This window comes from Chenopodium album, chromosome 8, assembly GCF_948465745.1.
Source record: "Chenopodium album chromosome 8, dcCheAlbu1.1, whole genome shotgun sequence".
In the NCBI taxonomy this organism is placed as follows: domain Eukaryota; kingdom Viridiplantae; phylum Streptophyta; class Magnoliopsida; order Caryophyllales; family Amaranthaceae; genus Chenopodium; species Chenopodium album.
The window spans coordinates 4,449,836-4,514,950 of record NC_137841.1 but is presented as its reverse complement, the minus strand read 5'-3'; the positions used below and the strand labels follow the sequence as shown (position 1 = coordinate 4,514,950).

Genomic DNA, 65,115 nt, shown 5'->3' with positions numbered 1-65,115 from the left:
AGTTATGGAAGATGTCCGTTTGGTGATAGCCTAATGTGAGTAGGCTTATGGAGTTTTGTTTAAGGTGGAGGCTTTATATATTATTATGAGCATTACTTCTTGGTTTTTGGTTCAAGGTGGAGTTACCTTGTTTTTTGGTCAATTTCAAGTCAAGGTGGAGATTGTTAAATTGTGACTTGAAATCTAGTAGGGCTGAATTTGAACGCTTATATCTCTCAAAATGCAATTGATTTTAAGATGATTCAAGTTGGAGGTGATAGCTTGGTTCAAGAGCTTTCCAACGATAGGTCATATGCCCAATTCCGATAAGAAACGAGAAAGTTATGACCATTTTAGAAAAACCTGACGAAACTGGAAATTTGCAACGAGGATGCGAGCTATAGCTCTATGCGAGTGAGCTATAGCTCGGCCCTTTGAGGACTTGCGGCAGGTATGAGCTAGCTGCCGAGCTATAACTCGGTAGTTAGGTTATTCTAGGATAATTTATGGAATATTTCCTAAAACTATATCTTTTCTATGACGGCTATTTGAGTATACTTGGGGAACAATTATAGGGTTTTATTAGGGTTTCCTTGTGTTATAAAAGGACCCTTTAGTTGATCATTTAGATCATACCTTTTGAGCCATTAGATTTAGGACTCCTTGTATTATTCTCTTGTTTCTTTCTCCATTATAGTGAAGAAGCTCTCGAATCCCCCACCCGTGGATGTAGGTCTATTTTGACCGAACCACGTAAATCCTTGTGTTCTTTGTTTATCTTCTTTATTGTTTTTCTCGTTCTTAATTTCATTGACTTGTTCCGCATTAATCAAACACAGTTACACCATTATTTCCTAACAGGTTCTTTGATCAATAAATTGAAATAAGAGATTGCAAAATTCAAAGGTTACATTAAAGAAAAAGACAAAATATTGGTCATGTACGATGAAATATTGAAAGTTATTAAAATTCATCGTGTTAGCTGATTTTCTTTAACTATTTGAGTGATTATATTAACTTATTTGACTATTTGATTATAGACAAAATACACTTTAATAATCTCAATTATTGCCGATGTACTTTTAATAATCCCAACTAAGGTTTATTTTTTAATAATCCTAACTATGACCTAAGTTTTTCTCCAATGTCCCAACCGATCAACTTAAAGTTAATGACCTATTATAACAGGTACCGTAACACGTGTTAACACCTGATTAGTCTAAAATTAAAAAAAAATTAAAACACAAATTATTTTTTTTTTTTAAAAAAAATCCTAATTACCTTCTCCACCGCAAATCCCTAGCCAACTACCTAACCTCACCAGCGGAAAACCGTCGCCCCTCCCCCCACCTCTTACCCACCGGACATCGCCGACCTATCCTCAACAACCCTAACTGACCAAATCCCGACCCCCGAAACCTCCTACCCAGCCACCTCGATGGACTTTCGTTGGACTTGTTGGTTGTTTTGGGAATCGGGGTTTAGGTCACATGGGATCGTAAAGGTGAAATTGGGTGGTTTCGGTGGTTAGTGGGGCATGCGACCAATTTTCGGTAAGTTTAGGTGGATTTTGCGGTGTGGGGTTAGGGTTTTGCGATGGTTAGTGCAGAAGGTGGCTAGGTGGTTTTAGGGGTTGGAAGGGCCTGTCGGCCATTTTTTGGGTAGGGGAAGGTGGCTGGGTAGTTTTGGGGGTAGGTCGGCCGGTTTCCTAGTGGGCTGGGGGTGGCTAGGATTGGTTTTGTTAATTTTTTTTCTTTTTTTTCCTTTTTTATTTTTTTAATAATTAGGCCAATCATGTGCTGGCATGTAGCGTTTAAAAAATTTTTTAAAAATTACCCTTTTAGCAGGTAATCGGTCTTTGGGACTGATGGAGGCAAACTCAATGCATAGTTAGGATTATTTAAAAAAAAAAAAAACTTAGTTGGGATTATTAGAAGTAAATCGGCAATTGTTGAGATTATTAAGTGTATTTTTCCTTGATTATATTATTTTTTTAAAGTTGATTTGACTGTATTACTCCCTCCGTCCCCGATTGATAGTCACTTTTGAAAAAAAAAAATCACAAGAATTAAGGAGAATTAAAGAAATAAAGTACATTGAAAAAGTAAATTTACATTGAGTATGCATAAAAGTAGAGAGAGAAAGTAATTAAAGTACACGGGAAAGTAAAATTTACATTAGAAAGTTAATGGTACTTTAAAAAATGCTAAATTAGAGAGAAAATAGAAGTGAATGACTTAACTTTCATTGATGGCTTCAACCTCAATATATAAAATACAAGTTAACCCTAATATGATAGAATTAGGAAACTAGGAAAATAAGGAAAAGATATCAAAAAGATATTCACTAGCCTCAAGAGATACTAACGAAATATTTCCTAAAATATATCCTAATATATTCTCAATACCCCCCCTCAAGTTGGAGCATGGGGATCGAAAATGCCCAACTTGGAAATAAGGTGATCAAACTGAGTACAGTCTTCCCAAGAGCCTTAGTAAAAATATTCGCCAATTGCTCCTTGGTGGAAACATAAGATGGGGCAATCAGACTTTCTGTAATAGCATCACGAACAATATGACAATCAATCTCAATGTGCTTTGTTCGTTCATGGAAAATTGGATTTCTGGCTATATAGAGTGCGGATTGACTATCACAAAACAATTTGATTGCTTTAGGGTGTTGAACCCCCAAACTCAAAAGTAAAGCTTTTAACCATTTTAACTCGTGTGTAATCGACGCCATTAATCGATACTCAGATTTAGAGGAAGAATAGGAAACTGTAGGTTGTTTCTTAGTTTTCCACGAAATAGGGGGTTTACCAAGAAACACATGCCAACCTGTCAACGAACGAGGCGTAAGAGGACATGCCGCCCAATCTTAATCACACCAACCTTGCAAAGTCAGGTCACTATCAGCACTCAACAAAATACCATGTCTCGGTGTACCCTTCAAATAACGAACTACCCTTAGAGCTGCCTCCCAATGCTCAATGCAAGGTTATTGCATATATTGCGAGAGAATATGAACAGAATACGCCAAATCTGGTCTAGTAACCAATAGATAAATTAACCGTCCTACCAGTTTGCGATAAGACTCAGGATTAGCAAGTAACTCACCACTAGCAAGGCTAAGCTTATGATTTTGCTCAATCGGAAAGCCGCTTGGCTTTGCCCCTAACAACCCTGCTTCTGAAATAATATCAAAAGTATATTTGCGTTGACACAAAAACAATCTAGATTTACTACAAGCTACCTCAATGCCCAAAAAATACTTCAAAGGACCAAGATCCTTCATCTTGAAACAATCACCAAGATAAGCCTTGAACACAGTTAATGCAGCGGAATCATTCTCAGAAATAATAAGATCATCAACATAAACTAAGACATTAATCTGAACATTGCCTTTAGTGTATGTGAAAAGAGAATAATCAGAGTAAGATTGAATAAAACCGTACCCTTTCAGAGCCGTAGTGAGTTTTGCAAACCAACACCTTGGAGCCTGTTTCAACCCATACAAAGACTTTCTCAAACGACACACCAAAATCGGATCCGAGCTCTCAAAACCTGGAGGTAATTTCATGTACACCTCCTCTTCTAGATCACCATGTAGAAAAGCATTATGAACATCCATCTGATGAAGCTCCCAATTTTTAGAAGTGGCTATAGCAAGAAAATCCCAAACTGTAGTCATTTTTGCAACCGGAGCGAAAGTCTCACTATAATATATACCTTCCTGCTGATGATTACCAAAAACAACCAAGCGAGACTTGAGACGTTCAACATCACCATTAGACAAAAATTTCGTCTTGTACACCCATTGACTGCCTAGAGCCTTCTTACCGGGATGAAGATACTCTAAAGTCCAAGTCCCATTGTCTTCTAATGCCCTTATTTCTTCTTTCATAGAACATTGCCAACCTTCAGATTTCATGGATTCTTTAAAGGATTTTGGATCCTTTCCCAAAACAACGCCTGTAAGAAATTTGTGATAATTCACAGAAAGATATCACAATTTATGTAATGTGCCAGGGGATACGGAGTACTTGGAGTCAGATTGGAAGTAGGAGACGTACTCTTAGCAACAACCGTGTGTGTAATAAAATCACGGAGCAAAACCGAGGGATATTTATCCCGAAAACCTCGACCCAACTCATGAGAGGCCTGCTGAGCGGTAGGATCTGCCAAGGGGGAGGACTTCTCAGACTCACTGTGCTGGTCCGTGGCAGTTTCTGCACTTGAATAGGGCTGCTCGGACTGGGCAGTTTCAGCCTCAGGTGGCTTCTGCTCAACGTGTTGATGCTGCTTCTCTACGTGATGTTGCTGCTGTTCTTTATCGTGTTGCTGCTTCTCTTGACGTTGTGGAGCAGAGGCAGTAGCAGTGGACTCTGCACCCCCCTTGCGGCCTGCAGCATTATACAACTATAGCATTGTCATCATAGCTCAAATTATGATCATCAAAATCCACATGAATCTCATCCTCCGTATTTCTAAAATTGACATCGATATTTACATCATCCGGACTTCCAAAAGGGAACATATCTTCGACAAATTTCACATCACGAGAGACAAAAAACTCCTTTGTTTCAAGATCAAATAGCTTCCATCCCTTTTTCCCGAATGGATAACCCACAAAAACACATTTACGACTCCTACTAGCAAATTTATCCCCCCTCGTCTTTTGATTGTGTGCGAAACACAAACAACCAAAACTACGAATAGAACCAAAAGAAGGAGGTTTATTGAAAAGAATTTCGAAAGGAAATTTATTTTGTAGAATAGGGGTAGGATTACGATTAATCAAATGAGCCGCGGCTACAACACACTCACCTCAAAAATAAATAGGAAGATTGGCTTGAAATCTCAAGGCCTTACTAACATTAAGAATGTGTTTGTGTTTTCTCTCTACCCTCTCGTTTTGTTGAGGAGTCCCAAAACAAGAGGTTTGAAAAAGAATACCAGTTGCAACAAAAAAAATCGTTCAAACAATTAAATTAAGTCTCATTATCAATCTGAACAATTTTAATTGTTTGATTAAATTGTCTATCAACCATAGCAAAAAAAGTCATAAACATTCGAAAAACCTCAGTTTTATCAAGCAGCAAATAGATCCAAACCGCACGGGAATAATCATCAACAATAGTCAAGAAATAACGAGCCCCACAGGAGGAAACATGACGATATGGACCCAATAAATCACAATGTATTTTTTCAAAAATTCTAGAAGCTTTATTGTCACTCAAAGGAAATTTGTCTCTAGAATGTTGAGCACGAAAACATACTTCACAACCTTTTGATAAACTAGTGTTATTATTGCTAATATGAGGAAGCAACTTAACTACCTTCTCAGAAGGGTGAACCATCCTTCTATGCCAACGATCCAACTCAGAAGTCGCTCCAACCACCAACACACACACCACATCCGGCTTGCTAAGATAATGAGTTCGTCTTGCCTAAGACCCGTGCCAATAAACTTCTTCATTGGGTCCTGTATAGTACACACATGCGAGTTAAACTGTACAACAGCTTTTAATTGATCAGTAAGTTAGACTGAAATTAAATTGCAATTCAAATTCGGGACAAAGAGAACTCCAAATATAGTGATTTTATCAGACAAACAAACAGATCCGGCCAAAATTGCAAGTACACTGTCACCATTGGGAAAACCAACAGGACATTCAATGTTGTAAGAGTCAAATAGCCAAGATTTATTTCCAGTGACGTGATGAGTTGCACCGGTATCAATAATCCAACAAGTGTTGTTAAATTTACCATTGAGACGGATTTATGAGATTTTTGTATTACCCAAAAAACCGGTCATGGTCGAAAAAAAATTTAACCCGCTTTTGATACCATGCTAAATTAGAGAGAAAATAGAAGTGAATGACTTAACTTTCATTGATGGCTTCAACCTCAATATATAAAATACAAGTTAACCATAATATGATAGGATTAGGAAACTAGGAAAATAAGGAAAATATATCAAAAAGATATTCACTAGCCTCAAGAGATCCTAAAATATATCCTAATATATTCTCAATAAAAAAGCAAATGTGACTAAACAATTGGGGACGGAGGGATTAGTTAATTGTATAAAAGTGTTGTGTAAACAATTGATTTTTCAAAAGATGTTTGAGTATGCAAAATGATCAATAAAGAGTTTAAAGAGTTAAAGACATTGTTATATTTTACTTTGGTAGAATTTTTTGGTTTAATGAGGGTATAATTGTCATTTTTCTTTAAAATGCTTGAATAAGTTATTGAAAAAGCCACTTCAAGATACTTATTAAATTGAAAATGAGCATATTTGGTGGAATAAGCATATTGTAGCAGTCAATCAGCTAGGAATCTGGGATTTAGTGAAGGGATTATTATAGGTGATTATGACATAGATCCAATATATAGGAGCTAAGGACAATGGCATTAAGATGAAATTCTAATTCACCATCAAAATAGTCCACTTTGGTAGTATGATCGACCTTATAATATTCAAATGGTCTAAAACTTGGTAAGCTTATCAGTGCAATGGTAATTGTATGAAAGGGAAATAAATAGTAGTTTTTGAGATAAATTGAAAAAAAAAAATCCGACCTTAACTTTCAAAAGTAAAATGACTTTTGATTATTCAATTCCAAAATAAAATGACCTTTGACAGGCACTCGCTCAAGATAAAATGTGACCGAATGATGATTAATGTCGTTTTATTTTAGAAAGACAGGTGAAATAAGGGTGTTACTCCGTACTCCCTTCCGTTTCATAATGTTTTAGTCTCATATACTATTTTGGGCATTTCAAAAAGATCTACCCATATTGAATATATTTCATTTATAAATTGATTTTTTTGGAATTAATTGATTGTGGATTGATGACATGACTCTAAGTAAGGAAATTTTTACCTTAAATTATGCAATTATGACTTGTGCTTTCCTGATAAAAAATAAAAAAAAGCTAAATAAGGTAAAAAAAATTATGAATTATGTTGTATTTTAATGTTAGATTCCAAATATATTTGTTTTCTTATTTTATATGATTGATTCTATATAGGACTAACATTATAAAACGGAGGGAGTATTATTTTTGACAATTTTTCCTAATCTTAAACAAAAAGAAATAAAGGAAATGAATAGTGAAAGAATATGTGGAATATTTTTCCTTGACTGATTTCATTAATCAAGCTCGGTTATATACAAATTACAAACCTAACAATAGGCATAACTATAGGCATATATTTAGGAACTAAATATATCCTTTGACTAGAGAATATAATATACAAAATATATACATATTTAACACACCCCGCAGTCGAAACGGTAGGCTTACGGACGCAGAGACTGTCCCTAAAATCCTCAAATAATACAAGGGGAAGCCCTTTAGTGAAGATGTCCGCAATCTAATGACGGGAAGGAACATGATGCACACGAACTTCACCACATGCAACCTTCTCTTGAACAAAATGGATATCCATCTCTATATGTTTTGTACGCTGGTGTTGCACTGGATTACCCGATAAATAAACTGCACTGACATTGTCACAATAAACAAGAGTAGCCTTTTTTAATCGGACAATGTAATTCTAGTAATAAATTCCGAAGCTAGCAAGATTCGGAGACAACATTAGCAACCCCACGGTACTCCGCCTCGGCACTCGACTTAGACAATGTGGGTTTGTTATGATATATTTATGTTAAGTTAGATATATTTTGTGAATATATTTGTGTATATCTTATTAGGAGTTTTTTGGTGTGTTAGGTTAATGTTGTAAGCCTATATATATATGATTAATGGTAAAGGCTCATTAAGCCGTTTTCTCCTTATTTTTGTGTAAGTTTAACATGGTATCAAGAGCCCTCTGATTTCAGATTTTTTTTTTTTACGTTGCTTTTCCTAATTTATTCCCAAACACAAACCCTAGTATTTTTGATTTTTTTTTTTTTTGTTTCAAGATTATTTGCGTGAGTTAATTAGTTCTTGGTGTGTGCTTCCGCTTTGTGTGTTCATTGTTTTCTTCTTTTTCGTTTGAGTTGTGATGACTAGTGGTGAAGTTCCGCCGCCGCCTCCTCCTCCGGGTCCTCGTTATGAACCGTTCTCTGCCTACTACCTCCATCCGAGTGAAGGTACAAGGGCTGTGATTAGCCCAATTCTGCTAAAAGGAGATAACTACAAGGAGTGGTCTCGTTCTTTACGCAATAACCCTCGTGCGAAGAACAAACTTGGTTTTATTGATGGTACTATTACCGTGCCGGATGCTAAGTCTCCTGATTTCGATCAATGGGGGATTGTTAATTCAATGCTTGTTGCTTGGATTGTTAATACTTTGGATGTCTCTGTTCGATCCACTGTTCGTTTCCCAGACCATGTCAAGTCTTTGTAAGATGATCTATGTGATAGATATTCCCTTGGCAATGGCCCTCGTATTCTTGATTTAAAGGCTCAAATTGTGGATTGCAAGCAGCGTGGTAGGCCGGTGGCTGTGTATTTTGGTGAGTTACGTAAATTACAAGATGAGTTAGCTAGTTATGTCAAAGTTCCCAAGTGTACATGTACTGCTGCTCATGAATATGCTAAAATTGTTGAAAGTGAACTACTCCATCAATTTTGTATCGGTTTGGAGCCAAAGAAATTTGGTGGTGTTGTTTCTACCCTTCTTATGATGGACCCAGTACCTTCCCTTAATGTGGCTTATGCAAAAGTGGTGTCTGATGAGCGTAAACAAACGGTCTCAGATGCTCAAGATACTCGTTCGGAGGCAGTTGGGTTTGCAGCGTCAGGTTCTGCTCAAGGCAGGACTACTTCTTGGTCCGGTGGTGGTGATGCTAGGGTACGGTGTGTGACCATTGTGGTAAAAAGGGTCATGAGAAGGAGAAGTGTTTTGATCTTGTGGGTTGGCCCGAATCGTTTAACGGTGGTGGTCGTGGTGGTAATCGTGGTGGTAGGACTAGTCGTGGTGGTCGTCAATCAAGTAGTGGTAGTCGTGGCAGTCGTCAATCAAGTGGTGGTGGCCGTGGGTTTGCAGCAAATATGAGCAACAACACTCGTCAATTGAGTGGGTCTGAGATTAATGAGAATGATCGTCAAAGTGCTCCTACACTCACTGATGCACAATGGGCCCAATTCTTAAATGCAATAAAGGGTGGAAAACCCACTAATTCTTCAAGTGACCAAACATCTCACGGTATGTATAATTTTAATGAGTGGATAATTGATACCGGAGCGTCAAATCATATGTCGGGTGATTTAAATTTGTAATATGATTTGTGTGATATTTTATCTCCGGTTGGTTTGCCTAACGGAAAGAGTACTACGGCCACTAAGGAAGGAAAAATAAAATTGAGTGATGGTTTAATATTAGAAGATGTTTTATTTGTTCCCGAATTAAATTGTAACTTATTGTCAGTATCTCAATTATTAGAAAAGCAAAAATATATTGTTCTTTTCACTAACAAGCTATGTATAATTAAGGACTGCACTTTGAAGAACCTGATTGGAGCGGGGGTGCAGTATAATGGGGTCTATCTCTTCAGACCAGTTTGTGCTCATAGTTTTCAAGTCAATTCGGTTGATGTTCCAGATGCAAGTATGTTATGGCATAGACGTTTAGGTCACCCTTCGATGAAAGTTGTTTCTTCTTTGCCTGGAGTAGCTAGTAGTAGTATGAATAAAAAGTGTGTTGTTTTTTATTGTCGTATTTGTTTTATGGGTAAACAACCCTAAAACTCTTTTCCTTTAAGTATGAATAAAGCATCTGGTTTGTTTGATTTGATACATTGTGATATTTGGGGTCCAAATAGAGTATCATCTAGTTGCAATGCTAGATATTTTCTTACTATTGTTGATGATTTCTCCCGTGCTACTTGGATTTATTTGATGGTTGGAAAATATGAAGTTGGGAAGTTAATTCGTAACTTTTATGCTTTAATAAAAACTCAATTCAATAAAAAAATAAAAGTTTTACGAAGTGATAATGGGCCAGAGTTCTTGAGTTTGAGACCTTTTTTTGAAAAAAAAAGGAATATTGCATCAAACCTCATGTGTGGATACCGCTCAACAAAATGGTCGTGTTGAAAGGAAACATAAACATATTTTAAATGTTGCTCGTGCTTTACGTTTCCAAGCTAAATTACCTAAGTATTTTTGGGGAGAATGTGTTTTAACTACGGTTCATCTTATTAATTTGACCCCGACTCCTACTTTAAATGGTAAAACACCTCATGAATATTTGTTTGGGAAACCTCCTTCAATTCTTATGATGAGGTGCGTGTTTTTGGTTGTTTAAGTTATGTGGTGGATAATGCTCGTACTAAGGATAAATTTGACTCGAGGTCTAGCGGTGCATTTTTGTTGGATATCCTTATGGGAAAAAGGTTGGAGATTTTATGATTTGGAAACTAATGAATTTTTGATAAGTCGTGATGTGAAATTTGTTGAGGACACTTTCCCGTTTATTGATACTATTAATGCAGCAGAGAGGGTGCATTGGGAGTCTTACTTTAATCAAGTTAATTTGTGGGATGATAATGAGTTTTATGATGATGACTTGCATGTGCATGCTCCTGTGCGTGAGATTGGTGTTAATGAAATGCATGATATAAATGCTACTGGTGGTAATGAATTTAGTAATGTGTCTAGTGAAATGCAAGTTGTTAGTGCCCCTGCCTCGTCATCAAATACTAGTAATGTTAATGATGGTAATGCTTCTGTTGACCCTCTTGATTCAAGGGGGAGTTCGAGTGACATGGCAGTGATTAGCACTACAGGTAATGGTGAGACTTTGGTTCGTGGGCATCGTCAAAAATTTCCCTCTTCGAAGCTTCGTGGCTATGTTACTAATACACTTGTTCGCCACTGTATAGACCCAACTCCTTCAAAATTTACTGCACCCGCTTCTCAATCACGTTCTTCAGGTAAACAATTTGATATAGCTTGTTATGTTGATTATAACAATTTTTCTATGAGACATAAGTGTTTTATGACAGCAGTTACAAAGGGAAAAGAGCCTTCCTCGTTTAGGGAAGCTATAAAACATGAATGGTGGCGTAAAGCGATGAAAGAAGAAATTGATGCTCTTGAGTGAAATGGCACATGGACTTTGGAGGACTTACCTCCAGGTAAGAAGGCTATTGGTAGTGGTTGGGTGTATAAAATTAAATATACATCTACAGGTGAAGTAGAGCGACTTAAAGGTCGTCTTGTTGTGTATGGCAATCGACAGGTTGTAGGTGTTGATTATAATGAGACTTTTGCCCCTGTGGCAAAAATGGGGACTGTTAGACTCTTTCTTTCTGTTGCTGCTTCTTTAAATTGGGAGCTGCATCAAATGGATGTTCATAACGCTTTTCTTCATGGAGATTTGGAGGAGGAAGTGTATATGCAATTACCTCCAGGTTATAATTGTGCTACTCCAGGGAAGGTTTGTAGGTTGCGTAAGTCTTTATATGGTCTGAAACAGGCTCCTCGACAATGGTTTTCTAAGTTGTCTAATGCCTTGAAATCTTATGGTTTCAAGCAATCATATGCAGATTATTCTTTGTTCAATTATATTCAGGGTAGCGTCTCCCTCCATGTCCTTGTGTATGTTGATGATCTGATTATTGTTGGTTCGTCTCATGATGCGATTATTTGTTTTATAAAATATTTGAGTTCTTGCTTTCATATGAAAGATCTTGGTGTGTTGAAGTATTTTTTGGGCATTGAAGTTGCTCGTGGTCCAAAAGGTATATTTTTATCACAGCGTAAATATGCTTTAGATGTGTTATTTGAAGCAGGAATGCTAGGTTGTAAGCCTATTGATACTCCTATGGAGAAAAATCATCGTCTGGCATATGCCGAGGAGGAGCCATTCTCTCAACCTGATCAGTATCATCGCTTAGTTGGGCGATTGGTTTATTTATCTGTAACTCGTCCAGAGTTGAGTTACTCTGTTCATACTCTTGCACAGTTTTTGAGTAACCCGCTGGTGCAACATTGGGATGCGGCTATCAGGGTACTACGCTATATTAAAGGTAGTCCTGGTCAAGGTATATTGTTACGTCCTATGAAGGACATGTGTTTGACGGATTTTTGTGATAGTGATTGGGCGGCGTGTCCTCTGACTCGTCGTTCTTTGTTTGGTTATATGGTTTTTCTTGGTCGTTCCCCTGTCTCATGGAAGACTAAGAAACAACTGACAGTATCTCGTTCTTCTGCTGAAGCTGAGTATCGTGCTATGGCAGTTACAACTTGTGAGTTAAAATGGTTGAAATCTTTGTTGTCATCTCTTGGTATTTTGCATAACAAGCCTATGAAGTTGTATTGTGATAGTCAATCTGCTCTTCATATTGCTAAAATCCCGTCTTTCATGATCGAACAAAGCATATAGAGGCAGATTGTCACTTTGTTCGTAATGAGTTGGTGAATGGTAATCTAGCTACTGCCTATGTTCCTACAGGTCATCAGTTAGCAGATATTTTGACAAAAGCTCTTGGGAAGCGACAGTTTGGTTTTCTCCTTAACAAGTTAGGCATTCGTGATTTACATGCTCCAACTTGAGGGGGAGTATTATGATATATTTATGTTAAGTTAGATATATTTTGTGAATATATTTGTGTATATCTTATTAGGAGTTTTTTGGTGTGTTAGGTTAATGTTGTAAGCCTATATATATATATGATTAATGGTAAAGGCTCATTAAGCCGTTTTCTCCTATTTTTTGTGTAAGTTTAACAGGGTTGTCGTTTGGATGACCAAGATGTCAAATTATCACCTAAGAATACACAATAACCCGAGGTCGAACGACGGGTATCCGGACATCCACCACAATCTGCATCAGTATAAGAGACTAGAGAGGAAAAAGAGGACGGATACAAGTGGAGGTCGTACTCCAAAGTACCCTGAATTTTAGCAAATAATACGCTTAAGAGCCGAAAAATGATCCACCCGGGGATCATGCATATGTAGACAAACCTGCTATACAACATAAGAAATGTCCGGTCGAGTAAAAGTGAGGTATTGGAGTGCCCCTGCAAGACTCCGATAGAGAGTAGGATCATCAAATATAGAACCAGAAGTAGCACTCATATCAACCGGTGTAGAAGATGGTTTACAAGTAGACATCCCTGCTCGTTCAATTATCTTCTCGGCATATTTTCTTTGAGAAAGAAACATACCCCCCTCTGTACGGGTCACAGCAATACCCAGAAAATAATTTAAAGGACCGAGATCCTTCATAGCAAACTCAGAGCTAAGCATAGCCATAATAGAACACCGGAGATCATCAGAAGAAGCAAGAAGAATGATGTCAGTAACAAATAGTTTATCACTAATATACGTTATATTTAATCAGATGTGATTTCCAACTACTATTTCGTCATTTAATACTTAAAATTATTTTGAAGCAATAATATTACTAGCACAAGTCAATCCTTGATTTCGAGCTTAGATGACAGAGTGATATTCATTGAATATTCATTAATATATACTATTAGTCTATTACAATATGCATAATGTTTCAGGGAATCACGACTTCCCCCGTCAACTTTTTTTATTATAAACCGTTAATGGTATTCATGTGTGATGATCTAGTGGGAGTGGCTCCCTAACTCCCTATCTATTACATCTTTGGTGATTTTCTTAGTCTCATTAGTTTTTGAACTTGGTTATCTTTCTCCTATTGTTGATTTTTCTCTGTGTTAATAGATCATCAACTAATTCACTTAGTTAAAGTCTTGAGCTGTTTGAATTCTTTCCAAGTAAGGACGAGAATATTGGACCTCTCCAAATAAAGTTACACTCGTTCTACTTACACAACTTGAATTAGGCGCGCGGTTCGTTATTCGTGTCGGAAGGGGCATGTGTACGTATGTGATGAAGTACAAGTCGATTTACGGATACTTATTTGTAAAGATAAAGCTGATCAAAATACTCATATGCTTTGTATATCAATCATCAAATAAAGTTAACATATAAGATGAATACAAACATTACCTAAACATTAATAATCAAAGCGAACAAAGCCAGCAGGTACAAGTAATGGTAAATAAAATAAAGAGCAGCAATTAATACTATCAAGGTCATACAGCTACAGCAAATCTGCATACATACGAATTTGCTGTTGGTTTAGGTACAACCTTAATATCCCCCGCCTGGAGCATCATAATCATCATCACCATTTACATGAGCATAAGTTTCAACAAGCTTTCTATGAAGGTGCAAAAAAAATAAATCAAGTTTTCTATAAATGCCGGGTGTTGGTGATTCGTCGGCCACTAAAGGACGGGTGGCTGAGACAGTGACAGAAGCTATAAGAAGCATTGCCATGGCTACGAACACTACCGTAGTAAGACACTTTGTCACTTGACTCATTTTGTTTATTTGTTGTGTATATACTTGTATATGCTTAGTTATGTAAAGTTGAGTTGAAACAACTATATTCATACTAGTATATAGATAGATAGGGATTTTGGGTGGATCTAAATTTACGGAACAACCATGTTCATCAAACGTGGTTTCCATTTAAAAAAAAAAAGGGATGGGAGCGAGTTGTTTCCACACTTCCACTTTCATAATTGTTTAAACACAAAATCTTATAATTGTTTTATATTCTATCATGCCCCCCACAAGAGTTCGTGTTTGAAATGTGGATGTAACATGAGTTTTACGAATTGACTACATACCCTATGCGAAATATTCCACCTTAATAGGAGGGGTGGATGAGATTGAGACCCGTAACCTTTGTGTCACGCTGGCTCTGATACTATGTTAAGAAACCAACTCAATCAAAATTTTAAGCTAGTGGTTAATGCCCATAAATATGTGACAATAATTGTGTCACGCTGGCTCTGATACTATGTTAAGAAACCAACTCAACCAAAAATTTAAGCTAATGATTAATGCCCATAAATATGTGACAATAATTGAGAGAATAATTCAGTGTGTTTGTATTAGAGACTAATCAAGTATATATATAAAATATAAAACCTAATAGGGAATAGGGCTCAACACATTGGCCCAACTACTATAAATTAATATATATGTTAACACCTCCCCCCCTCAAGTTGGAGCATGCAAGTCACAAATGCCCAACTTGTCAAGTAGATACAAAAATTGGTTTTTACTTAGGGCCTTGGTGAATATATTTGCCATGATCAGTGGTCTTCACATAAGATGGACACTACTAGAATTCGGTCATATTGCGACCGTTTATCTACGACCGTCATAAAAACGGTCGCAATTGCAATTTGTGACCGTTTCATAAGCGGTCGCAAAATTACGACCGTTTTTGGGCCAAAATATGGTCGCAAGAGTGTTTAACAATTATTTTTGAAAAAAATACATGTCCAAAATAATTGTAAAAAAAATTATACGATTACGAGTTTACGACAGTTAGAAGCGGTCGCAAATTGCACAAATTGCGACCGTTTCGTACACAGTCGCAAAATTACGACCGCCTTTAACGGTGTTATTTTTATATTTAAAAAAACGGGTATATAAGGGTTCTCAAACCCTAATTTTCATTCCTCGGCCGCTATTTTTATATTTAAAAAAACGGGTATATAAGGGTTCTCAAACCCTAATTTTCATTTCACGACAGCTACATCTCCTCTTTCTATTCTTCTCTCTCACGCTCCTCTTCTTTCTTTCTCTTCTCTTTCCTCCTCCCTTTACCCTCTGAACGCCCTTCCTCTTTCTTTCTCTCTCCTCATTTAGCTCCATGGCTTTCATCTTCTCTTTCCTTATTCCTCTTCTCACGGTCCTCATCTTCTTCTCTTTCTCTCGCACCTCCTCTCTTCACCATGAACAAATTGAGCAGCCACCGTCAAAAGAAAAGCCCACCATCAAAAGCAACACACGAAATTTGGGGTTTATGGTCAAATTCGACCATAACAATTCCAGATCTAGAGTTTTCTTGGTCGAATTTGACCATATAAACCTGTAGATGGTCCAAAAATTGTAGACCCAGACCCGATCCAGATCCGACCCATGAACCCATTTTTATTTATTTTTTATTTTTTTATAAATAATAAATATATATTAGTAATAATACTATTAAAAAAATTACTTAATATACTATATAATTAGAGGTTGAGAAGATAGACTTTAGTGAAAGTGAACAAATAAAACATCAAGCAACCAAGATATTAAGTTTTGTGTAGTACAGTTTTTTTTTTTCTTGCATTGTCTTTACTTTTTAACGAACAAATTATTTGTGTGTCAAAAATATGAACATATTTTTTTTTAATGCGTCTTTGATTATTTTGAAGTAGTAGCATAATTATAAATTTACAATATATATACAAAATTATAAAAAAAATTAATAAAAATCATAGTTAGATCCGTTTTAGATCCGAGCCCCGCTAGACCCGATGGATTTGGGTCTGGGTTTGATTTTTTTAGACCCAGTGGGTCTGGATCGGATCCGAGTCCACCATTGAAATTCCGAGTCTGGGTATCAGTGGACCCGACCCAGACCCGACCCATTGCCATCCCTAACAGCAACATAACAGTCAGAAAAGCACGAGGAGTGATCATTTTAGCGACGGGAGCAAACGTCTCGTTATAGTCAATACCCTCAACTTGATGATTACCGAATATAAGAAGACAAGCCTTCAATCTCTCAAGTGAACCATATGAATTAAGCTTAACCTTGTAAACTCATCTGCACCCAAGAGCTTTCTTACCCGGAGGTAATTTTTCCATCACCCATGTTTTATTATTTTCCAGAGCTATGATTTCCTTTTGCATAGCCTCCTTCCACCCCTCATGTTGCATTGCCTCGTGAAAATTACAAGGCTCAACCATCGTTCCACGGTTGCAATAAACACGCGATGTCGCAAGGAAAAATTATTACTATGGGAAATTTTACAAAAAAAAAACACCTTTTATAAGCATGTTTTTGCAAAAATCCACCTTATAAATTTTTTTTTGCAAAGACACACCTTAATCAAATTTTTTTTTTGCAAAATCATACCTTTATGCCGGAAAATAGAGTCAAACCCTATTTTCCGGCGTTGACTACGCCATTTGCACCCACGAAACTAACAGTGGAGGGGAGAAGGGTGGCTAGGGCTATAGATGAGGGTTTAGAGTGGTCAACGTCGTTAAAGTGGTGTGTTTAGGGTGGTCAACGCCGTAAAAGGGGGTGTGTTTATGGTGGTCAACGTCGTGAAAGGGTGGTTTTGTGGGTGGGGCTTAGGAGGGAGGTGGTTTCGTGGGTGGGGTTGGGGAGAGACGAAGTGGTTTCGTGGGTAGATTGGGGTAGTCAACACCGGAAAATGGGGTCAAACCTCATTTTTCGACATAAAGGTATTGATTTGCAAAAAAAATTTGATTAAGGTGTGTTATTGCAAAAAAAAATTATAAAGTGGTTTCTTGCAAAAAATTGCTTATAAAAAGTGGTTTTTTTATAAAATTTCCTATTACAATTTACAAAGTGTGCTAAGGGATAAGGAGTACCTGAAGAGCCAGGAGTAGATGGTGAACTCGGAGTGATAGATGGACTAGAGAGAGATATAGTATGACAATAATTATATCTTATCAATTACAACAAATCACGAGTGCAACATTTAGCATAAACAAGATTAAGTATTGTTTGTATTATGCCCTTGGAACTCTCTCTACACTATTCTTCAAAAAAAAAAAAAAACTCTCTCTACACTAAACAACACTCGAGTTAAGAGGTTGTTTCTATTGAAGCAAATACTAAAGCGGAAGAATAATATTAATGGAGAAAACAAAACTGATTTTATTCACTTGCACTCACTGCTCTTCTCAACGAGAATACAAAGATGCATGATCTTATCTAACTAACCCACAATGCATGACTCCACTAACGGTAACAATGATTAACTCCCACGTAATTAGCCACTAACCATTTACTCCTTAAAGAATAAAGACTCTAACTTATCAACGACATTTAACAAATTCACTAACGGTAACAATGATTAACTCCCACGTAATTAGCCACCAACCATTTACTCCTTAAAGAATAAAGACTCTAACTTATCAACGACATTTAACAAATTCACTAACGGTAACAATGATTAACTCCCACGTAATTAGCCACCAACCATTTACTCCTTAAAGAATAAAGACTCTAACTTATCAACGACATTTAACAAATTCACCTAAAGAATAGCTAGTTACTTTGAATCAATCCAACAGTTTCGTGTCAGGCATGTGTGGCGAAGTACAGATTGACTTACAAATACTTATTTATAACGATAAAGGCGATCAAAATACTCATTGCTTTGTATCTAAATATAACATATAATAAGGGGGCGTTTGGTTCACATAATTAAGGTATAAGGTATTGAGGGAGCTGAGTAGTGAAATGCCATGATGAAATAAAGTGTCTAAAGGATTTTGGCGTACATAAATAACTCGAGTTTTTGAGCGAGATTTTCATTGATTGTAATAGTGAAAGATATGGTATATGGGTGGCTAAAAGTAGAGGTTAGATAATTTGGTCAAATCAGGTTGGGTTCCAGACTCTAGTAGTGTTGTTGAAAGGTAGATACTCAAAATGAAGAACAAGTTCATGGGGATTTTGAGTATAAAGTTTGGTGTTTAGTAAAATAGAAGGAGGGACGCAACCAAGTGGAGCTGATTTAATTAATTTCTCTATCTTCCGTCTCATTTATAATCACTCTTATACTCACTTAATAACCAATATAGTCCAATGGTTAATCATGGTTACACATCTTATCTCTCTTACTTTTACCCAACCCCACCACACAATCTCCCTCTTCGTTTTTTAATTATTTTTCCACATTCTCTCTCCCAATAACCATCTTAAATGGTTAACGTTGGCTATGCTCTTAAGGGTTCCATTGGCTACAAGGTCTTACTGCTTATTGCTTATATATATTTTATTTTTTATCCTTTGAAGACAATTATTATTGCTTATATGATGTATAGAATAAATAACTTCCATTGAATGAATAAAACAAATTGAAATCAAATATTGGTAAGTAGATTCCCATAGTATTTAAAGCATTAATGATATACGTATATATACAGTAGTAAGGAGTAACATAGATACAATTCAAGCTGTTTTGAAAAAGAAAAAAAAAAGTACTCCCTCTGTTTCATAATGTTAGTATCATATACTATTTTGGGCGTTTCAAAATGATTTACCCATATTGAATATATTTCATTTATAACTTGATTTTTTTTTTTTTTTTTGAATTAATTGATTGTGGATTGATGACATGACTCTAAGTAAGGAAATATTTACCTTAAATTATGCAATTATGACTTGTGTTTTCCTAATAAAAAATCAAAAAGTAATAAGGTAAACTAATTATGAATTATGTTGTACCTTAATGTTAGATTCCAAATATATTTTTTTTTCTTATTTTATGTGATTGTTTTCATATAGGACTAACATTATAAAATGGAGGGAGTATTGGTAAGTGAATCCCAATGATAATGCATTCATGCAACAAATATAGTAACATGCTGCTGCTCCCGTAACGCATAAAAATATTTGATTCCGGTTCTAAACATTCATGTAGCATTGTAGCTGGTTATTTGATCAATAAATTGAAATAAGAGATTGAAAAATTCAAAGGTTACAGCAAAGAAAAAGACAAAATATTGGTCATGTTCGATGAAATATTGAAAGTTATTAAAATTCATCGTGTTAGCTGATTTTCTCTAACTGATTGATTGATTATGCTTCCTCCGTTTTTTATTACTTGACCCGCTTTGACTTTTACATTTTTCACCACCCTTTTTTTGACCTTTTTTTTAATAATATGTAAGGAAAAATATATTTATGTTTGATCTTTTTGGATTCGTCTTAATAAGTACTATCATAATATATAACTTTTATAATATTTAGTTATAGAGAATTGAAGTTATTGATCGTTAAAGTTTTACATTGGCAAGGGTGATAAAGAAAACAGGTCAAATAAAAAAGAACAGAGCAAGTATTAACTTATTTGACTATTTGATTATAGGAAAAATACACATTAATAATCTCAATTATTGCCGATTTACTTCTAATAATCTCAACTAAGGTTTATTTTTTAATAATCCTAACTATGACCTGAGTTTTCCTCCAACAGTGTCAACCTTGATTATATTAGTTTTTTTTTTCGAAGTTGATTTGATTTTATTAGTTAATTGTATAAAAGTGTTGTGTAAACAATTGATTTTTCAAAAGATGTTTAATTATGCAAAATGACCAATAAAGACTGTTGACACCGAAATTTTGTTAATTATTAGGTGTCAAATATATGTAAATAAGGAGATAATATCAAAACTTATAAGATATTATCTTGACGATCTCGTAGAATATTTTGATAGATATCTTGTTTACTACTCTATGACACTCTATATAAAGAGGGTCGTTTCTAGGGTTTAATTAGGCTCGGATGGAATAAGTCACAAAGACCCCATCTCCTCCCTACTACCAAACATTGTAGGTATATAGTATGGATTAAGCCGACAAATATCAAAAGCTAGCCCTTCGGAAAGAGGAATCAAGAGATCTACGAGAGTTGTAACCCACAAATTATTAATGAAATAATTGTTCCCGTATATTTTTCTACCTCTTTAATTATATATTGCAGGTTTGAATTTTTATGGTTTACAAAGACATCGTTATATTTTAGTCTGGTATAATTTTTTGATTTAATGAGGGTATAATTGTCATTTTTCTTTAAAATACTTGAATAAGTTTTGAAAAAGCTACTTCAAGATACTTATTGAAAATGAGCATATTTGGTGGAATAAGCATTTTGTAGCGGTCAATTAGCTGGGAATCTGGGATATAGTGAAGGGATTATTACTGGTGATTATGACATAGATGATAGTAAGTCAGATGAGAATCTATGGTGATTCCATCACTAATGAGATTATTGTGAGTAAAGTTTAAGATGTCTTAGCAAAGAAAAAAAGTATATAGTTTCTACATGATATCAATGCCCATGTTGGTGTATTGCTTCAAATTAGTCAAATAAATTAGTTATAGTTTGTAATCGTGGGTTTAAACGTGGCTAGAAATTAGGAATTAATGATGAGTAGTGTTGAGTTGTATCCGTTAGTGGAGTATAGTTAGGCATTTTGTTGATCATGTGATCGTGCCTCCCCTTGTATAGCTTTATGTTGTTATGTTCATCGGTTATATATAATGCCTTTGTATTATCGTGAATTAGTGTGTGAAATGAATCAGTTTTTTGGTTGTTTTTTCTCTCATTCCTTCTCTAGATCTATATATATTAAAATATCTAACAAGATCCATTATATAGGAGCTAAGGACTGTGGCATTAAGATGAAATTCTAATTCACCATCAAAATAGTCCACTTTGGTAGTGATCCACCTTATAATATTCAAATGGTCTAAAACTTGGTAAGCTTATCAGTACAATGGTAATTGTATGAAAGGCAAATAAATATTAGTTTTTGAGAAGAAAAAAAAAATCCGACCTTAACTTCATCGAGCTTTCAAAAGTAAAATGATCTTTTGATTATTCAATTCCAAAATAAAATGACCTTTGAGAGGCACTCGCTCAAGATAAAATGTGACCGAATGATGATTAATGTCGTTTTATTTTAGAAAGACAGGTGAAATAAGAGTGTTACTCCGTATTATTTTTGACAATTTTTCCTAATCTTAAACAAAAAGAAATAAAGGAAATGAATATATAGTGTATCACTTATATACGTTATATTTAATCAGATGTGATTTCCAACTACTATTTCGTCATTTAATACTTAAAATTATTTTGAAGCAATAATATTAATAGCACAAGTCAATCCTTTATTTCGAGCTTAGATGACAGAGGGATGATCATTGAATAGCATAATTGTTGGACTTAATGATTTTGATGGTGACACAATCTCACTTACTTACAAACTAATAAGTGCTTGATTGTTTAAGTGTGTACTTAGTTACAAAGACTATGAGAATGAAGTGTCTTGTAAAAATACCATGAGGAACAAGAAGGCCAGAAGCAGAGCTATCCATATGGAAGAGTTCCCTCACAGGAACTGGCGTTTCAGAAATGAAGACTGGAGAAGAGAAGGTTCCCTCAGGGAACAGAAGCTTCAGAGAAGAAGCCTCATCAGAGAAGAGAAGTTCCTCCCAGGGAACAGAAGCCTCGAAGAAGAAGCTTCATCAGAGAGCATGAAGACTAAATATATTTTATATTTTAGGATTTATGTAAGTATAAGATATTAAATAGCACTCGAAAAATCTGTGTGGAATTGGTCTAAAAGATGAAATATGTGCATGCTAGTTTTTAGGAAAACTGTTATCATTTAAACGTTTATCTTTTTCTCAAGTTAAAAAGATTTTATTTTATTTCTTTTTCTGATTTTCGAAAAATGTCTTTTACAAAATAAAATCTCCCATGTTTTCCAAAACTTGCGGCCTACTCTCCCATGTTCTTCTTCAGTCATGAGTTTGCACATTAAGGAGTTCATGGTTCCTTAATTATAGGGACATGATCTTCTTAGTGGGTATGAGTAGTGGCGTAATGGTGTTGCTGCACAAAGAGGATTTTCCAAAGCATTTGTTGATCTATAAATAGCCATTGATTTTTTTTGTAAAAACTCACCCTTGCTCACATAAGTTTTCAAGCTTCAAATCGAGTCAAGTGTCAATTCCACACAAGTTCATTAGAGTGTTCTTAATGTTCTTATACTAGAGTTTGTTTATCTTTCGAGTTGTAATTTGGGGAATGGGGAAGTTCGAGTGAACGTTTGTGTATGAGAAAGAGAAGAGAGAAAGAGAGGAGAGAACAGAGAAGTGAGAAGAGAGAAAGAGAAGAGAAGAGTAACAAGTTGGGTGACTTGTTCCTCAGGGTCTCAAGTTCGTAGAGGAACTTGAGTTTGAGTCGTTAGCTTGTAATAGGTTCACTTTCCCTATTATAGTGAAGATTCTTTTCCTAAAATCCCAAGTGGTCGTGGTTTTTCTCCTTGTTAGGGCCAAGGAGTTTTCCACGTAAAATCTCTATTGCATTCTTTAGTTCCTTTAGTTAATCTTTCTGTTCCTTTAGCTAACTTAATTTTAATTCCGCAAAAAGTTTGGCTAAATTCTCATACGACAATTCAACCCCCCCTTCTTGTAGTATTCTTTAAAACAACAATAATGTTTCAGGGAATCACGACTTCCCCCGTCAACTTTTTTTATTATAAACCATTAATGGTATTCATTTTGTGATGATCTAGTGGGATTGGCTCCCTAACTCCCTATCTGCTATTACATCTTTGGTGCTTTTCTTAGTCTCATTAGTTTTTGAACTTGGTTGTCCTTCTCCTATTATTGATTTTTTTGTGTTATGAATTATCAACTAATTCAGTTAGTTAAAGTCTTAAGTTCAAGGGTGTCACTTAAGACCCGAAATTTATTATGGGTAGTTTTTTTTAAAAAAAAATTAAGCTAAGACCAAGTGATCCACCTATACATACTTGCGAGGAAGCCTCCAACCACACAATTAAACCCTAGTTGTGTGATAATAATACCTACACACCTACAACTACTACTACCTCCAAATAAAGTTACACTCGTTCTACTTACACAACTTCTCCTTGAGGATATACTAGCAATTAAACATTGTATTTTTATTCTTTTCAATTCTAGTGATTATAATGAAAGTCTAGTAGATTCTCATATATACTGATATGATGTACATATGGTTTATTTTAACAATTATTAAATTTTCCAGCGTCACCAACATATGCTTATGTTGTCTCTTTTTTGCAATTTAATTTCTTTCATACTACCTCCGTTACATATTATTTGCAACAATTAGATATTTTTCCTCTCTACTTTATGTCAAATCATTGCAAATAATATGTAACAGAGGTAGTATTAGATTTAATTGTAGGTTTTTTTTTTATTATTTTTTTATTTTGCAACCATACTCAATTATTACGACAAATCACAAGTGCTAAATTCAGTATTCACAAGATCAAATAACTGTTTATATCATTCCCTTGTGGCTCTCTCTACACTAAACAACACTTGAGATGCTAGGAGGTTTGTTAGTGTCGGGCATGTGTATGTGATGAAGTGCAGGCCAATTTACAAATACTTATTTATAAAGATAAAGCTGATCAAAATACTCATATGCTCTGTATATCAAGGGCGTAGCCAGGGGGGCTGGTGGAGGCCCTGCCCCACTAGCCCAATCGCCAACTCCTTTATTTTTAAACCTAGCCCCCCTAAATAAATAGTATAAAATGTTAATTTCTGCATAGTTATAGTGATGTTAAATTATTAGCTCAATTACCGTCTTTTTTTTCTAATTTTTTTTTTTTTTTTTGTTTTTTTTTTGAGGACTAGTCAAATTTAATTAATACCACTACATAAAAAAAAATTACAATAAGAAAAGCAGTATATACAATTATACATTACTATTTTACTTAATATGTCGTATAAGTCTTGGCCCCCCTAAATCTTATTTCCTGGCTTCGCCCCTGTTGTATATTGATCATCAAATAAAGTTAACATTCTGCGGGCGTTGGGTTAGCAAGCCAGCATGCAACCCCAGCCATTGACCAGGCTGTTGGTAGTGTTGTGCAGTGGGTGCTGGAAGCAATACTGTTAGTACTGCGAGTGATGGCAGCTCGTTTCCGCAACAGCAAGTTCTAAGCTCTGCACCACAGCAACCCACAACTCGTGCCACAAATACCGAGGCACAGCAGCAGCCCCATATGTGGTGCGGTCTTCGTGAAAAGTTCCCATTTGTTTTGCTTCGTGATTATGTGACTTACACAGTGTTTGCTAAAAGTCCGTCTCTTTCGTCCAATCAGTCTTCAGGTACTCCGTATTCCCTAGCACATTATATACATTGTGATAATTTTTCTGTGAATTATCGGATTATTTTAGCTGTTGTTCAAAGTAAAGATTTTATTTTAGTTTTCGCAACCATGCTCAATTATTACGACCAATCACGAGTGCGACATTCAGTATAAACAAAATTAATTATTTAATATTTAAAGTCACACGGCATCTATAAATAAAATCTAAATTAACAAATACATAAAATTGAATAATAATAATAATAATAATAATAATAATCAATAAATAATAATAATAATAATAATAATAATAATATATTTTTCTTTAATATTTTAATATATATATTTGTATATACACATATGTATAATAATAAATAATCAAAGATCACTAATCCGTAGTTAAAAATCACTAATTAATAAGTTCAGTTCAACTCAGTTCAGTTCAGTTCAGTTCAACTCAGTTCAGTTGAGTTCAGTCAATGAGAACAGAACCTAAAAGTTTCTTTCATCAAAGGTACCATCGTTTTATAAATCTTGCGTTGTGTTACATTTTTCGCACATATCGCTGGAATATACAGCTTTTACGGAGAGGCGATCTAACAATTTGTTGTGGCTCTCTCTACACTAACCAACACTTAAGTTAGGAGTTTGTTTTGTGTCAAGCATGTGTGATGAGTGATGAATGAAGTACGGGTGAATTTTTGGATACTTATTTAATTTATAACGATAAAGCCAATTAGATCAAAATACTCGCTCATATGATTTGTATATCATCAAATTAAATAAAGTAAACATATAATTTCCTAACAAAAAAAAAGTACAAAGTAACATATAAGATGAATAAACAGTAATAATCAAACATTAGGAGGCAAATTAAAAGAGAATAAAGCTAGCAGGTACAAGAAACAAGTCATGGTACATAATTTAAACAGAATCAATAAAGGCAGCAAGCAATTAATAGGGAGGTAGAACTACGACTCCAGCAAATGATCCTTGATTAACGACATCTTAATATCCCCCTGAAGGTGCATCATCATCAACATATGCATAACCATAAGTTTCAACAAGCTTTCTATGAAGGTGCAAAAAAAATAAATCAAATTTTCTATGAATGTCGAGTGTTGGTGTTTCGTCGGCCACTAAAGGACGGGTGGCTGAGACCGCGACAAAGGCCATGAGAAGCATTGCCATGGCTACGAACACAACCTTATTAGTAAGACACTTTGTCACTTTACTCATTTTGTTAATTTGTTGTGTATATTAAAATTGTGTTAGAACAACCATATTTATATAGAGAGCGGTTTTGGATGGATAACAAATTTATGGAACAATCTTATTAATCAAACATGGTTTCCACTTCGTCAAATTTGAAAAAACGAACGTGGTTTCCACACTTCCACTTTCATAATTTGGTACTCAACTCTATTTTAAGGAATACAAAATGACCAATAATGACTTCGTTATATTTTAATGTGGTAGGATTTTAGAATTATGAGGGTATAATTGTCATTATTTCACCTTAAAATACTTGGATAAGCTATTGAAAAACCTAGCTCTTTGAAACAATTCACCACCAAAACCTCAATTAGCAAATTTTAGTAATTAATTAGCTAAGATGTCGTGGAGGAGAGTTATTGGTGATAATGCCATTGATCCATTGGAGGGACAATGGGATTAAGATGAAATTCTAATTCACGATCAAAATAGTCCACTTTGACGATAGTAACCTTATAATATCCAAATTAGAAGTGATCATTGGGCGGATCGGGCCGAAACTAAAAAACTAAGCCGATTTTCGGGATGGGTTGGGTCGAGCCAAGCTTCAGGCCGGAATTTTTGTGCCCAAACCCACCCAAAATGGTTGGGCTTTTTTGGGCCAGCCCTAAAAAATCAACTAAACATGCCTAAAAACGCATTCCCAAACCCGCCCAAAAATATCAGGCCGGGCTAGGCCCGACCCGATTTTGGGCCAAAATTTTTTGCCCAAAACCCGCTCATAATCGGGCCGGGCTAACTTTGATCACCTCTAATCCAAATGTATTTATATGTGTTACATTAAATAAGACGTGATTTCCAATTAGTGTGTTATTTGATACTTAAAATGATTTTGAAGCAATAATATATATGGCACAACGCACGTCAATCCTTGATTTCGAGCTTAGATAACAGAGGGTATATAGTCATTGAATATTCATTTCATAATATTAGCACTGTCAAAACGGTTTGACAGTTCGGTTTCGGTTCGGTTTGAAATTGGTTCGGTAGTTAATCGGGTCGGTTTGGAATCGGTTTAATTGTCTCGCGGGTCGGTTTTGGTTCGGTTTAAATAGTTATCGGTTCGATTCGGTTTCGGTTTATTCTTAAGCGGTTTTAATTCGGTTCGGGTTGTAAACAGTCCGGGTAGTAAACGGTTCGGTGCAGGCGGGTTGCGGTTTGTTAACGGTGCGGTGTAAACGGTTTTTATCCCGGTTCAAACAGTTTCGGGTTGGAAACGGTTTCGGGTTAGAAACAGTTCGGTTCTTTTTTGGTTCAGTTTATAACTGGTTCGGATCTTTTTCGGTTCAGTTTTTAACTGGTTCGGTTCTTTTTCGGTTCAATTTATAATTGGTTCCGTTCTTCGATGGTTTAACCACTTTAACGTTATTCATATCGGTTCCATTTCAAGTTTACTAAATTACGGTTCGGGTCGGTTTTCGGTTTCAAAAAATAAATTGTTTATCGAGTTGTTTGGATTCGGGCAGTTCAATGGCTTTGGTTTGAAATTTGATAGTACTTGCTAACCTTTTGCGTTCACAAGTTTTAAATAAAGTCGGCAAGTCGCGAATCATTTCATATTTAGGCAACATATTATAAACAAATTCTCATTGATTTTATAAATACATATTATGTTCTGTTTCAAGTTTAGTCATACTGATTTTACTAGTTTATTACGAAGTAGATTATAAGAGTTAGTGTATTAATGTATTATTGTTATACAATTAGGTTATTATATGCTTCTTATTTAATCATTTATATACTACGCATACAATCATAATCATGACTTGATGAGTTCTTGACTTCTTGTGAAATGGAAATTTGCAATTTGGTAATTCGATACTTGATTAGTCAACAAGACTATAATTATGACTCGTTTATCATTATATATTTTCATGAAATTATGAAGATATTACAAAGTGCTTTGATTTGTATAATGAAAGAAAACACTAATGACTAATTAACAAGGTCATATTGATTAGTTCAATCGATCATATGTACACATTATTAACACGTGGCATCTAACCATCTCAATATCTCATAGATAAATATTCGTATCATCGTTATTCGTATGTATTAGTACAATGTTATAGACTCATGAGTGATCTTTTTAAATTAACCTATTTATACATTTTATTAATATAACGTTTTTATAATTTTTACGTGTATGAAAATAAAGATATACTAGTAGATGTTTTAATACGTGTCTTGGGCACTGATCCCGATCAAATGGGGCAAAAATATACTAAAGAATTGAGGGAATAATATTTTTGTAGATGAATGTACAACACACAAACACACACGGATCACCACTCTCAACCATAGATTAAAAAATCAATGGTTAGATTCTTTCTCCCACAACACACACGGATCACCATTCTCAACCATAGATTAAAAAAATCAATGGTTAGATTCTTTCTCCCACAACACACACGGATCACCAATCTGAACCATAGATTAAAAAATCAATGGTTAGATTTACATGAAACCACTCTCACCCTTTTGAAACCCTTTCACTCTCACTTTACCACTCTCACTTTACCACTCATCCTCACGGCGCCTCTCCTTCTCACGGCTAAGCGCCTCTTCGTCTCATCGCCTCTCCGTCTCACGGCGCCTCTCATTCACGGTGTTTGCTGTCCTGATTCTGAAGCTGTCCTGGCGCCTCTCTCTCATTGAGTCATTGGTGTTTGCTGCCCTAAATGCTCCAAATTCAGGTAACCACTCTCTCTCTAGATTTTAATTGATATGTTTTGTTGGTATCATGGTATGAATTGGTTTTTTTTTTTTTTTTATTATTTATATTTTGTATATGTATTTCTTGTAATGCATGGCAATTGAAAATGTAAATTTGGGGATGAATGGATAAATTGACTGAAAGTGTTGAAGAATGGGGTTTTGTTTATAAGGAATTAAGGATATATTGGTTTTGTACTCTCCTTATTTCCTTGCATGGATAAGAGGCATAATCACTACTTGGCATATATTTTTTGATGTACCCTCAGTCAATTTAGTTTCGTTTACTTAGTGGAAGTCTCAATTTATACTGAGATATCAAATTGGTATCCTGTATTTAGCCTTTTTTAGTGTTTTAATTGATTATTTTGGGTTTTGTCATTGTTATACATGTTTAGATTTATAGGTAGTTTTCTTTGATATTCTGTTATTCATTCACTTTTCAGAAAGTCATGTTATTATGCTATGTATCTTTTGTATGTGCCTATGTTATTGTGGCATGTTTCCTTGCTTTATGTCCTGTTATTCATCTAAATTGTTGATTATTCTAAGTTTAGACCAGTCTTTAGTGCTTGATTATTCTATTTTTCGCTTGATTTTATTTCAGGATTTATGCAATAGGTATTAGGCATTTTTGTATCTGCTGTTCTGCTGTGTCTGCTGTTCTGCTTGTATGTTGTTCTGCTGTTCTGCTGTGTCTGCTGCTGCCATGTCTACAATTTTAGGACTTTGTTAGACTTCATATATGCTTGTAGCAAAATAGCACAACCATTTTTAGTGTAGGCTTTTGTGAGGCTAAGGACCTAGTTGGGCAGGAAGATTTCCCAACTATTTGTATGTAATTGCTTCCAAAACTCGTAACATGATCAACTTTCAGATGTTTCAATATATCCCCTTTTTTTTTTTTTATCATGTCTTGCTACCAAATATTACATATGACTGATATGAGTATATAGATTGTAACTTAATACTCTCTTTCTTTTAATCAAATGTTACATGTAATATATATTACTGTATTTTGTACCAGATTGAGCAGACAAAATTTGGCAATTAGGCACACTGCCCACATGCCATATAAGTTGCATAGACTATTTCCTAAATTATATTTAATATTATCTATCTCAGTCTCTCAGAGATATATACCTACTTGTTTAAATTGTAAGTATGCTTTTCTGATATTGGATGCAATTGACTAAAAAGCATAAGCAGCGGTTTGTAAGTAAAGTTTTGATTACTAACGGTTTGTAAACGGTTCGATTTAGAAGCGGTTTGGTTCATAAACGGTTCGGTTTATAACCAGTTCGGTTTACAATCAGTTCGGTTTTTAAATGGTTCGGTGCAAACGGGTAGCAGTTTGCTAACGGTTCGGTGTAACCGGTTTTTTTGCCAGTTTAAACGGTTTCGGGTTGGAACCGGTTTCGGTTTAGATACAGTTCGGTTCTTTTTCGGTTCGGTTTTCATTCAGTTCGGTTTATATTCGGTTCGGTTTGTTAACGGGTTCGGTTCTTAAACGGTTTACCATTACTCGGGTCGATTCGGTTTCGGGTTTACTAAAATACGGTTCGGGTCGGTTTTCGGTTTCAAAAAATTCGGTTTTTAATCGGTTCGGTTCTCATTTGGGTCGGTCGGTTTCGGGCAGTTAAACGGTTTCGGTTTGAAATTTGACAGCACTACATAATATGCAGTGTTTCACGGATTCACGACTGCTCCAATCTAATTCATGTTGTGATTATCAAGTGGGAATGGCTCCCTAAATCCCTATCTATTTCGTCTTTGTTGCTTTTGTTAAGATAATTATGTAAATAATTAGCTTAGTCAAAGTGTATAGTTTGTTTCCTAGTTTATAGGATAAGTTTAATATTGTTTCCTTGATATTAGCCTAGAATTATGCCTAGATGATTCGATGTATATTTGTATAAATATGGTTGAGCAATGAGGAAGCGATTCACGGAAAGTATTCTTAGTCTCATTAGTGCTTGAACTTTGTCATCCTTCTCCTATTGTTGAAATTCTCTTAGAAACCGTGTTAGCTCGAGCAATTCATCATTTCCTTATAGTTCATCAACTTTCACTAACCCTATTACTAGTTAGCTAGGAGGTTAAGGTGTTATAAATTACAGATTATCAACTAGCTCGGTTAGTTAAAGTCTTAGGCCTCTTGGCTTAAGGAGTGGTACTTAAGACCTGAAATTCGTTATGAGAAATTTTGTAAGGGCTTATTCTGATTTACTGAACTGATTAGAGCTGAACTGAACAGAATATTTTATGAGAGAAGGAAATTAGGAACTGAACTGAACTGATTGGAGCTGAACTGAACTGAAAATTAGTTAAAGAGAACAGGCCATAAGCTAAGACCAAGTCTACCTACCAACCGATTCCAAGTAAGGACGAGAATATCAGACCTGTACTCCTACTTTTGAGGAGGCCTTCAACCACACACCTACAAAAACTACTTTCATCAAATAAAGTTACACTCGTTCTACATACATGATTTTTAAACTTACTCCATCCTTGAGCATACACTTGCAATTAAACATTGTATTTTTTATTATTAATATTTTTATTTTTTTTTGAAGGGGGAAGGGATTTTTATTATTTTTTTAATTCTAGCGTTTATGGTGGAACTTTGAGAGATTTTCATATCTACTCGTGAAATTACTTTTGTTGGGTTTTTCACGTCACCAATTACAAGTGAATAAAGCCGGCAGTTAAAAAAAGAAAAAAAAGAAAAAAACAAGTAATGGTATATAAAATAAAAAGAATCAATTAAGACAACAATTAATATTATCAAGGTCGTACAACCTTAACAAATGATTCTTGATTATCGACATCTGCAAAATAAGAATTATATGAAGGATCTTGCTAACGAACGTCATCGGGGCGTTGGATAAGCATTTAAAATCTTACCTAAACTGGTATTAATTTGGGAAAGCATGACAAAATCACGCATCGATCAGTGTAATTAATGTTAGTTTTAATTTAATCTTTCTGCTTTTAACTAGCTTATCCAATGCCCCGGGACGTTCGTTAGCATTTTCCTTATATGAAATTGGTGTTTTTAATTAAAAACGAGTACCCATAATCAATTTCAACCAAAGTTTGGAGACTTTGGGGAAATGGTTCATACAAATTCACTCTATATCCAGCGACAAAGTGGGCAACATTACCGGCTCATTTAATACAAGAAAAAGAAAGGAAGCTATCACTAAGCTCATAATTTCATCATACATAAGGAAGATAGGAGATGCTCCAACAGATCGATCAATTGTCAATCACCATTACCCTCTGCAGGGTCCCAATCGTTACCAGCAACATATGCATAACCATAACTTTCAACAAGATTCCTATAAATGTCGCGTGTTGGTGATTCATCGGCCACTAAAGGACGGATGGCTGAGACCGCGACAAAGGCCATAAGAAGCATTGCCATGGCTACGAACACCACCTTATTAATAAAACACTTTGTCACTTTACACATTTCGTTAATATGTTGTGTATCTGTTATGTAAAGTTGAGTTTGAACAACCTTATTTATAAATAGATAGGATAACAAATTAATGGAGCAACCATCAATATGTTTTATACTCTATCACATATATACATATATTTATGGAGCAAATTAATAGAGTATAAAATATATTCATGGACCTCAACCATCAATATGTTTTATACTCTATCACATATATTCATCAAACGTGGTTTCCACTCCATAAAAAAAAGAAAAAGAAAAAAAAAACGATGTACGTGGTTTCCACAGTTCCACTATCGTAATTTGGCTGTAAAATGGAGCAATAATCATGGTTTATGGATTCATGAAGCATAAAGCTGATCCCAATCGGAAGTGACAGCAAATGGGGTGTTGATTCCTAATATTTGTGTGAAGCATGTTTTGGTCGAATCCCTTGTGCCTAATACGAAGTACTATTTACTACGAGCACGTAATTAATTACGAAGTACGACTTAGGAACTTTATCTAATTAGTATTCCCATTTTATTTTATTTCTTGAAAGAAGTATTCCCCGTTTTTAAATATTTGTTAGTGGACCAAACATAAATATTTACAGCGGTTTTTTAGTGCGACAAGCCACATGATGCGGCACGGTTACTTGTATTTTAGGGTTACTTGTATTCTGGGTTACTTGTATAAGTTACTTGTAGGGTGTTACTTATATTATGAGGTTACTTGTATGGGTTACTTGTATGGGTTACTTGTATCATGGGGTTACTTGTATGTGTTACTTATATTCTGAGTAACTCTAGACCAAAAATCCTATACCAAACCAGTAACACCCTACAAGTAACCCCTAATCAAAACCAATAACAGTCATACAAGTAATCCTAGAATACAAGTAACACCTGACAAAACCAGTAACACCCTACAAGTAACCCCGACTAGAACCAGTAACACCCATATCCCAGAATACAAGTAACACCTACAAGTAACCCCTGACAAAACCAGTAACACCCTATAAGTAACCCCGACCAAAACCAGTAACACCCATACAAGTAACCCCAGAATACAAGTAACACCTACAAGTAATCCTGACAAAACCAGTAACACCCTACAAGTAACCCTTGCCGCACCACGTGGCCAGCCACATACAAAAATTCGTAAAATATTTAATTATTTACTCTTTCACCTAATTCTTTCAATTACTTTTGTTTTTTATAATTTTTTATTCTTCCGCCTATCTCGTTACCTCTATATTTTATTACGGAGTACTTTTTTCAATTTCTTCTAAAACTTTGCGCATGAAGATTGGGAGCAAACATTAAAAACCGAAGAGAGTAATTCTTTATACTCTGACAATTGACGAACTTCCTCTGTTTTACATTAGATGACTTATTTCATTTAAACATGTTTATCTAAACATTTTTTCTAATTTATGATATATGAAAAATAGATGTCGAAACAAATCTAACCAAACTCCAACCTTTACGGATTCACGACCTGTTCCCATCAACTTTTTTAATTAAACCATTAATAGTGTTCATGTTGTGAAGATTGGCTCCCTAACTCCTTATCTTTATTATTGTGGCTTTTCTTAATGAGTCTTTCTTTTTTTTTTTTTTTTTTTTTTTTTTTTGGAAGAGTCTCTTTAGTGTTTGAATGTTAAATTTCGAGACTATATGAAATGGCTCTGGGCAACCCGGACATGGAAGAAGAGAGTTTGGTCCACAAATAAGGCTTCGGAGCTTCCTTATTAAAACCAATTGACAATAGTAGGAGTTGCTCCTCTATCTTATAAAGTGGAACCACCTCTCCTAGATCTTTCTCTAATGTGGGACACTCACAAGTGAGATACATTGGGGTTCCAACACTCTCCCTCACATGTGAGTGTCTTTAGAATTAGAGCACACTAGAAGGTACATTATAAATCCTCTTTGGGAATGAATATCCAATAGAGGCCCCTTAACCAGTGGCTTGACAAATAACCAGTTATGAACGGCCCAACAAACCTGACCCTATGAACAAACTGTAAATATTCAGCAGTTTGATACCAGAAAATACAGGAAGAAGAAAAAGAAGAAGAAGAGCAGAGAATAGAGAGAGAGTTGAAGGAGAGAAATCTAAAGAGAGAAGGTTAGGTAGAAATCTTATTATGAGAAATTATGATCTTACAGTAAATAGAGCTCTTTTGAGAGTTTAAATAGCAAATACAAAACACGCAACATGCGTGACTAAATTCTGTTAGGCTAAAACAGAATTCTAACTAACTGTAACTAACTCAAAATATCTACAAGATATTTACAGGAAGATATTCTAACAGTTATCCTTCTATCTATTTTCGTATTTTTCTTTCATAAAAAATTTAATTTTAGTTTTTGCAACTTTGCTCAATTATTATTGATATAGTATGTTTTTGTTGAATCCTAGAAATATGTTTTATACTCTATGACGCGCCCCCTTACATGAGAGTTCTTTGGACTTGAAAAGTGGATGCGGCATGGGCCTTTAGCATACCCTATGCGAAATATTTCACTTTAAAAGATTTGTGTCATGCTAGCTCTGATACCGTGTTAAAGGACTAACCCGATCAAAAGTTTCAGCTAATGGTTGAGGCTTAAAAATATGTTTTATACTCTATCAATTACAACCAATCACGAGTGTGACGTTCATCATAAAAAAAAAAAGATTAAGTATTGCTTATAACATGCCCTTGGGCTCTCTCTACACTTAAAAACACTCGAGTTAGGAGGTTGTTTCGTGTCAGGCATGTGTGGCGAAGTACAAATTAATTTACAGATACTTATTTGTAACGATAAAGCCGATCAAAATACTCCTATGCTTTGTATATAAATATAACATATAAGATGGATAAACAATATTGTAATAATCAATTACATTTGGAGTCAAATTAAATTAAAAGAGAATAAAGCCAGCAGGTACAAAAAACAAGTAATGGTAAATAAATTAAAGAGAATCAATCAAGGCAACAATAAATACTAACAAGGTCATATCTCATATGTCTGGAACTACAGCTACAGAAAATGATCCTTGATTAACGACATCTGAATAATAAGAATTATACTATGATGAATTTGGTGTTGGTTTAGGTATAACCTTAATATCCCCCTGGAGCATCATAAGTATCATCAGCATACACATAACCAGAAGCTTCAACAAGTTTTCTATGGAAGCGCACGAAAAGTAAAGCAAGTTTTCTATGAGTACCGGGTGCTGGTATTTCGTCGGCCACTAAAGGACGGGTGGCTGAGACCGCGACAAAGGCCATGAGAAGCATTGCCATGGCTACGAACACCACCTTATTAGTAAGACACTTTGTCACTTTACTCATTTTGTTAATTTGTTGTGTATATGCTTAGTTATGTAAAGTTGAGTTGGAACAACCATACTTATAGGTACATCGGTAGATTTTTGGATGAATAATAAATTCATGGAACAACCTTATTTAATTTATCATACGAACGTGGTTTCCACACTTCGTCAAAACTCGAAAAACGAACGTGGTTTCCACACTTCCACTTTCATAATTTGGTACTCAATTCTATTTTAAGGAATACAAAATGACCAATAATGACTTTGTTATATTTTAATGTGGTAGGGTTTTAGAATTAATGAGGGTATAATTCTCATTATTTCACCTCAAAATACTTGGATAAGCTAATGAAAAACCTCTTAGTTTATTTGGTGGAATAAGCTCTTTGAAACAATTCACCACCAAAAACCTCAATTAGCAAATTTTAGTAATTAATTAGCTAAGATGTCGTGAAGGAGATTATTATTGGCGATAATGCCATAGATCCATTGGAGGGACAATGGGATTAAGATGAAATTCTAATTCACGATCAAAATAGTCCACTTTAACGATAGTAACCTTATAATATCCAAATTAGAGGTGATCATTGGGCGGGCCAGGCCGAAGCTAAAAAAAAGCCTACTTTTCGGGACGGGTCGTGTCGGGCCAAGCTTTGGGCCGGAATTTTTGTGCCCAAACCCATCCAAAATGATCGGGCTTTTCAGGCCGGCCCTAAAAAATCAACTAAAAACGCATTCCCAAACCCGCCCAAAAAAATTCAGGACAGGCCGAGCCCGACCTGATTTCGGGCCAAAAAATTTAGCCCAAAACCCTCCCATAATGATCACCTCTAATCCAAATGTATTTATATGTGTTACATTAAATAAGAGGTGATTTCCAATTAAAATGATTTTGATACTTAAAATGATTTTGAAGCAATAATATACTACCTCCGTTAACAGTTATTTGCAACGAAAGAAACTTGCGCGGACTCCTAGGCGAAAGTTTTAAAACATGATTATTAAAATATAAGGGTAGTACTTAAGTATTAATCTAATGTTTAAAAAACCACAATTAACCAAAATCAATAAACCACCAAACTCAGAACCCAGATTCACCACCACCACTGAAACCCAGAACCCACCAAAAACCACCACCACCGAAACCCAGAACCCACCGAAAACCACCACCAACAAACCTACTGAAACCACCACCACCGAATACCACCAACACCCAGAATACCACCATCAAAACCCATTGAAAACCACCAAAATCCACTAAATACCACCACTGAAAACCACCACTATAACCTATCGAAAACAAACACCAAACCCACTTAAAACAACCACCAAAACCACGAAATCCCCAATCAAACCACCCCCTTCCCCCCCACGAATTGAATTAATCCCAACCACCACCACGACGAATTGAATTAATCCCAACTACAACCATAAAACCCAACACCACCTAGACCACCCACAACACCTACGAAACCTTGAACACCACCTAGACCCCCGACACTTAGATCCACCCACGAAACCCACAAAACCTTGACCACCATATCCACGATACTCGTGCCGCACAAAACCACCTCCAATTTTAGATCTCCATGGAAGATGGGGATGATGAAGGAGGACTGAGATTTTGATGGTGGAGGAGAGAGATTTTGATGATGAAGGAGGAAAGAGAAATTTTGTTGATGAACCACGAAAGGGGAGTGAGATTTTGATGAATATGATGATGAATAAGGAGTGAGAAATGTGATGAACTAGATGAATGTTGAGAGGTTTGGTTTTTTTACAGATTTGATTTTTTTTTCTTTAGAAGATTAGATGAGTTAAGTTAGGGTTATAATAGAGTATAGTTAGTGAAATAATTAAAGGAGTAAGTAGGTTAAGTGAGGGCGGTTTGGTCATTTCAAACAAAAAAACTTACCAAAAGAGGAAAAAAATCAGTTTGTTGCACATAATATATAGCACCTGTTTTTGGCAAATGTTGCAAATAACCGTTAACGGAGGTAGTATATGGCACAACGCATGATGTCAATCCTTGATTTCGAGCTTAATATATGTGGCTGATTTCATGTGTTTTCAAGTCAAGATTATTCCAAAAGGGCTTGGATTGACTTTTGGGTTAGAATTAAATGGATTGGGCTTAGAATAAAAATAAGAAAAAGGTTGAAAAAAGATTTGGGCCTGAAACGAAATGGTTTAAGATAAAATTAGAATGGACTATCAATAAAAAATCTCAAGCAATTTTTTAATATGATACGCAACCTCAGTACCTAACTCATCACCGGGTTCGGATCAGGGAGATATAACTAAGTATCTACATGTCGCGAAACTGGGTGAACAATTATAATGTCAAATATTATTTATGTATTAGCTACGAAGTATGATTTAGTGAAATAGATTAATAGATCATTGTCTCATTGTTCATTGTAGAGGCAAAGTCAATTGAGAAATCAACATTTATAAACTTGTAAGATAAATAAATAAACTCATTGACCTTCGTGCACTACTCTGTCAAGATTTATGTAAATGTATTTCCTTACTTTGTATTGCATATTAACACAGTATATATAGTACAATCTAAAGTAACCTAAAGCCCAATTAAGACTTCATTACATAAAACACTACTACATAGATATATATAGCCCAACACCCCTCCTCTCAAATTGGAGCATGGAGATCAGAAATACCCAACTTGCGAAGAAGGTACAGAAATTTCCGCTTGCCTAAAGCCTTGGTAAAAATATCAACTAGTTGCTCACCTGTCGAAACATGACTAGGAGATATAATACCCTACTGAATAGCATCCCTAACATAATGACAATCAATCTCAATATGTTTAGTACGTTCATGGAACACGGGATTTTGAGCAATATGAAGAGCCGACTTACTGTCACATAATAAATCCATCGCACGTGGATGCGCCACGCCCAAACTCCCAAGAAGTGCTTTCAACCATTTCAACTCCGAAGCTATGTTAGCCATAGACCTATATTCGGCCTATGGGACGATTTAGATACAGTATGCTGTTTCTTGGTTTTCCAAGACACAGGAGAACAACCAAGGAACACAAGCCAACCAGTGAGAGATCGCCTAGTTAAAGGGCAACTAGCCTAATCCGAATCACACCAACCAGACAAGGTTAGTGAACCATCCGCCCGAAGTATAATACCTTGACCTGGACTCCCTTTCAAGTAGCGCACGACTAAAATGGCAGCATCCCAGTGTTCCTGCCGTGGCATTTGCATGAATTGTGCTTAGAACACACACACTGGTGATGTTCAGGAAGCAATTCGTGAAGAAAAAAAATCAAGACGGTAAGGGTTTGCTAGGCTGCTAGGGCTCCGATACCATGTCAAGATTTATATAAATGTATTTCCTTACTTTGTTTTGCATATTAACACAGTATATATAGTACAATCTAAAGTAACCTAAAGCCCAATTAAGGCTTAATTACATAACACGCTACTATATATATATATATATATAGCCCAACATACTCCTTCCTATCTTTTTCGTTCATTTTTCCCACTTTTACTTTGTTCGTCTCATAAATTAAAGTGGTAATAACAAAAATATTATATATAAACCATTAAGAAAATAAAAATCAAAGTAAAAAATCCTTATGTACATGTGATTTATTGTTGAAGTAGGAGAGCTAAACAAATTAATTCAAATAATTAATAACCAATTATTAGCACTATAAAGTATAAACAATCTAAAAAATGGAAACTTTACAATTTCACTACAAGAAAATAACCTTTTCGTAGCGATTATTTTAACCTTTAGTATCGATTGTAATTGCAACAAAAAGCTTTCCCAACGAATGGTCTCTCGATACAATATCCCCTGTTGCCTTAGCCTTTAGTAGTGGTTTTCAATATCGCTGGGGTTGGCCTCAATAATCGTTTAGTATCGATTGTAATTGCAACAAAAAGCTTTCCCAACGAATGGTCTCTCGATACAATATCCCCCGTTGCCTTAGCCTTTAGTAGTGGTTTTCAATATCACTGGGGTTGGCCTCAATAATCGATACAAAAAACTACATCCAATCGTGGTGATTATTGTAGCGATTACAATCGCTATAAATGTTCAACTCATTTTCTTCAAAAAAAAAAAAAAACATGCGTATGATCTTTACAAGATTCGAACATGCAACCTCAAACTCTTATATTAAATGTTTCACCAATAAGCTATGACATATTTTATGTATTCTTTGTCAAACAATATTTATATATCTAGTGTTGAAAAGGCTTTTCGTATCGATTTTTAGGATTTAGTGGCGATTGTAAATGATACGATTTCTCAAAATTATATAAATGTGTAAAAATAGTGTGGATATGTATTATTATGCTTTCCGTATCGATTTTATATGGGAAAACCATGACGATTGTAAAAATGGTACGACATCCTTAATTATTTCACAAACATACTTGCATATTGTAGCGAATGAGCAATCGCTACGAAATAATCGCTACGAAAAGTGATTTTTCTTGTAGTGTTTAATGAATAAATCCTTCATCCTGCTTACTAAGGGGACTCTTAACAATTGTAGGGCTCAAATAATTAGGGTCTGTTCACATTTACTAAAATGAGCTGAACTGAACTGAAATAAATCTTTTATAAGAGAGGAAAATTAGGAGCTGAACTGAACTCATTGGAACTGAACTGAAATTAAGTAAATGTGAACAGGCCCTTAGTCCAATCTCCTACCTTCCCTTTTCTAAACAAAGCTTTGTTCTCAAAAAACCCATAAAAATTACCACTCTTATTGACTTCCATTTCCTTCAAACTTTCAAGGCTACAAAGTTTGATTATATCATCTATGATACCATTGTTTTCCTCCTCTTTACAAAACGGATAACCCACGAACTCCGCCAACTTTTTCACATTGGCTTTCGGATCCTCCTTTCTCCCGTCATATTCCATGAACAACACCTTGTTTGGATTTTGTATGCTTTCCTTCCAATACCCAAGTACATGATCTTCATCGTCTTCAAAAATAGAAAGTACATGATCTTCATAAGGGCCATATGGGAATTTTCCCTCACAAAACATACTAAAATCTTCCTCTATCATATTTACCTTAAACTGGCGGTAAAAATAGAAAAAACCTAAAATCACCTTTAGCTGACGGAAAAGATGCTTAAAACTAGGGATGGCAACCGGATTATGCTAAATCCGACTCCGACCCGACAAGAAGTCGGAGGTTAAATCCGACTCCGACATCCGACTCCGACTTCAATATCCGACCTCTGACTCCGACTTCGATCCGACTGACTCTGAGTTTTTTTTTTCATTATTCAATATACTTTGAGATGGTGAGCTATTTGGGCCTTTACAACCCACACCCAATGCCACCATCACTACACAAAAATCCACTATCTATTGGAGTCGGATAATCCGTTAAAGTCGGACATTTGTCGGAGTCGGATTTCTTGTAGGATCCGACTCCGACCCTCCTCCGACTTTGAGTCGGGTTATTTTAACGGAGTCGAACTTGGATTACTTTTTTCTCAGACTCGGAGCGGCTATTTTACCTTGGATCGGGGCGAAGTTGGGTCGGATCTAGACTAGATTACCATCCCTAATTAAAACCCATATTTACCTTTAACTGACTGTAAAAATGCTTTAAGCCCATATTTACCTTAAGTTGGCGGTAAAAATGTCTTGATGAAACGAAAGTATCCAAAAGATTTCGACATACATAAATAATTTTGAAGTTGGAGATTTTCATTGATTTTGGTAGTGATGAATACGGTAAATGGGTTGGAAAGAGTACGTCGAGGCGAGGGTAATTTGGTAAGATCAGGTTGACTCCCTTGAATATTTTTATAAACTTTGGCCTCTAACTGAAGAACAAGTTCCTGGGCATTTTGATCCCGAAGTGGGTGTTGATCACTGTCCGAAAATCTCTTTCGATTTACAATAGCATAAAGGAGAGATTTTAACCAAGTGGTACTCGTTTTGGGTAAGCTAGCTAAAATGATATCGCTATCATGGGCCTCGAAATGGGTTTGCAATGAGATTGTGGGCTCAAGAATTGGGCACCAAAAGCCTTGGTAAAAGTTAATGGGAAAAATACCCATTGTAATAAATTCATTCAGAATAATTACTCCAAAAGCTCTCTTTGTATTTTTCTCAGGTTTTCAATACAGAAGTTCCTTCAAGTTGTGTTCTCGGCTCCATTTAAATGGCGTTCAATAGATTTTAATAGTCTCTTTAGTGTTTGAACTTGGTTATTCTTTTATCTATTGAATATGTTTTATACTCTATCACGCACCCTTACATGAGAGACCTTTGGGCTTGAAATGTGAATGCAAAAAGAGAGGTGAATGGGACTTGAACATGTGACTTTTGTGTCACACTAGCTCTGATACCATGTTAAGGAACCAACACAACTAAAAGTTTAAGCTGATGGTTGAGGTATAGGAATATGTTTTTTACTTTATCAATTACAACCAATCACGAGTGCAACATTTTGCACAAACAAGATTAAGTATAGTTTATGTCATGCCCTTGTGGCCGACTTTCTACACTATAAACAACACTCGAGCTAGGAGGTTGTTCGTATCAGACATGTGTATGTGATGAAGTACGGGTTGATTTATAAATATTTATTTATAACGATAAATAAATCGATTGAAATTCTCCTATGCTTTAATTGTACATCATCAAATAAAGTTAACATAATAGATTTCCTCAATAAAAAAATATATATATAAATATGAGATATAAGATGAATAAACATTAAAAATCAATTATTGGAGGCAAATGAAAAGAGAATGAATACTATATTTCTAGAATTACAGCTACATCAAATGATCCTTGATTGACGATATCTGAATAATAAGAATTATATTATGAATTTGGTGTTGGTTTAGATATAAACTTAATGTCCCCCTGGAGCAACAAAATTATCATGGAAGTGCAGGAAAAGTAAAGCAAGTTTTCTATGAGTACCGGGTGCTGGTGTTTCGTCAGCCACTAAAGGACGGGTGGCTGAGACGGCGACTAAGCCCATGAGAAGCATTGCCATGGCTACGAACACCACCTTATTAATAAGACAGCTTGTCACTTGACTCATTTTGTTAATTTGTTGTGTATATACTTGTTGTATATGTTTAGTTATGTAAACTTGCATGAGTTGGAACAACCACATTTATATATAGAAAGGTAGCTAAGGGGTTTTGTTGGAAGGATAACAAATTTATGGAACAACCATATTTATCAAACGTGGTTTCCACTTCGTCCCAAAAAAAAAAAAAAAAAAAAAAAAAAAAAATGATCGTGGTTTCCATACTTCCACTTTCATAATTTGGTACTCAACTCTATTTTAAGGCAATAATATGGCTCAACCTTTCGAACAATAAAATAAAGATGACAGCGATGAAATTATAAATAGAAAATGGATAAGAATTAAAATTTTAATTGTGTAAAGAAAACTGGAAAAACTATATTTTACCACCGCAGAGTTTTTTTTTTTTTTTTTTTTTTTTTTTTTACAAAAACCACCCCAGAGTCAAAACACCTTATTTGGATTTAACCTTTCCTTAATAGATGTTTCTATACTCTGATATCTTTTCCAATATACATTATTAAACTTATTTTTTATAAATAATTAGGCTATTGATTACCAAGGTAATTAAAGTTATATATATTGCCTAAAAAGAAAAAAGTAAATTGTAAAAAATATAAGCAAATTAATCCAATATATTAACAGCCAAGAGTGCAATCATGCACATACTCTACATTCTTGATGTCTTACAGTTTTGTCGTGGTCTGACAATCAAGAAACTTATAGAAAGATCCTTGCTAATTAGGTTATTATCCAGTTTCTAATGAAATTTGAACTATTTAGTGGCCGATTTCATTCGTTTTCAAAGTCAAGATTATTCCAATAGGGCTTGGATTAGCATTTGGGCTAGAATTAAATGGATTAGGCTTAGGATTAAAATAAGGAAAAGGTTAATAAAATGTTTGGGCCTGAAACGAATGGATCAAGATAAAAATGGACTGTGCTAAAATCTCAATCGGATACGTAGTATGACACATTATCGGGTTTGAGTTAGAGAGACACAATAGTGTTTAGTTATTTACATGACGCGACACTTGATGAAATAGTGGAAAATTAAAGTGTCAAATATTGTTGTTTATTAGTTTTATGTATTAGTTACAAAGTATTCCGTATGGTTATATAATATATATATAAATATAGGTGCTAATGATTTGTAATTAGGGGCACCTCGGAACGTTTTCTTGCTTCACTCGAATTCTAATCATCATTTAAACTTATTAACCTTGAAATTACGAATTCTAATAAGATTACATTTCATTGATCAATTTAATATACAAATCAAATAAATCCGATCTAAATTAGTATGGGTTTAAAAGTCATACCTCTTTCGTTGAGATTCCTTAATAATACATTCTAATTTAACAAATCAAACAACACCTAAGATGATTGCATGAATTTTTTTGAAGACAAAACACAGTTTTCTTAAGGATTAATTAAGCTAAAACATACTCCCTCCGTCCCAAAAAGAACGACCCATTTGGGTTGATTACGTGGGTATTAAGGAAGTTAAGTAAAAAGAAGTAAAAGTATATTAGAAAGATAAATTTACATGGGGTTTGTCAAAAAATAGAGAGAGAAAGTAATAAAATAACATGGAAAATGAAAATTTTATATGGGGAAGCTAATTTTGCACAAATAATGTTGCAAATTGGTGGTGTTTTAATGCAAATGGGTCATTCTTTTTGGGATAAAGTTTTGGCCAAATGGGTCGTTCTTTTTGAGACGGAGGGAGTATAATAGGAGTAATTAATAGCTACAGTGTATGTAGCTGGCTTAGCATTTCATGTCTATTTCTAGCCTTTGACGCCAGGTCATCTTTGAGCTAATCAAAACCCACATGGCATGATCTAACGTTTAATGCCTAATTCCTTCCATTTTTTTATACACTGTATTACTCCGTATCTCATTAGGAATCTTTAATTTGAGTAGAGAAAAACTTTAACCATGAATAATCTATGGTAAATATAAGTTAAAAATAATAATGTGGAATCATATTAAATATCTACTTTTTAATATATTTTTGGTAATGCATAATTGAAAATATTGACACTAAAAAATGTGTATTAAAATATTTACAACATTCGAGATTAAAACAAGAAATAAAGGATGTATCATGTATCATATATGTACACATCATTTTGAATGTCAAAGGGACAACATTCAAGACCAAAACAAGAAATAAAGGATGTATCATGTATCATATATGATATATGTACACATCATTTTAAATGTCAAATGTCACTACACATAATTATATGAGATACACCATACACACATATTCATTGAATGTGTAGTTTCATGAAAGTCTTCCCTCAAAAAAAATTATAATATGAAATTCTTAAAAATATTTATTTAGAAATCAATATATTGGTCAAACCTAAGTTTTAAAGACTATACAAAATCAAAAGATATTTTTTAGAAAAGAATGGAGTATGATTTACGTACAGTGTAATAGATTAATAGATCAATGTCTCATTGTTCATTAAGAAAGCAAAGCCAGTTGAGAAATCAAATTCTATATAAGATAAATAAATAAACTCATTTCAATGTCCTATCCTATTTGTTCATTCTTCTCCCTTTTACTTTTTTCATCTCATAAAAAGATTTAAATGGAAATAACGACATAAGTGATTGGAGAGAGTATTATATTACATAATACTAATATATTATTTGATAAATAAATCATTAGAAAAGATAAATTAACTTACTACCTCCGTTTCATATTATTTGTAACGTTTAGACATTTTCTACTCACATTTTATGTCAAACCGTTGCAAATTAAATAATATAAAATGGTAAAAAAAAAAAAAAAAAATTATATACATGTGTTTTATTGTTGAAATAGGAGAGCTAAACAAATTAATTCAATTAACTAATAACCAATTAGCACTATAAACAATCTATAATGGAAACTTTACAATTTAATGAATAAATCCTTCATCCTGCTTACTTAGGAGCCTCAGTAAGGGGATGATAGTGTGTAAAAGAAAAGCCAGAGTCCTTAAATTTCTCTTGGATGTTTTGATCAAAACTCTTAACTATTGAAGGGCTCAAATAATTAGTCCAATCTCCAACTTCACCTTTTCTAAACAAAGCTTTGTTCTCAAAAAAGCCATAAAAATTACCACTCTTATTTACTTCCATTTCCTTCAAACTTTCAAGGCTACAAAGTTTGATTATTTCATCTATGATACCTTTGTTTTCCTCCTCTTTCGAAAACGGGTAACCCACAAACTCCGCCAATTTCTTCACATAGGCTTTCGGATCCTCCTTTAGCCCTTCATATTCCATGAACAACACCTTGTTTGGATTTTGTATGCTTTCCTTCCAATACCCAAGTACATGATCTTCATAAGGGCCATATGGGAATTTCCCCTCACAAAACATACTAAAATCCTCCTCTATCATATTTACCTTAAACTGGCGGTAAAAATAGAAAAAACCTAAAATCACCTTTAGTTGACGGAAAAGATGCTTAAAACCCATATTTACCTTCAACTGACTGTAAAAATGCTTTAGACCCATATTTACCTTAAGTTGGCGGTAAAAATGCCATGATGAAACAAAAGTATCTAAAGGATTTCGACATACATAGATAATTTTGGAGTCGGAGATTTTCATTGATTTTGGCAGTGATAAATATGGTATATGGGTGGCAAAGAGTCGAGGCGAGGGTAATTTGGTAAGATCGGGTTGACTCCCTTTAATATTTTTATAAACTTTAGCCTCTAACTGAAGAACAAGTTCGTGGGCGTTTTGACTCCGAAGTGGATGTTGATCAATGTCCGAAAATCTCTTCCGATTTATAATAGCATAAAGGAGAGATTTTAACCAAGTGGTACCCGTTTTGGGTAAGCTAGCTAAAATGATATCGGTATCATGGGCCTCAAAATGGGTTTGCAATGAGATTGTGGGCTCAAGAAGTGGGCACCAAAAGCCTTGGTAAAGGTTAATGGGAAATATACCCATCCAATAATCAATTGGTAGGGAAAGTTGAAGTTGTTGAAACTCACTTTCAATTTCTTGAATTGTTGGCATTTTGGTTGTTGTATTTGGTTAATGGATATGATGTTGAGAAAATCTTGTTGCTATTTATGCATAATACGGAAAAAAATGACTTGTACGCCAATACATACATTAAACAAGACTACTTTGATTTGTATTAAAGAAAAATGACTTGTATGCCAATACATACATTAAAGTGATTAAACAAGAACATCTAAATCTAAATGAGTTAAATATTAAAATTTAGTTATTTTATTAGGGAATGATCTACCTATTTTTTGGGTATGACACATGGAATTGAATTAATAAAAGTTATTAACTTTTTAATTTACCAATTGGTTGTTTGTGTTGTGGTGATTGGGACTACACTTGGTAGAGAGGACTCACGTTCGATCCCCCACAACAACAATTGGGAGGGGACTGAAACATTACCACTCAAAACTGATCCACAAATCTGAATTAGCCCAAAAGGTGAACCGGGTGGAACACCAAAAAATAAAATTAACTTTCTAATTTTAATATATACACATTTAATGCATCTAATACAATTACGTATGATTATATATTATCTAATAAATTAATGTAAAATTATAGTCAAAGTTTCTAAAGTTAGAACATAAAGAAATGTTACAACATTATTAAAATCTAATATTTTGACTTTTTTTTAAAGGTGGTTAGATAAAACTAAAAAAAAAAAGAGAGAGAGATGATAAAAAAAAAATAATCACAAATTCTTATAGGTTGGTCACACGTTGTGTGTGGCCAATCATCATAAGGGTTACTTCGTTTGTTTTATAAGGGTTACTCAATCGATCAGTGTTATATGAATTATTTTGTCATTGTTATAGGGTTACTCAATTAGTGTTAAAAGAATTTATTCGATCAGTATTGCAGAGATTCTGTCAATGTTATAGGGATTACTTTGTTCTTTTAAAAGCGGCCCCATGATCGATATGGTTAATTGAATGATTGGGTTTTTTACGCGTGGTAAAAAAAAAATAAAAAAAAAAAAAAAAAAAAAAAAAAAAAAAACTCCTATTATTTCTACTAATATTAAAGCTTGAAGTAAATTTGTGTCTGGCGTGAGCTTAGATTATCTTGAGTTATTTATTGGACTCCAGAATTATAATCTATTTAACTAATATTGTACGTGATGTCTTTCAAAAAAATCTTCTACTTGATAGGAACTTCGCAGCAAATATATAAGTTTCTGTATGGTGTCTTGTCTTCCCTTTCCAATCAATGGACACCTTTGAATCTCATTAATAAATTTTAGATTTTTTTCTTATATTATATTTAAAAGTTAAAACTTAGCTTAATCAAAGTGAAAATCTGATTCAAAAACTTTTATTACAAAATTAGCATGGCCACTGATGGATCAGTCACTAGTCATTAGTTCATTACATCAAATTATTTAAATAGCAACTTTACCTTAAATCAACAACTAACACAAGTTTTTCAAAAAAAAAAGAAAAAAACAAAAACAACTAACACAAGTTTAGGATATAGCTTTACTCATAAAACGTTGTATCACGACTCTAGATAATGTTGCTTTTTTTCCTTCATTTAAGAATTGATATAGTCAAACTATTAGCAATATTCTAAACTTGTGTTGTTGTTGATTTAAGGTAAAGTTGCTAGCTATATCCTAAACTTGTATTGTGCTAGTTGCTGATTTAAGGTAAAGTTGCTATTTTAATAATTTTATGTAATTACTAATGACCGAGCCATTAATGCCCATGTTAATTTTGTGATAATTTTGACCTATTAGCAATAATTAGAGACATTTATAGTGAATTTATGCTTTGATAAACGTAATATAAGAAAGTAAGAAATGTGTCTATAAAACAGAACAAGTATAGTTTGTTCAAATCGCTCACGTTTCTATTGAAAGTCATTTTCAAATTATGGTCTTCATTTAAGGCAAGTACAACGTGGGCTTGGGTCGGTTATATCTTATATCATTTATTAGTGACAATTGTTGCCTATCATTTCAGTTACTTGTCATATATGAATACTCAATTTGAGCCCACATTGGACTTATCAATGAAAATTATAATTATACTTTGTATCAAACATTACTCCCTCTATTCCTAAATTTCATTCCTAATTCTTTCTATTATGTAAAGAATAAGGGACCGTTTGGTTTGAACGGGGTAAACGGAATGGAATGAACAAAGGGAAAGAAAGAGAATAGAATGAATAACCATTCCATGTACAATATTGTTTGTTTAACAAAAAACAGAAAGAAACAAGCCACCAATCGAACCACCATACCACCACCATAGAAACAACCTTTTCATTCACTTTGAAACCTTTTCCGGCCAACCCACCACCCAACCTCACTCGCCACCTCTCGCCGAACATCCCCCACCCTTCGCCGCCCATCTTCTCTCCCCGAAAAGCCTTCCCTCTCCCCTGAAAAAATTCACCACCCGCGAAAAACCTAGAAACCCCTTCCCTGACGGTTTTACGAGGGCTTTTCGAGGGGAAGGGGCAGCGATTCCCCTGGCGGTTTCACAATGGGGGCTTTTCAAGTAGAGAGGAGGGCAGCGATTCATGGTGTTCGGCGAAAACGTGTGCATGTAGGGAGTGGTAGTGGTGGTCGGGAAAGTGAAATTGGCGGAGGGTTTGGTCTGAAGGAGGCTAATCGGAGTTCCTGCCAGAGCCGGTGGCCTTTAATGGTCGCTGCCGGTGGCCTTTAGTGGTTGTTGCCGGTGGTTCTGGTTTTCTAGGTTTGAGGAGAGAGAGTGAAGGTGATGGCCATGGAAAAGGGAATGGAAAAGGCTAGGGGGGTGGGGAATCAAATTGGGTAAACTCAAAAATAAAAATGGGTAATGGGAATGAAAGAAGTGACAAACAAACAACTACAAAGGGAATGAGAAATATTCATTCCCTTTCCCTTTGATTATTACCCCCCAACCAAACGGCCCCTAAATGCTAAAAGTAGGAATGTAATTTAGGAACGGAGGAAGTAACATTGCATTTATAATTGTAGAGAATATTCCAAGCGTTAATCCCCTTGCTTGAACCCACTGTGGTCATACACTTAAGTACGGTGGCGTCCAAAAGGGAAAGAAGATAGAGCAAAAGAGTCGCCAACAAGTTTTAGGAACTTGTAAACCGTTCACAGGGTGAAGGTTACACCCCTTAACGATCCAAGAGATCGTCAACTCCATAAGGTCTTGAACCAAATAAGGGTTCGGGGATGAAGGTACAAATCCAATCTAAAAGAGATTGAACCTGCCCCAATAATAGGCCTCTACTTTGTTCAGATCGTATTCATGTGCGCTTTCTGACTAGGGAATATTTCCGTCATGTGCGCTTTCCGTCATTTTTGTGGAGGGTTCAAGCCAGGCGCCAATGTCTGGCGTTAGGCGCTAATCTTGCTTTTGACACGTTTTCTAAAATCAGATAAATTTTGCCGTACAGGAGGATAAAATCGTATCTTTCCCTCAAAAATGCTCTTTGATTTTAATTAAAACTCTGAAAAGTCAACAAAAGTCAATTTATCAATGCTAATTGAATTAGGAATGAAAAGAACCTTCTAGAAGAATCTAGAAGACTAAAACCATTCCTAATTGCATTAGGAATGATAAATCATATTAGGCCCTCCCCTAGATCATTGGGCCGCATATAAAGCTCAAACCGGGCCCAGTTTAGTAATTTGGCCATAACTTCCTCAATATTCATCGGAATTGGGCTTATAATATATCGTTGGAAAGCTCTTGTCAAGCCCCCATCCAACTACACTACTATTGGACCCATATCATGGACCAACCAAACTGGATTGGCTGTTTTCTTAAAATAAGTTTTCAAAAACAGAGAGAAGAGAAAAGAAATTAAAAATTTCCGCAACACTAGACTTTCCACACTTTCGCTTCATTCGATTATGATTCGACGTGAAAGGTACTCATCACCGGGTTTGGTTTTTGGGGAGACACAAATGGGTGTCTACAATAATCAATCATTCACTATTGAGTGATTTCTCCTAACTTAACATGCTATACATAGTATTAATTAAATATATACATACATACATACATACATACATATATATATGTATGTATATATATATATGTATGTATATATATATATGTATGTATATATGTATATGTATATGTATATGTATATGTATATGTATATGTATATGTATATGTATATGTATATGTATATGTATATATATATATATATATATATATATATATATATATATATATATATATATATATATATATATATATATATATATATATATATATATATATTTATTTATCTATATATATAAATTAAACCTCATGTAGGAGCTGTGAGATGTTTCTTCAACAATTATCATTATACTACCTCTGTTACATATTATTTGCAGCGATTTGACATAAAGTAGAGAGAAAAAATGTCTAATCGTTGCAAATAATATGTAACGGAGATAGTATATTCACTTTTGAATAATATCTCCTAACCTAGCAACGGCATAAATCTTATTTGAATGAACAAAGGTGATGATTTGCAATTTCAATTCCTCCCTAAAAATTCATGCTTGAGCTTAGGAGGACAATAATGTGAGAACGGAGAGTAATAATTTACGTAAAACTTGTAGCACTTTTAAATAATTGTCGATACATATCAGACTGTTTGAGTTATATTTGTTGTCCTTGAGGACCACCATAATTCAAGAACTTATGGTACGTATTAAATTTTCTGTAGAGGCTGACTTAATTTTTTTTTTTCTTTGGTGCATATTAATTAGAGCCCGAGTAATATTAGTTACTAGCATTAGTTGGGATTTGGGAGACACTACATTTACACCCAGTGTACAAAAGGAACTTGCACACTCCTTTGTGATTGGTTAATTAGGCATTTTTTTTTTGTGGAACCTTAATATTTTCATTTTAAATTGAAATGAAAATCCTTTTGAATTCAAAATTGAAATTAAATCTAACTTTTCAACCACTTAATTAATTATTGTACAATTTCCAAAATTCATCCCCTTATACTTTTATTTTTGCCTTATTGTAAATTTGTAACTAATCATCTTCCCTTTCCCTTTAAAAAGAAATAAAAAAATAAAAATATAGCAAAGATGGTATGGCTTTTTATTGACGTTGCCTCAGGATACTACTTTTATAGTTGTAAAACTGCTAATTTTTAAGAGCATTTAATTCATGTCATACATTAACTACATTTTTTTTAGAAACAATACATTAACTACATTTAAGAAGAAATAAATTAAATAAACAAAAGTATTAGATAGCAAAAATAGTACGGCTTCTTATTGACGTTGCCCCAGGATACCACTTCTGTAGTTGTACAACTACTAATTCTTAAGAGCATTTAATAGTGTGTATGTAGTTGTAGTATGTATTTTCAATACTTGTAAAGTATAATATCATTTAGTGTGCAACATTAAAGCATAAATTATTATTAGCCTAGATGGTTAAACAATAACGTTTCTTCAAAGAGGTCAAGTGTTTGAACCTTGTCATCCATACATTTTTTTTCCAATATATTTGAGGCAACATGAAGTATTGTTAGGGATGGCAACGGGTCGGACTCGAAGCGGATTATGCTAAATCTGACTCCGACCCGACATGAAATCGGAGGTTAAATCCGACTTCAATATCCGACCTCCGACTCCGATCCGACCCGACTCCGAGTTTTTTTTTCATTATTCAATACTTTGAGATGTTGGGCTATTTCGGCCTTTACAACCCACACCGAATGCCACCATGACCCACACAAAAATCCACTATCTATTGGATTCAGAGTCGAATAATCCGTTAAAGTCGGACCTTTGTCGGAGTCGGATTTTTTTCTCGGATTTTTTTGTAGGATCCGACTCCGACCCTCCTCCGACTTGGAGTCGGATTATTTTAACGGAATCGAACTTGGATTACTTTTTTCTCGGACTCAGAGCGGATATTTTACCTCGGATCGGGGCAGAGTAGGGTCGGATCTGGACTAGATTGTCATCCCTAAGTATTGTTAGTAGTGCGGATGATGTGGCATATTGAAGAATTGAATGGATGACGTGGCATAATAAGGAGTTGAGTGAGTGACATGGCGTAGTGAGGGGTCCACGTGGCGTTGAGACGTTTTTAGGAACGCCTTTTAACATATTAGTATAGATAAGCCAAATTCTCCAATCTTAAAGTACGGTTAATATTCATGCTCAAAAGTACATTGCTTTTGATTGAAATAATTATATGTCACCATTGAATTAATATAATTTTATACTACGTATATACAGTTAATCAATATTATTAATTGTTAGGAGTCAAATCTTAAAACTTTTTGTTAATTGTGGAATACCAAGAGGCCAAGACATTCCAACTTTTTTAATCTAGGTCTCTTTTCATTTCTCTTGTAAATTAAATTTTAATTTTGGGTATTTTGTTGTAAATTACTTATATCTGTATGAATTTGTCTATGTTATCAAATGATTATTAATGGGTATTTTTCTGCCGTGGTAGGTGGTTGGGCATGGTGAGTGATTTGGTGAGCGGCGAGCTGTGGTATTGGGTTGTTGTTGCTGGTCGTTTGTTGGCAGGGGTGGGTGGTGGAATTAGATTAGCAAATGGTGTTTTTGCGGGTTGTGGGACTGGGTGGTTGTGTGCGTGAGGTTAGAGATTGATTCGTTATGACTTATGAGTATTCAACTATTCACCATGTACATTGTAATTGGTTTTTTTATAACAATAATTTTACATGGAAAATGGAAAAATGGAATAATACCATTCACTAGGGAATTTTCCGATCCATTATTCACTAGCAAATGGGTTATTTAGTGAAAATGATAGTAACTCATCAACTAAAAGTACTTTTCGATCCATTGTTCCAATTTGAAAACAAAAAATTTAAGATTTAAATCGCCAATGCTTTGACCTTATAAAGTGTATAATGATCCTTTAAAGGGTAAGATAAGTGTAAATACCTAAATGATCTTATAAAGTGTATGATGATCCTTCAAAATGATACAAGCTAATGGTCCATAGTTTTCCATAACAAAGGTTGATTGATATCAAGTTTGCCACAATAGCCAACAAGTTGTATATTTTGGTGGTATCGAATGAAAGATATTATTGATAAAACGAGGAAATACAAGACAATTATCCTGATCGACTTATTATTCACATCAGGTGGCATTTTATGTAAATACTTGACACGGGTTGGGGGATATGTGTAAATATACGTGGATGGGTCTCACACGGTAGTTGTATACGGAAAATTGTGGACTAACGGTGAACTTAGTCAAACCAGTAACGTGAAGTCCTGCCGTTTGTGTAATTCACTTTCCCAATCTGAAATTCCACCATTTGCATTTTGACTTATCTTCATCTTCTCCGACGATATCAAAATTAAAACTTTCCAATTTTGATTGTACACGACCAATTAAGCTGTCGTTTCATGCATTTGGGTTCTTCTGAAGGAAGTTAATTAAATTTCGCATTCAAATTGCAATTGGGATCGCAACACTTCAATATCGAATGACAAAATAAGCTACCTAGGTGGAATCACTGTAAGTACAACTTTACATTTGCAATGCAATGTTGTGGTGAATAATTGTTACAATTCTGATTGGTTGATTTGCTTGTTATATATGGTATGTTCGTCATTGAGGTTTTGATGGTTTTGATGCTAAAATTGAATTCATCGCCACATGTAGCTTTAATTGCCACCTTGAATTCGTCGCCACATGTAGCGTTAATTATAGTAATTAGAACAATTCATCGCCACATGTAGCTTTTAATTAAGCTTTTGTATGTGTTGACAAGAACGATATAAGCACGCATTGTGTACAATTGGTTGAAAAGAACGGTATAAGAACGATATAAGAACGATATAAGCTTTTGTATTTGTTGATTAGATTCTACTGTGTACAATTCGGTTACAATCTCTACTATGTACAATTGGTTTACAGCTATGCCTATTATTCTGATTATTTAAAGCTGTATGATTAAACCATACGGTTTGCTATTTTGGCTTCAATGGTTTGAAGAAACAGCCTAATTCTTGGCTGCGGGATGGAAGACCTTAATTGTAGTAACCCAGCAGTGTTCAAGGTACAATGTTGATTACATTGAAACACAGATCATTAACAACCGTTTCCATTATTCATAATTAGTTATACATTTATTAACTTGGCAGGACGACAAATTAAGTATGGGGGGGCAAGTTAAATCTAAAGGGGAAGTCTTGAAGGAGTATTTTCGTGTGCGGTCGACGGTAAAACACAAATGATGGTTAATTATTTGCTTCTGAATATGGCATTGTTGTTTGTATTATTTTATCATGATTGCATCTTGTTGTCCAATGTTTCAGCCTCCTAATCTAAATTGTCAAGTTGAGAGCTTTAGTAGAATTTGTCAAACATTTGACTCCCGTCGTAGACAATGGGTGTACGAAATGGGTTTTGGTGGGTTGTTGTATTTGTCCGTAGATATGCACCTCCCAAGGCAGTTGTGTTATTGGTTAATGACCCGAATTGATCCGTATCATAAAATGGTTATTACGCCTGATGGTAGGTTTTTAAGGTTATTTAGAAATCAAGTGCATTGGGTTCTAGGCATACCGAATGGATCAAAGGTTATTCCAAGCTATAAAACCTTGAATAAGGTGCAGATAGAAAAGGTTAGACAAATCACCTCTAAATATGGTCAAACACGCAAGTTCAAGTCCACCAATGGAATGTCTAGGGTGTATGAATCTGTTGGAATTCGTATCGGTCCTCAGTTAATGGAGAGGTTGGAGTGTCATTGGGAACCTCACGAGGAGGAAGAATTCAAGACACTTTTCCTAATGCTATCTCTAGAAATGGTTCTTTGTCCAACATTGTCCCCTAGGTTGTCCTCTGATCAGGTGCCAGCTCTCACATGTGCTATGGACGCTGCTGATTACGATTGGTGTACGTTGGTGCTTTCAAAGTTGTTCGTAAGTGTTCGTTCATTTGGGCGTAGGTTTTATTCCAAAGGTCATGCTGGTGGTTGCGGAGGTTGCACATTATTTGCACTGGTATGTTTTAGGAACCTTGTTCATTTTCACAAAATATATAATCGTAAATATATAATACATTTCTATTATGTTGTTGAAACAGATTTTCTATTTAGATCGACTTGATAAAGAGGCTGTGGGCTGGGGTGCATTCCCTAGGTTGAAGGTTTGGAACATAAAACAAATTAGACTTGCAAGTAAGGAAGACATGTTAATGGCAAGGGGTGATTGTGGAAAGAAAGGGGTATGTCATTGAATTTTGAGACAGCTATGAATTCAAGGCAACACTTACTGGTTTTATGTTTGTACAACAATTATATTTATACTGATTTGCAGACTCTGGATGTTGCATATGGTGAGACTCATCCACGGTAGGCGAGAGACACTGATGGACCTTCAAAGGTACAAAACTCTATCTTACATAATTTTGTAGGGGATCAAATTTATGGTTTATATTTGTGGCAGGTTGAGCTCCATGATGATATGGAGTGTCATGCACCTAAAAGACGGCGGGGCGCTTTGAGTTCAAAGATTACTCCAAACAAAGATGAGACCTCCACCGATGTTGGAAATTCAGGCATTGGTGAGGTTCCTCGAACACTTATCCAAACAGCACCATATGGTTCATGGCTTCACAAGGTCAGAGTATTCTGGAATCTATGTGTAGGTAAATGTATGTAACTAATTCAATGTAATATGCTAAATAATAATATACTAACGTCATTGTATAATACTTGTGTTCCCAGTTGTGTTTCTAAGGATGCCATGACACTCCTTCGAAGGATGACATCTTTGTTACTAAGTACTTGCACTAGGTTGGGTGGATGTTCAGTACTGATATAATGATACTTAATCACTTAACTTTGAGTATTTAGAAATGTTGACACACTTTTGAAACTGGCTGACTTGTGTTTTGAAGGGTGAGTTTATATCTTTCTGTGGTGGCGGATACGACCTCCGAAAATTGATGCATCCATCATTGATAACTTTTGTGAACAATCCATGTTGTCGTGTGTTAGTCGTTGTTTCTGAGGTGAGTTATTTTCCATTTTGCTTTGTAACTGATATAAATTCAGGTTGTTACTCAACCTAAAATCTTATTTTCGCAGTTGTTCATTCCTACGCTCCCAAGCTGTGAGCCAGTATTTTTCCGCATATGTTTTGCATTGAAATCTACGTTGCCATCCCAAATGATTCTAATACATGGAGATTCGGTTTCGCCATCCATTAGTTGTGATAACACAATGGTAAGGACGACACCTGCTTATCGGTGATTAGTGTATTCAAATTTATAGTAACATGACTAATACTTGCCGATGTTATGCAGCTGGTAACCTCGGATCAAGTTCATGACGACATATTTAAATGCTGCATGAAGGGTGTATGTGAATGAAACCTTTCAAGGAACATGGTGTTGTTGGTTAGGAATCCTTTATGATTTTGGAATTTATGCAATCTATTAATGGGCCGATTATAGGCTGGCCCAATTCAGTTCCATATCTAAACTAAATCTATTTTGTTTGGTTGGGTAGGTATTTAATTTTTATTTTGGGCTAAGTTCTTATTTATCATTTAGTCCTTTAACTTCTAAAAGAAGCACTTGTGTAGATTAGAGTACAATAGTTAGTTGAACTGAAATTTCGGCCCAAAACTTATCAATAGTTATTATATTGAGGTCATACATTTAGAAACACCAAATATTTACCCATAGTGTTGGATTATTTGTTTTGAGCTCCATTGAGGCCCAATGTTTGATGTATTGATTGTTATGTTAAAGTTTGTCAACATCAAATGGGCTTTGAATTTACTTACTTGAATCACTCGAAACAAACATTTACATTTTTTATCTAAATTACATTTTTCATACTTTGGGTTTGAATGGTAATAATAGAAACATTTAGGATTATATGTAAATAACCATACAATTACTTTAAACAAAATTACAGTAATTAGTTTAGCAATTTAAACTTCATGGAGTTGCTAAAACTATCTATTAATCTATAGCAGGCGTCCTTGTGGAGCACTAGCACAACCACTCCACCATCCACCACCGTACTGGAAGAACCATACACTGCGTACGGGTGAATATAGTGGCAAATCAATCTCGCCATGTGAATTGAAACTCTTGTCTCAGTTAAGATGATCACTTTTGACGTATTCAATTCGTAAATAGTGCGTAACTCTCGGAAGAACGTATTCCTCCCCATGCTTTTACAGTTCCATAAGATGTATTTTTTTGGGTTAACCACTTCACAAGAACTTGCAACACCCACAACATTCATATTCCCTAATTTCAATGTAATCTCAATTGACCTCCCATCTAACAAGTTGCTACTTTGCAATAACGACTTTATGTCAAACTCTTTTAGACATAAATGACCTTGTGTCACTAATAGGTGAAGATAGTCACTATAACTATTTATTTTAATCTTATGTTCCTCACAGCTAAGAATAGAGGAAAGAAGAGTTGGAGTGACTGACCCACTAAACAACAAGCCTAATGATTCTGGGATAAGGTGCTCACTTCCCGGACCATCTGCACCACCATGGTTATTGAAAATCCATTGAATCGCAATCTTTAAAGCTTTTGGTAATAGGGAAAGATTTGATAATTCAGGCAAGCTAACCGGGGTTACCTTGTTATTCTCCTTAATAACTACAACATCACCCCCCAATTTTGTACCCTTCGCTATGACTTAGCTGCAGAATCAGCATGAACTAATTTGATTGGCACTTCACCTTTGCTATTTAAAACACAACTCTTAACAAAGGCAAGTATTCCTTTACACTTTGTGTTTAATTGCTTGTTGATTGAATAATTATTGGACATTTGAGGTTTAATCAAGGTGACAGTTATATTAAATACCCTATCCTTTGTTTGTTTTTTTGAGCTTTTGTTTTTTCCTATTGGAAATAGCAATATTGGATGGACTCATTTTTAAAAATATTTATTGTTGTGAAAGAAACACCATGCAAATATTTTTTTTGTGAAAGAGCTTGATGTGGGCACACAAGGTAGTCGACTCACATATAGAGGGTAAGAGATTATACCCGCGAAATGCAAAAAATTTGGCGCCAATAAATGGAGCCAAACCTAACAAAATTTACATGCACCTAGCTCCCTAATACTACAGCCTCCCTCCGTTGGACCACTGGACTTTAGGGTTAGGGTTTTAAGCATAATTTTCCTTCTGCTTTTCATTTTAGTTATGGACGAATAATATACTTCAATTTCGAGTGATACATGTGAATACATCCATCCACACATAGGGTTTTTGAAAAGTCATTATTTCATTATTAGGTCTATTCCATGTAGACATTTTCAACATTATTACACCGAAATTGTAATAATAGGTATAATTTAATTAGGTTCAACACTATACTCGAAACAACTCTGTCATAGTTGAGTATGGTTGGAAATATGTAATATATTGTAATGAAAATCTTAATTATCTTAACAATACTAAATAATTTATTCAGATAGGTAGGAGTACAATTACACAAAACAAGCAATAAATAATTCCCTCTATCTAAAGTTCATTACATAATTACGCGTTCTTAATGAAGTTTATTCAATATTAACCCCAATTTTTGCTGATAGTTTTTATAATATTCCTCGAAAACACTGACTCAATTTAAATCTTCCGTGCCCAATGCTATTTCTTAGATTATTTTCAAACTCCTAATTTTTTTTACTAAATTCCAAAAAATTTCACTTTAGTATTCAGATGTGACCTAGTTTTCTAGTTCAATAAGCATTAAAAGCATATAATTCCCTTAACGTCTATTTCATTAATAAATCTTAATATCATAAAGGTTATAACTACATATTTGCAATTGAGAAATACACTTCTGGTAGATATCTTTATTACGCGGCTAGATTAACGTGTAAAGGCAAAATTAAGGAAAATTATCTATGATCAATCCACATAACTCTACGCTATATTACAGCAGTTCATCCAACAATTAATACTAAATTATAAAGTAATTAGAAACTATATTAACTACTGAGGTACTGACCTTAAGTGATATAGTTTTGCCATGTACTGACTAAATTATACATATAGGGGAAAAAAATAATACTCTAACAGTATTATTTATCCAAGACTTAATAGGTAAAGTAGTCACTTCACTTGAAGTTTATCAATTAGTTAAATAATTTGAAAGTATATTACTCAGTATTTACTGCCTTAAAATACGCATAATCATTTCACAAATTCGATACTGAATTTTAAATCATCAATCACATATATGGCAAACTCATAAGTATTACTACATGTCCCAGTACATGAACAACTTGATCAAATTCCACTACAACACATAACATAGGTAGTCATATGTAACACGCTTACATTCCATAATACATAGACTTATGTTACTTAAACACACTTAACAAGGAATACTATCCGATAAGATAAAGGTCTTCTAAGGGGGATAATTAGGCTAAGACCCCACTGAACTAACAATCATTGACTTGTTACTCTGAGGACTCTCCCTTGAATCTCTTGCAAGCAAAGCACCTCAGGGTGTCGGGGCTTGGTTTTCAACCCTACAACCATGACAGATCAAAAAAATTAGAGTAAAAATGTTAAAAAAAGGTAGGTTAGTAACAATATAATTTCCACTAACAAAACGTACCTGAATGACCACATCGAGTATCGCACAGCTGGATACTAAGGGATTCCCCACCATCTTGATTATCTCCTCTTTATATAGAACCACTGCACCACCCGAACAGGAGCTAATCGGAGAGGTCCTCAAAAGGAACCTCCATAGTAAACGGTTAACCACATCATTCACATTTTCATCAAGGTGCCTCGTTTCAAAAAGCACCACAACATATGGTTTAAAGGTATCGTGCATCAATCTGAAATTCTCCATAAACGACCTCCTAGAAACTCCACGGACATTTCAAGTTACTATCCTAGTGTTTAATGGAACATTGTTCAAATGTGGAACCCAACTTGGGAAGTGATCGGATCGAAAGAAACGATGTTAAAAGGCCCCCTAACTTTCGATTCCTTAGCCTTGTAGATTTGTATAATGACCATGCACTCAAAAATGGGAACGTCAACAACTTGGATGGCGTCGATGAAAGTCCCCATGCACAGATAAACTGTGTCTAAGCACAGCCGAATGGAAGGTGTAGTTAAATCCAACACGGGCCTAGGATCAATCAGATGTAACAAGTTATGTGGGATGGTGTGAAGATACTCCAAACACCTCTTCACCACCGACTTTCCCTCAATAGAAACTGGATACATGTCATCACAATTAGGAATGTGAGCCGGTTTGGTTGGTTCACTCAAGTCCTTCGGTCTCATTTTGATCATTAAGAACTGTGGAGGTGGTTTTTATGGGTTGAGGATCATTTCGGATATTGTCTTTCGAGAAACATAGGCTGGGGAATTAGTCTCATCTCGGCATAAAAAGTACATGGAATTCATATCATTTTCATAATCTAGGCTTTGTGGAGGGTGGAAGTAAAGGAAAACTCGGTTACATGTCTTCGTGTAAGCCACTCTTGGAAGAGGCATGTTTAGGTTTCTTTCACTTAGCTTGGATGCAAGGGAAAGATGGGTGAGAAGGTGTAGAATGGAGATAAGTGGTACATATAAATATAAATATAAGGGATGTAGAAGTTATGTACACCACAACAAACCCTAGCTCCACCTTTTATGGAATTATTATTCCCCGAATTTAGTAACATCTTTGATTACTACAATAAATGTTCCAATCATCATATTCCATAACATATAATGTACACAAAATCATATTCTTTAATGCCCTCCAACATTAATGAACATGCAACGAACTCATTTAATTGAGGATCTTAAATTGTTGTAACATGTACTAAATTTAAGGGGCTTTGTTAATGAAAAGATGGAAAATATTTAATAAATTAATTCCAGGTATTCTTTTTATTTTATTACATAACAGCTCAATTATAAATCTATTAATTGTATTGCTTGAATCATTTTTGCAATAAGTTTCGGTTAAATTTTCTATAAACAAATAAATTCAATTATAAATATTAATTTACAAATACCAATGTTAAATTACAAATATGCATAGGTTATTGAGAACCTCCAAAAAAATTTCAAATAACAACTGCTGATTTACTTTCGTAGTGTACTTTAAAACTATTATCCTTAATTCATGTCACTGTTAAGGAAACCTTTGCAAATTTTAAAGGTGAACAAGTAAAAAATTCGGTGCACTTAGTTAGACAATTACTTTATTTTTGTTAATATTTTTTCTTGAGTTGGGTGAAACCTCTTTTATAACAATAATTGCTACATATTTAATTTACATTTGACAGTATAGTAAGACATAATTGATTTTACAATTTTAAAACAAAATTATTATAATAAGGTTTAACATATTTCGATCTAATACATTTTTTTTAAAACAAAATTGTTATAATAAGGTTTAACATATTATAATAAGGTGTACTTAATCCACGCGTACGCCTAGGGGTACTCCTAGCAGCCCTATCCATACCCATAATGACTTCTACAACCCCCTAACATCTAGTATTTCAAGTCTACAATGCATAAAATAGGGGTATGATATCTCTCTATACCTACTTGCTCTATATTACAATTAGGATATGCACTGATATCTTTCATCTATCTATAAGATTTGCTTTCCCAACTTACACATTTGACAAGTACTTACACATTTGATAAGCGACCATACCCTGCCAATACCTACTAGATATTAACCTTTGTAAGCTATTCTGATAAGCTGAGTTCCGTGCCCTTTTCCAATAATCGTACTATAGACATCCTCATATTGATGTTGTGTGAGGGTGATACAATGGATGGAATGACCTTAACATGTCTACAGGAGGGAACTAGAACTAATTTGTGGAGTGTTATCTTTACACGAACTGAAACATTACGATTTTTGTTGTAATTCAAGTTTAAAATTAAAATGATTTGGTTGAAGTTTGCTAACAATTTTAAAAAACCTTGTTATAAATTTCTCAAAAAATATTTATTTAACAGTACTTTCTGAAGCGAGGTTATAAAAGCAACGACAATTAGATTTACAAAAAAATATTTATTTCACAGTATTAAGTAAAGCCAGATTCTCAAATTAACGACTTACATAAATTAGAAATACTCGGTCACTGCGCAAACTGTGGATTTCAATTGAAATCAAATGCGAAAGTCAATATTATTGGTATAATATTTATAATTCATGAGAAATTATAATACTTAGATTAAATGGTATGTATTATCCATTAGTACCCGTGTAGTAACTAATCTTCTTGTCTTTTTTATTTTTGTCATATGTCTGAATTAAGTAAATTATACAAAGCCTTAGACTAATTATGAACTATGCCAAAACAATTATGGTTAACTTATAACCCTAATAATACATTGATAAGGTTCAGTACAAAAAAACGTGTCCAAAATCACCTCCGGTTAGAGAGCGAGAGATAGACTCGTAATAATTAGAGTGTAGTATCTCAATATCATCGAGAAATATAGTATGAAGGTCTAACTCCTATTCATAATATATAAACTACAAATAAAATCACAATAATTAGATTAAAGGGTATATTTAAACCATTATTTTCAACTTAGTTCTCGAATATTAAGTAATGTTATCGTGATTTTTTATAGATTTTATATGACCGAAGTAAATAAATTATACATATCCTTGAACAAAATATAAACTACATGTACATTGCGCAAACAGTCTTGATTAACTTATAATCCCGCTCTACGATCAATCCATAAGGTGCATTACTAAACAATGCGTCCAGAATCACCTAGGGTGAGAGAGCGCGAGATTGACTCATATTAATTAAAGTCTATTCTAGTACCTCATTATTATAGTTAGAAAGTCTAAATCCTACTAATAATAATTACACTAAAAATAAAATTAGAATAATTAGATGAACAAAAATATTTTATCCATTATTTTAGAGTTAGTACTCGTTAAGTAATTAATGTTGTCGTGATTTTAATAGTTGTCATGTGACCGAATTAAAGGTATTATAGATATCCTTAAACTAAATATGAACTACATGTACATTACGCAAACAGTCTTTATTTACTTATAATCCCGCTTTTACATCGATACGGTTCATTACTAAAAAATGAGTCCCGAATCAAAAAGGGTGATAGAGCGCGAGATTGACTTGTTTAGATTAGAGTCTACTCTAGTACCTCATTAGGTACATGTAATATATTAAGATTGTCTAAATCCTACTAATAATAATTAAACTACAAGTATAATTAGAATAATTAGATTAGAAGGAATCTTTTATCCATTATTTTCGAGTTAGTACTCGTTACCTAAGTAATGTTGTCGTGATGTTTATAGTTGTCATGTGACCGAATTAAACACATTATAGAGATCCATAAACTAAATATGAAATACATGTACATTGCGCAAACAATCTTGATTTACTTATAATCCCGGTCTTACATCGATACGGTACATTACTTCAAATTGCGTCCAGAAACACATAGGGTTTGTATTGCGCGAGATTGACTCGTATTCGTTAGAGTCTATTCTTGTATACCTCATCATGTCCATGTAATATAGTAACAAAGTCTAAATCCTACTAATAATAATTAAACTACACGTAAAATTAGAATAATTAGATTAGAAGGAATCTTTTATCCATTATTTCCGAGTTAGTACTCGTTTATTAACTAATGCTGTTGTGATTTTAATATTAGTCATGTGACCGAATCAAAGACATTATAGAGATCCTTAAACTAAATATGAACTACACGTACATTACGCAAACAGTCTTGATTTACTTATAGTCCCGGTCTTACATCGATACGGTTCATTACTAAAAAATGCGTACATAATCACATAGGGTTAGAGTGCGCGAGATTGACTCGTATTGCTTAGAATCTATTCTAGTACCTCATTATGTACATGTAATATAGTAAGAATGTCTCAATCCTACTAATAATAATTAAACTACAAATAAAATTAGAATAATTTGATTAAAAGTAATCTTTTATCCATTATTTTCGAGTTAGTACTCATTAATAAACAAACGCTGTCGTGATTTTATAATTGTCATGTGACCGAATTAATGTATACAAATCCTTAAACTAAATAGGAACTACATGTACATTGCGCAAACAGTCATGATTAACTATTAATAACATTAGAATAATTAGATTTAAAGGCATCTTTTATCCATTATTACCTACCTAATATTCTTCTATGAAGTAATAAGGTTGTCGTGTTTTTAATAGTTGTCATATGAACAAAGATAAAAATTAAAAACTTAGTTATTTTTAAAGTAAAAATTGAGTTGTTGTACATTCCCTAAATAATGATTCACTCATAATGATTAGACATTGCCTCATTACCCCCGCATCAAATATAATAACAAAGTGTGAATCAAAAGCTCTCATATTAAAACCTCATTTGTAATTAGAATAATTAGATAAATAGGAATCAATTACCCATTATTAACTAGCTTATGTCGTGACGTTTACACTTGACAGAAGATACATTTTACAAAAAATCAAATAGGGTTAAAGAGCGCGAGATTGACTAGTAATGATTTAAGTGTATTATCTCATTAT

General features: G+C 34.5%; 1 protein-coding gene and 2 pseudogenes across 1 annotated transcript; 1 reads left to right on the top strand and 2 right to left on the bottom strand.

The window, feature by feature from the left end:
• The first annotated feature begins 8,001 nt into the window (after nucleotides 1–8,001).
• On the top strand, nucleotides 8,002–8,346 carry LOC145642640 (uncharacterized). Its single transcript, XM_081693827.1, has one exon. It carries the CDS (start codon nucleotides 8,002–8,004, stop codon nucleotides 8,344–8,346), a length of 345 nt encoding a protein of 114 aa, XP_081549953.1.
• A 31,622-nt stretch (nucleotides 8,347–39,968) lies between these two features.
• LOC145642638 (cytosolic sulfotransferase 5 pseudogene) lies at nucleotides 39,969–41,555 on the bottom strand (annotated as a pseudogene).
• Nucleotides 41,556–45,202: 3,647 nt separating this feature from the next.
• On the bottom strand, nucleotides 45,203–46,591 carry LOC145555684 (cytosolic sulfotransferase 5 pseudogene; annotated as a pseudogene).
• Nucleotides 46,592–65,115: the final 18,524 nt, after the last annotated feature.

What these genes read in the sequence shown, in the direction of transcription:
- LOC145642640 (XM_081693827.1), top strand. Translation starts at nt 8,002, where the DNA reads ATGACTAGTGGTGAAGTTCCGCCGCCGCCTCCTCCTCCGGGTCCTCGT.